General features: G+C 34.1%; 4 protein-coding genes and 2 pseudogenes across 7 annotated transcripts; 3 read left to right on the forward strand and 3 right to left on the reverse strand.

The window, feature by feature from the left end:
- The first annotated feature begins 8,323 nt into the window (after positions 1–8,323).
- Positions 8,324–11,582, forward strand: LOC121248638 (annotated as a pseudogene).
- A 10,444-nt stretch (positions 11,583–22,026) lies between these two features.
- Positions 22,027–28,359, forward strand: LOC121248639 (aspartic proteinase A1-like). Of its 4 annotated transcripts, none has more exons than XM_041147169.1 (14): positions 22,027–22,058; positions 22,680–23,029; positions 23,115–23,175; positions 24,428–24,522; positions 24,610–24,722; positions 24,923–25,091; positions 25,199–25,238; positions 25,353–25,417; positions 25,899–26,012; positions 26,161–26,225; positions 26,356–26,512; positions 26,590–26,709; positions 27,016–27,104; positions 27,999–28,359. In XM_041147169.1, exons 2-14 carry the CDS (start codon positions 22,688–22,690, stop codon positions 28,081–28,083), a joined length of 1,515 nt encoding a protein of 504 aa, XP_041003103.1. In that variant the 5' UTR covers positions 22,027–22,058; positions 22,680–22,687; the 3' UTR covers positions 28,084–28,359. The 4 variants fall into 4 exon arrangements, with proteins under 4 accessions (XP_041003103.1, XP_041003105.1, XP_041003102.1 ...); XM_041147171.1 differs by having other exon boundaries at positions 22,040–22,058; positions 22,687–23,029; XM_041147168.1 differs by lacking the exon at positions 22,027–22,058 and adding an exon at positions 22,085–22,239 and having other exon boundaries at positions 22,687–23,029.
- A 5,720-nt stretch (positions 28,360–34,079) lies between these two features.
- LOC121248640 (mitogen-activated protein kinase kinase kinase 18-like) lies at positions 34,080–35,617 on the forward strand. Its single transcript, XM_041147172.1, has one exon. The coding sequence runs from the start codon at positions 34,172–34,174 to the stop codon at positions 35,459–35,461; it is 1,290 nt and encodes a 429-aa protein (XP_041003106.1). The 5' UTR covers positions 34,080–34,171; the 3' UTR covers positions 35,462–35,617.
- Positions 35,618–39,383: 3,766 nt separating this feature from the next.
- Positions 39,384–40,680, reverse strand: LOC121249311 (annotated as a pseudogene).
- Positions 40,681–46,767: 6,087 nt separating this feature from the next.
- LOC121248641 (S-type anion channel SLAH1-like) lies at positions 46,768–48,406 on the reverse strand. Its single transcript, XM_041147173.1, has 2 exons — positions 47,457–48,406; positions 46,768–47,189 (listed from the first exon to the last, which is right to left on the reverse strand). The coding sequence occupies exons 1-2, from the start codon at positions 48,324–48,326 to the stop codon at positions 46,893–46,895; spliced, it is 1,167 nt and encodes a 388-aa protein (XP_041003107.1). The 5' UTR covers positions 48,327–48,406; the 3' UTR covers positions 46,768–46,892.
- Positions 48,407–66,271: 17,865 nt separating this feature from the next.
- On the reverse strand, positions 66,272–67,056 carry LOC121248643 (dirigent protein 22-like). Its single transcript, XM_041147174.1, has one exon. It carries the CDS (start codon positions 66,976–66,978, stop codon positions 66,430–66,432), a length of 549 nt encoding a protein of 182 aa, XP_041003108.1. The 5' UTR covers positions 66,979–67,056; the 3' UTR covers positions 66,272–66,429.
- Between the last annotated feature and the right edge of the window lie 5,033 nt (positions 67,057–72,089).

Raw genomic sequence — 72,089 nt, forward strand, 5'->3', positions numbered from 1 at the left:
TTAAAAAAGAAGCTAAAATAAGTACGTAGTAATTAACCAACTTTCATTGAACAATAAAACAAAAAAAACAAATGTTTAAATAACATAAGAATTTTTATGTTAATTTGAGTACTTTGGTATAAGAATTCTTTTAAATAATTATGTTTCAGACCAATATATAGGCGCATTGAAGGGATCGGCTGGCTACTCCATTGTAGTATGTACTGATCACTCAATATACAAGATCCAACTACTCATTTAAATGGATAAAAAAAAAAAAAAAATAGATCATATATTCATGACATGATTTTATAAATTGTCGAATCAGCTTAAAAAAAAAAAGACAATTAATTAATTTACAAGGTGGAAAATGGTAGTTGAGGGACAAAATGACAACCTCGATCGATCGATAGTTTAGTTTGATGAACATGCAGATGTTACAAATTAAAACACACTTATTTACCTAAAAACGATAATAATGTTAGAAATTAATTAAAGAAGTTGTATTATATTTTCAAAACCACCATATTATATAATTATGAAAAATAAGTAGTGAATGGGCGGGGGCATGGGTTTTTTATGATTAAGTTGATCCCATGACAAGAAATTATATAAGACCGGACTCAATTAATTGAATCACGTTTAATTTGCTCCTGTTAATTCCTTTAATTTCTTCATTACACATGATTACTGCATATATTGCATGCATGACTAGCTAGGCGCTACTACTTTCTCATGATCTCACTTTCTCATGTATCGTTAATTTCAAATTCATTTTCAATATTAATCATTTTCGATCTTGGGCCTCTTCGTTTGCCTCGTTTGTTTTCAGAAAACATTTCATCTCATATCACGTAATCATTACAACTTTCTCAACTTTCAATACAAAATAAAATAAACAATTCAACTTTTTCAAATCTCGAAATAAAAATAATATTAAAAAATATATTTTAACAATACTTTATTCAATATTTTAACTTTAATCTTAACTCATCTCATCTCATTTCATCTGTAAAAACAAACGAACATACTAGTACACTTTTTTCATTCTTTCACATATATAGAAATCTAGAGGCCGGCAAAATACTTTGGTTCACTAATTATTACAAACAATTAAATTAGTCGCGTGACTCATGTCATGTACACACACAGGGGCCAGGTTAATTCCTCGTGAAGAATATTAATTAATGAAGTGTACTGAAGAAGCTGGCCGCGGGTAATTAATCAAGAACACTACCCATTTGCTCGTTTTGACTTTCCCCTTCAAAGTTCAAATAATGCTGCCCACCTCACTGCCTTGCATGCCTTTTACATTCATTTCCATTTTGTCCATCCATCCATCCATCAATCCCTCTCAGTTTGAAACGAATCTGGTTCAGGTTCAACTGCGCATGCATGCGCTCAGGCCATATAAATTAACTAACACACACACACACACATATATATATATATTCACTAAATTCTTATGGTTAATGAAATTGTCAGTCCCTAATTATATATAGATCGGACTTGACTTGACTCATCATAAACTAAAGTAGCCCAAATACATATGCTAACTTACTTATAACTTGGTAATATATATATATATATATATATATATATATATATATACACACACTACAAGGGAAATCATTTTTATCGGCGATTCATTTTCGTTAGTAAAATCAATAAAATCGCTGCCATTGACCTTCCCAGCGATTTAAAACTCGCTGCATGTTCTCCGGTATTATCCCCCGCTTCTGATCAACCCCAACGGAAGCCAAAAATCGCTGCTAAAAAGGTTATCTTTTCCGGCGATTTTGTTTCGCCGCAAATCTGAAATAAAACGCTGCAAATACCTGTTTTGTTTGTCTATTAAATCGCCAGGAAATATTTTTGCGGCGAATTATGATCATCACTAAAAGTTCATTATTCGCCACTAATAATGAACTCTATTCCAACGACCAATTTAAATCACTGGTAAAACTATTTGCGGCGACTATTAATCGCCGCAAATAATATAAAAAGAGATGGTAAAAAGTATTTATGGCGAATTTTACTCGCCGGAAAATATATTTCATAAAATAAAAACAAATCCACAAAATTATCCCTGATGAACTATACCCAAGTTATACTTTATATTAGATACCCTTATATATAATATAATACACATCCAAATTATATTCACTATGAAATTTCTGGATGGCCACACAAAGCTCAAGCTAATTGCAATTTAACATTTATATCAAACAATAATGTGAACTACTAAATAAATAAATAAAAAAACCCAAACAAGCATTAACATCAAGCAACAACTTTGACTCAAAATCCAAGTGCTCAAGCCTTTCGACCAAATTGCCACCTGAACCTCTGCATTCCACCAATCTCTTTGGACAATGGTCCACCAGACTTACCAAGTACCTCTTTGGCCACTAGTCAATGGAATCAGTTCTACATCTTCTAATACTAACATATGGCAATATCAACCTAGGATGAGTGATTATGCTCTCTCTCCAGGAATCGCTTTAAAATCTTGACAACATGCACTATCAAACTTTAAACGATTTGGCTGACAACTGTTCATTTTTATAGGTTATAAAGGGTGATCCCTCTTGTTAAACCAGTTCATTGCCAACGATAAACAACGAGCAAATTAAGCTACCAATATAAATGTAACACATAGTTCCGCTTCTCATGCATTTAATGCATGGAGCACGTCCTCAGAGTCTTTAATATCATTATAAATCTCTTTCTCTCTTTTCTCTATTATCTTAACTTACATATTTGATCACTAATCTTTATCCAACTGTCCAAGCTGTCATTTTAATCTTTTTTGCATTATCACTGGTTAATTTATTTTTTGATTCATGTAATGTTGAGTTACAAGATAAAGAGAAAATAGAAAGCCAAAAGTGAAGAGGGAAGACTAACCTTTGATAATGCATTGCAGCCTAAGAGGACAAAGGCCATGGAGGCAAGAAAATCTGTTCAGAACCTTGCTGAAACAATTCATTCCCTATTAGGACTAGAAGCCCATTTTACCTCCAGCTGGGTCAAATCGGTTTGTGATATAATAAGACACTTGCCATCCGAAGGACCATCCAATGACTTGAAAGCAGAAAATTCTAAAACAAGTGGTTCTTTTGGCAACAAAGAAGATGATTTGGCCAGTGCAATCTCAAAAATCAAAGGTAAATCCTTTGTTTTCAAGTACGAAAATGTATTCGTGGATAAGGGAAAATTTCACTCTCTCAATTTCCTCCTTACGCTAATGCTAAGACTTTTCTTTTCCCATGAACAGATGAACTTGTTGCCTTAACTGTAAACATAAATCAATTAAATATTCAGAGAAGGCAGGTCCTCAATCATTTTCTGGACTTGAAAGGTTAGTCTTATTTGGCTGAAATTATTATTCTGTACATCTAAGTATGATATTTCGGCTAACTTTTTGTGAAAGATCAGTATTGCTTGCTTCAACTCATAAACTTTGAGTGGCCACCTTAGAAGGGTTCGATTGATTAGATAATAGGGGTCATCTTTAATCGGAAAAATCTGTGTAAATTCTTTACTGAGACACACTAATATATGTTGTAGTAATATGCTCATCATACTTGCACTGTAAGGAACATTCATGTATTTTGTTGCATAAGACCAATCGCATTGGGGGAGAATTTTGGCAATTTTAAAGCTATTGTAGCTATGGATTCAAGTTATGTTCTTCTAAGGCTTTCAGATAATAAGAGTAGATGTTACAGTTTCGACAAGGTTTTCCTACCAGGTTCATCACAGTTTCGATAAAGTGAGAAATGGATACTATTAAAGTTAGTACCTTCTTAAGAACATTTTAAAAACAACAAAAGTAAGGATGTTTCCATTTTCCGGCAAAAGCAAGAACTTTCAGCCTGTGAGCTGCCAAACACAAGCTACTAATTTAAGTTAAAGTCTAATGTATAGGCAACCAATTAACTAACTAACTACTATATATTAAAAACATGCAAGCATTAAAAGCAGTTCATAGGAGCTTGTCCCAGATGCAGGGTATGCCATTCAGTTCAGCAGCAAACAACTTGCTGGTATGCTAGCCTAATCTGCGACCAACTTCACATGCTTACATTTGGAATCAAGTCTGAGCTTTGGAACTACTTAGTTTAAGCCTTAAAATCAAATTGAGACCTGAACAGCTAACATTACCGGACATTAACCAACATAGAAATTCACAACTGTATGTGTTTACAAAGTGTCTTACAAAAAAAATAAAAGCATGTAAATCTCTTAAACAAAAAATCAAAGCATTTTAAAAGTGATATTGAATCTCATATAAACAAAAAATAATTTGAATTGGTTGCATAGAAAATATTCTCAAGGAAAAAGAATCCATTTCTATAGTAACTTATTCACGGGATCCCAAGATAGGTATCCCTCAAATGTTTCAATCTTCAAATTGAACAAAGACCTCAGTAAAAGCTGCAAAAAAAAAAAAAAATTAATAATAAAAAAAAAAACAACAACAACAATAACAACAACAAAAATGATGGGTACAAGGAGAAAACAACGCATCCCTAAACGAGAACCCACAACTTTTCCAGAGACATTACATACAAAAATCTATGGGAAGAAAAAATGAAAGAAAAGAAGAATCGAAACTCACGAGGGAGTGGCAGATCAGTAGCAAACCGCGTGGGGGCCGTGGTTTGCGAACAGAGCAAGGGAGAGAGGGAGGGCCTTGGGCTGTTGGGCTAGGCGTGGAGGAGAAGGGGGCTCCGACGGAGGATTGGCGATGGCGTCGAGATGTGAGTGGTGGCGAACGGTGCCCCTAGCGGCGACAATATAGAGAAATCTGAGAGAGAGAGAGAGAGGTCGAGGCTAGATTCGGGGGAAAGGATATTCCCACGGTGGGGGCTGGGGGAGAAGGAGAGGGTGGCTATCGAGGTGAGGTGGCAGTGGCGTGGTGGGGTCGCTGGTGACGGGCTGTGTATGGCGGCGTGGGTTGAGGGAGAAGAGGGATTGGGGAGGCAGAGTGGGAGAGGGAAAGAAATTAGGGGAAAATATAAAGCAGGTGGTTTAAATTTAATTTCACTTACCAGCGATTTGGATTTGCCACTAATAACATTTAATTTACTTAGATATGCTCTTGCGGCGAAAATACAGTGAATATTTTTGCCGCAAATAGTATCTGTTGCTTGATTTCTCTAATCCATGGAAATGTTTGTCGCTTACTCAATTTGTGACGAAATTAAAATCGATGCAAAAAGTAAAAGTAATTACTTCTCCACCAGCTCAAAAATTCGAGATGGAAAGCAAGCAGCGACTTAGAAATCGCTAGAAATAATGTTTATTAGTTGTATTTTTTGTTGCGACAATATTAAAATCATTGGGAAAGGCCTATTTTTATGAAAGGCTATTTCCAGCACTTTTTATTCGCCGCAAACTAACTATTATGGCGATTTTCCCATTCGCCGCAATTAAAATACTACTACAGTTTCTAATATTATTTTCGGCGATTTTATGTCGCCGCAAAAAGTCAAATAGTTGCCGCAAATGAGTGAATAGTAATTTTGCATCAGATTTCGTCTACATGGCTTTGGATTTCACGGCGATACGAAAATTGCCGCAAATAAGGGTTAATTGCAGCGATTTTTATTGCGGCGATAATAAAATTGCTGGAAAAGATGATTTTTCTTGTAGTGATATATATGTGTGTGTGTGATCTTAATTTTGTAGAAAAAAGTAGTGATGGAGGCCGTGTACGTAGATTAATGATATTTGTTTTAAACTTATAATAGTTTTTTTAATTTATTATTATCAATATATATCGATAGAATAAGTCATATATGCATCTAGTTTTGATCTTGAGTAATACAACCGGTCTAGAGTACTATATATATATATATATATATATATATATATATATATATGAGTTTTGTTATATATAAGCAAGTTTGCGTACCAATCTGAATATTAATATTGTTGTCTTTATATTCTAAATTTAAATTAGTATTATTTTTAATAAAATCTACTTTCTGACCAATCATATTGAATGAGTGCGTGTATTAATGTGCAGAATTGCTTACAATTAGATTTTTCCTATATATATATATATAAATAACTAGTTACGTTAAAAATATTTGGTATTATAGTCCCGATGTTTGTTGAGTATTTGTAGTCTGGTCCACGGCGCTCGAGTGGAGCGTCTAGCCGCTCGAGCGAATACAAGTCAGAGAGTTTCGCTCAAAGATAGCTCGACAGACCACTCAAGCAAAGGCAAGTCAAAAGCTTCGCTCGACATCGCTCGACACACAACTCGAGCGGAGGGAAGTCAGAGAGTTTCGCTTGAGGAGCCGCTCGACACATGGCTCGAGCAGTTACGAGAAACAGGTTCGCTCGATGCGGGCTCGACACGCCGCTCGAGCGAACATCACTAATTCTGCTGAATTTAGAGTTTCCACCACATAACATATATAGTGATATTTTATAGCTTGTACTGTATCAGAGTGAACAATAGCCGTTCTACATACATTATATTGTGATTCCTCAAGTAATACAAATCCTCTGCAGCTCCCGTGAACGTAGGCAATTTGCCGAACCACGTAAATATTGTGTCGTGTGTGATTGCTTGTTTTTTCCGTGTTAAAATTTACTTTATTATCATCGTTTTTCACAACAATGTTAACTCCCATGCATGCATATATGTGGTTGACTACTCTTACCTACACATCTCATTATTATTAAACTCTTTCTCATATATAGTTTCCCTCCTTTTCAACCCTATGCATACTATAATTTCTTTTTTGTTTAAATTATATCAATTATGTAAAATATCATATGTTTTGATCATTTAACAGCTTATCAATTGAATCTTTCTTATTAGAAATGAAATATCTCGTGTTTTGTATTGAATAGATATTACTTATTTCATATGAAACAGATCAGAAGATCTTATTATTCTCGTAAATATCTCTATTTTGTTATAAATGACAAGATTTGAAAAACTACCGTACATATTTGTTTAACAGATCCATGGATGTGTCAATGTAATTAGTCATTGATATGCATCATTTAGGTTGTTAATGAGGTCAATTAGACATACTTTGTCTGTTTTTTTTATCAAATTGAGTAATGGGTCCCTTCCCCAATTATAAATTAAATTAATGTCGACATTTTGATGGTTTCCTAAGTGTACAGTTTAAAAGAATATATAAATATATATATATGTATGTATTAATTAGGTTGAACAATCAATTAATATATAAATCACATCAATCATTAATATATATATATATATCTTATAATTGTTGACAAAGGTAGAATAATCTAAAAGTTCCAAGACTTTGAATTACTGAGTCCTTTACAAAGAAAAAGAGTTAACCTGGACATAATTGATTTTATTAATCAATTTAGCAAAAACAAGAGATTCGGTCTGAGCCGACGGAGTCTTCCCATCAGGTTCGGTCAGGATCAGCTACATACGTGTCCAAAGGTTAAAATAAAAAAATATTAATAAAATTTTTTTAATTTATATGGGATGGGACCCAGTTTCAGACGGCAGATGTATGGGTGTACCATGTATGTGTGGACCCGAAAGGCCAAAGGTCCCCATCAGGACCGTTGACCAAGACTACTTTTGCACGAAGCTTAGTGGCGCCGGGCCAGTCGGGGCGGTGAATTTTTTGGAACGCGTCGATCTCCTGCCTATAGCCCACACTTTGACCCGCGCTCAAATATCATCCAAAAAAATTAGACACAAAAAAAAAAAAAAAAAAAAAAAAAAAGGAAAAAACTTTTCTTTGAAAAAACAGTCCTCATGTGGACCCCAACTTCCGTTTGTGCCCCCTCCCCTGTAAGGCAATCCGATGGACGTGATTACCTCAGCGACTCTACCCCTGTAATTAGCTTGCATTTTCGAATTTCTGGCTATTTGGTAGTCATCCGATTGGAAATTCATCCCCATTTTCTTTCATTGAATTACTTAAGATTGGACGTAACCTACACTTCCAAATCTGTATATTTTTAGGAGGTACTAAAGACAACTATTAAGATCAATATATGCACGCTATTAAGAATGCAGAGATGATATTTACAATTTTAAGATGTATAAATTTTATACACTCAAAATAAATAAAATAAATCTGTGATTCATATAAAAAATTAACTTTTTTTAATGTAAATCTATTTTTTGTAAAAAGAGAACGCGAGAATTATATATCATTTTGCATTCCTTAGCTTCTCAAAACGGGAAAAGTAGATTTATTTATTTATTTATTTTAAATATAGTTGTTCAATGGCAAAAAGAAGAGCCAGAAAAGAAATTTGTGGAATTCTAGAGAGGAAACTCACGAAAGTACTGCCACTTTACCTCTTCAAAATCCCTTCATTTTCTCTTGATCCCATCCCAAATCTGATAAAATATTCAACACCTCACTACTACTACTCTTTTTGGTCTTCTCCAAGAGTCCCAACGCCCTCTTTTATTGCCGAGTCCATTGCACCGTTTCAAACACTTGTACACATCTCTCTCTCTCTCTCTCTCTCTCTTGCATTTATGGCCAAAGGAAGTGGACTCTCCATTGATTCAGATCCAATTGGGTTCTTTCTCAACCAGCCAATAGTGCTCAACTCATTCCCTGAAGACGACAACAACAACCATTACCACAACCGAAATATCAAGTGGAAGCTCGGTGCCATGGACGCCACTCTAAACAGGTCAGCTCCCCCCACTATTCAATTCCCACTCAACCTTAACTGTTCCCATCGCCAAGATTCTCCTCCGCCGTCTGATGGTAAGCGCACCGTCATGGATGAGATGGACTTCTTTGCCGAGAAGCACGGCCACGACAACGAGGCTGCCTCTACCGATGTCGATAGAAAAGTCTCAGACGGTCCGACCGCCTTAGAGTTTAACGTCAACGTAAGTGATCCATATAATTAAGCTTTTTCGATCAGTTCTAGGATGTATTATTGTGATTCTCGCCAATATTGAGATTGAATATTTTATCGTATTACATATAGACTGGTTTGAATCTTCTTACGACCAACACTAGTAGCGACCAATCCATGGTGGACGATGGCATATCACCGAACGTGGAAGATAAAAGAGCAAGGAGCAGTGAGGTAGGGGAACGGAAGATCTTTTTGGATTTCATCATGGATTGGTTTTAGATTTTAATGTTTTACTTTGATTCTTCTTTGAGTTTGGAGCTGATTTTTCTATCAATCTGTCGCGTTTCAGCTGGCTGTTCTTCAAGCTGAGCTTGAGCGAATGAATTCCGAAAACCAACGTCTAAAAGAGACGCTTAATCAGGTTACTACTACCTACAATGCGCTGCAGATGCATTTCGTTACTCGTATGCAGGCTCAGAAAGCCAAAAGCACTGAAGAAAATGGCATGGTGGATGGGAAGGTAGAGGTAAAAATAATGGAACACTAGTAGTGCCAAGGCAATTCATGGATCTTCGGCTGGCTACTAATGGTGATGCGGATGAGAACTCGTTGTCTTCGTCGGAAGGAAATGGCCGGGACCGGTCAGGATCGCCCGGAATTAAGGGAGAAGTCATGGGGTCGAAGCAGCAGTTTGGGCTGGGTAAGGATGGGATTAGTGATGAGGTGCTTACTTTCGATCAGGATAAGAAGGAACATGGTAGTAAAATTGTGAGAGAGGATAGTCCGGATCAAACATCACAAGGATGGGGTCCTAATAAGGTTCCCAGATTCAATTCACCTAAAGATGTTGATCAGACTGAGGCGACGATGAGGAAGGCACGCGTATCAGTTAGAGCTCGATCAGAGGCTCCTATGGTAGGTGATGATGATGATGAGGGTGATTTTGATTTTGTTTTAAAATCAAGAACTGATTTAATTAATGCGGCTAATTGATTCTTATAGTTGATTGATTGGAAATGTGTTGATGATAGATCACTGATGGCTGCCAATGGCGCAAGTACGGGCAGAAGATGGCTAAGGGAAACCCATGTCCTCGAGCTTACTATCGATGCACCATGGCTAATGGTTGCCCAGTTCGAAAACAAGTATGTTTTCTTCTACACCTTTTTTCACCTTATTTTTGGGAAAACTTGAGTGTGAAGTGCTGCTAGCTTGCTCGGAAAAAAACTCCTCCAAATTCTTGTTAGAACTTTAATAAATATTTCGGGTAGTTTTAAATTAGAAAAATTCTAGACATAAACCTCACGCCCTGCACACCTATTTAAAAACATGTCATTTTACTTTTTTTATCCACTTAATGAAAATGATTACAGACATGTTTGTAAGTAAAATTGGATAAAAAGATAAAATGACATGTTTTTAAGTGGATGTGTATGTGTGAGACTTATGAGTAGCACTGCGCTTTAAATTAACAATATATATGTAAAGTAAACTCTTATGTTATCTTTCTCACTATTCTTTCTAAGTTCAGCCAAGAAATTAAGACCTCGATTGAGACCTGCACCATCACTTATTTGGTAAATTTAGTGCCATTTTTGTGGATAAGATTTTTTAATTAAGGCTTTTTATTTTTTTTCATTTTAAGGAAGCAGGCACCTTTTTCCATGCATGTTGTTGATAAGAACAGTCTTTAATCTGTTTTTGACTTCTAAGAACTTAGAAAATCGGAGAGGGAGACCACCTAATTTCAATCCGTTAATCCGAGGCTGATCATGGATTGCCTAACGTTCAATCCTAACTTAAAAGTACAGTACTGTTCTCTCAAGACTGAGTTTTTTGAATTAATTGGTTTATCTTAAACAGGTACAAAGATGTGCAGAAGATCGAACGATCCTCATAACCACGTACGAAGGCAACCACAACCATCCCTTGCCACCGAACGCCATGGCAATGGCATCGACAACTTCATCAGCTGCACGAATGCTGCTCTCTGGTTCCATGTCCAGTGCTGACGGATTAATGAACTCAAATTTCCTCACCAGAACACTCCTGCCGTGCTCCTCTAGCATGGCCACCATCTCAGCCTCGGCCCATTTCCCACTGTTACATTGGACTTGACTCAATCCCCAACCCGTTCCAACTCCCAAGGCCACCAACCCAATTCCAAATCCCCTTCCCAAACCCCTCACAGACACAGAACCTCGCCACCGCCCAGGCCACATTGCTGCCTCAAATATTTGGTCAAGCACTCTACAACAATCAATCAAAGTTCTCTGGTCTTCAGATGTCTCAAGATATGGATTCTGCTCATCAACTTGGTCACCAGCCACAAGCATTGGCGATGAACCAGGAGCAGCATAACTCACTTTCTGATACAGTCAGTGCCGCCACTGCCGCCATCACCGCGGACCCGAACTTCACCGCAGCTCTCGCAGCAGCCATCACTTCTATTATTGGCGGTGCTGCTCAGACGAACAACATTAGCAACAATAATAATAGTAATAATAATGCCAACATCACAACCACCACCACCAGCAATGGCAACTTAACAAGTACTAGCAACAGCAATAGCAATAGCAATGGCAACAATAAAATCAGCAATTCAAGTTTGCAAGGCAATTAATTAGGCGAGGCTCATACATAGCTACTTTTCTTTCAGTTTTCATTTTAATTTTCTTCCTGCTGGTAAGATGTTTTTCCTCTCTTTTGGGCTCGAAGAAGTGAGAATATTATACGTGTTCGTTGTTGTTTTTTTTTTTTTTTTTGATAAACTTTTGTTTGTTTCTTTCCTTGTTATTTTTTCCCTGGAATTAAGCATAGACTTCATATTTCTTTGTTATTTGAATAATATTAAAAGAATAGTGCTACATCTACAAAAAAAACTACATAAAAATAATCTTATAAATTGACGTGGTTTCATGTAATCTGTCAGATCTGTTTTACAATAAAAATAATTTTATAATCTGTCAAATCACATTATGTCACATCAATTTATAGAATTACTTATTTTGTGGTTAGAGTATTTTTCATATTAAAAATATAAAAAGGGGAAAATAAAAACTAGATATATATTGAAAGAATGCATGCATATATATCATGATCAGTTTGTAACTTGTTTTGTACGGATCCGGAAATCAAAGGAAGGGTGTTTTGTCTTCCATCTTTTCTTTATTCTTGTCGACGTACGATAATTTGCTTTGTTCCTAAAAGATCAAGGAAAAGATAAAAAGAAGAGAACGTACAAGAGGGAACAGAACAACGGACTTTATACTTTCTTGGAGTTACGTGTATCACAGGGCACTTAACCAAAAGAGAAAGGAAAGAAAAGAAAAGAAAAGAAAATATTGGCAGTCAATAGAATTATGGAGTCAAGAAAACCGTCTAGAGTGGTTAGAAAGGATGGGAATGCATGGATCGATAGGGCTCGTTTGACACGCAAAGAAATTTTAGATAAAGAGTGTGTAGAGAGCGTGCGTGAGTGACTTTTTTGTTGGGGGGGGTTTGTCACGTTTTGAGCTTTGTCTTTTGGCATTTTATCCCGATTTGAGAGTGGATTAACTTTTAACTGGATGGACAGATTTCTTCACATTCTCATTGTTCTTTTGTTTTTCCTTCTTTCCCACGTACGTACGTCCAATCAAGAATAATGGAAGTGGTTGATATCTAGATCATCTCTTCCCCTTTCCCTTTCAACTAGCTAGAGTCTCCCAATATCCCTCCTTTCCCAACCGATCTCGATCGCTGGTTTCTATTTCTTTTCTATTTCTTTTCTTTCCATACATATCATGTGTGTGTATATAGGCATAGCCTTTTTCTTTTCCAATTTCTCTCCGTTGTCGTGGTTCTCTCTCTCTCTCTCTCTCTCTCTCTCTCTCTCTCTCCCCAATTTCTCTGTCCATGCATCATGCAATGCACATGTAGCTAGCAGCTTCCTTGTCATACGACTAGTAGTGAAGAAGTTGCGCAGAGAATCAAGTATCTAAAGCTTTTTGTTCTGCAAAATTCAGCTAAAAAAAAAAAAAAAAAAGTCTAATACCAAACCACCAAGTGATAACCGTGAAATTAATTGGAAGGAGGCAGCAATTAATCAGATGGGGCGCTCGCAGCTTCTTGAATGCTAGCTAGCTATAATAAAGGTATATATGAAGGGCTAGGCACGGGATCACAGTACGCAACTTGATTAAGTTATAAGTATTGATTAATTACTCGCGAAGACTTTGGAGACCAATTGGTAGATAACAAAAGCAGAACGGTACTCATATTAATTACTTGATCAGTTAGAGAAGTACATAAATATAGCATGAGCTGCCCGTATCGGTAGTGGTACCATTATTCCCAGTTCACGTTGCATCCAACTCACGCATGTAGCGTTTAAAACCGAGGGTTTGGCAGCTGCTCTAGTAGCATACGTACTGTTGGGTAAATCAATACAACGGAAAGAAAAAAAGTGGAAATAAAAGAATATACCCATGCACAGTGACACTAAGAATTTAATGTAGTTCGGCAACTGTCTACATCTACAGAAAAGAGTTTCACTAATAAATAGTGGAATACAAGAAAATATTACAAAGGAGGAGGATTATATTCCACTCAACTCAACTCTCTTCTTTTCTCTCAGAGCTCTCCGGGCTCTCTCTTTTTTCTTTTCTCCTTGGGTGTATCTGAGGCTCTAGCTGGGAGACTCAATTTATAGGCAAATATCGTCTCGCGTATGAATGCATTAAATTGTTGCATTCAATAGGTAATTGCAAATGCAGTTACTCGCTGAAGGTTGAGCAGCAAGCAGTTATTGTTGATTGACTGCTTGGGTAGGGATTTTAACAATTCTCTCCCTCTATGCCCATTTATTTAGATGATATCTATTCTAGCTATGTCTCTGCATAGCTCAAGTTTCTCACTTGTAATCACCTTCGTCAACATGTCTGTTGGATTCTCTTTTGTATGAATCTTGACAAGCTTCAATAGCTATTGTTCCATCGCTTCGTGTATTCAATAATAGCGGATGTCAATATGCTTGGTGTGGGAATGGTACATTGAATTCTTACTCAAGTCTAGAGCACTTTGACTATCACAATGTACCTTGTGACTAACCCTTAGTTCATGGAGAAAACACTTCATCCACAACATCTCTTTCCCAACTTCCACTGCGACAATGTATTTGCCTCTGTTGTAGATAAAGTAACACACTTCTGAAATTTGGACTGCCAATAGACAGCTCCTCCTGCAAAGGTGAAGAGAAATCCAGAATTCGATTTCCTGCTATCTAGATCTCCTGTCTTATCTGAATCAGTAAAGCCTTCCAAAATTGGTTTAGCTCCCCCAAAACACAAGCACATCTTCGATGTACCTTTTAGATACCTGAAAATCCACTTGATTGCTTCCCAATGACCATTTCCTGGATTTGAAAGGAATCTGCTCACTATGCCTACAATATGAGCAATATCTGGCCTGGTACAAATCATTGCATACATCAAGCTTCCTACTACTGAAGAGTAGGAGACTGTTTCTATTTCTTTAATCTCTTTCTTTGAAGAAGAACACGAGCTCTTACTCAACTTGAAGTGGTTAGCAAGTGGAGTATTGACTGGCTTAACATCGCCTATGTTGAAATGTCTGATAACCCGTTCAACATATTTTTGTTGTGATAGTCACACCCTTTGGGCTTTCCTATCATGAACAATCTTCATGCCCAAAATTTGTTGTGTTGGGCCTAAGTCCTTCATGTCAAAGGATTTGAATAGTTCTTTCTTTAGTTTGTTAATCATGGACCTATCCTTACCAATGATTAACATATTATCAATGTAAAGAATGAGTATGACAAACTTGTCATCTTGGAATCTTCGAACATAAACACACTGATTTGCAACAAGTCTCTTATAACCATGACTCATTATGAATGAGTCGGACTTCTTGTACCATTGCCTTAGCGCTTGCTTGAGGCTATAGAGATTCTTCTTTAGCTTGCATAAAAAGTGATTTTTCCCTAGAGCTTCAAACCCTTCTGGTTGCTCTATATATATTTCCTCCTCCAAATCTCCATGGAGGAAGGTTGTCTTCCCATCCATCTGTTCAAGTTTCAAGTTGATTCCATTCTTCTGCTAGAATCCTTTGACAACCAATATGGTCTTGTGCTTTATCAGTTTTCTTTGGCCATCTTTCTTCAGCTTGAATACCCATTTATTCTTTAGGGCTTTCTTTCCTTCAGGAAGTTTCACCAATTCATAGGTCTGATTTTTCTACAAAAAACTCATCTTTTCTTGCATTGCCTGCACCTATAGGCTTCTATCAGCATGAGTTTGAACTTCCTGGAAGCTCTCCGGCTCCCCTTCATCAGTAAGCAGAATATAGTCTGATTCTAGATATCTCCTCGATGGAATCAGTAGGTGGCCTCTTGTCGATCTTCTTGGTTAAGCTTCATCAACCAAAGAAAGTTCATCACCGTTTAACCTTTGTGGTGGTACACCAGTTACTGGTGGAGAGGGTTCTTGCTCCCCCTGCTCGACACCCTAAGCTTCTTCTTCTACTTATAGATCTAGATCCTGTATATCCTCATTATCTGTAGCGAACTATAATGGTGTAGGATCTGAAGTATAGGAACTAAGCTCTACTGATATTGAGGAAGCTTCAATTCCTATATGCTGGTTTTCATGGAACACAACGTCCGTACTTCTGACAATTCTCCTTATCACTGGATCTCATAACTTGTACCCGAATTCTTTATCTCCATATCCAACAAAGATACATGGAGTTGACTTGACATCGAACTTTTGTCTCACCTCCTTGGATACGTGTGCAAAAGCTTTGCACCTAAACACTTTCAGGTGAGAGTAAGAGACATATTTTCCAGATCAAATCTTCTCAAGAACTTTAAATTCCAGTGGTGCAGAAGGTGATCTGTTGATCAGGTAACAGGCAGCATGAACAGCTTCACCCTAGAATGGCTTTGGTAACTTAGCCATACTGAGCATGCATCTTGTTCTTTCCATGATGATCTGATTCATTCTTTTGGCTATACCATTGTGCTGAAGGCTATATGGGACCGTCTTCTCATGTTGAATACCATAACCAGCGCAGTATGTAGCGAATCTTTTGAAAAAATATTCTCCTCCATTGTCCGTTCACAAGCACTTCAACTTCTTTTCCATCTCTGAAAAATTTTGAAGTGATCAAAGACCTGATCCTTTGATTTAAAAATATATACATAGACCTTTAGTGAAGCATCATCAATGAATGTCACGAAATATCTGTCACCTCCCAATGACTCTTCTTCCATGGGACCACATACATCAGAGTGTACCAGACTTAACAACTCTGATCTTCTCTTCATAAAGGAATTAAACGAGACTCTGCGTTATTTGCCAAACAAACAGTACTCACAAGGGTTTAACGTTGTTCCTTTGGCAACTTTGATGAATGCCTTCTTCACAAGCGTATCCAACCCTTTCTCACCGATGTGTCCAAGTCTCTTGTGCCAAAGATTTGGTGATGCCTCGTCCTCCATTGTATTGAGGTTATCAAAACCAATCTTCACATGGGTCTTGTACAACATACCACAAATATGTCCTCGGGCGACAACCATGGCACCTTGTGACAGCTTCCAAGTGCCTTTGTTAAAGTAGCTGTTGTAGTCTTGTCGATCAAGAGTTGTTCCCGAAATCAGGTTGAGCTGAAGGTCAGGAATGTGTTGAACATCTTTCAACACTATGGTGCAACCAATATTAATTTTTATCTGCACTTCGCCAACTCCCACGATCTTCGAGGAACTAGATTTCTCCATCCTTACTGAATCAAAGTTTCTTACTTTGTACGTAGTGAAAAATTCACTAAAGGAAGTGGCATGGTATGATGCTGCTGTGTCTACCACCCACTCAATATCGTGGCTTGCAACGTGCAGACACGTCTCGTCACTGGTGAAGAGTATTTTCACATCTCTCGAAAGAGTGACAAGAGTTTCACCATCTTCTTTTTTCAGTTTACTGCTTTGACCTTGCTCCTTTAAAAACTTGCGGCAGTATTTCCTCATGTGGCCTTCTTTGCCAGAATGGTAACACTTCATGTTACCTGTCTGCTGGTTCCTGCTATTGCTGGACCTTTCACGTGGCTGCTCTGTTTCTACCTCCACTGCTCATTCTATCATTACCTTGAGACTTTTCTCTACTCTCGGTGACAAGGATATGAGATTGATTCATGCTCGTCTCCTTTCGTTTGACCTCCTCATTGAACAAGACATCTTTAACCATCGTCATGGTAAGTTGATCATCTAAAGTAGAGTTATTTAGGGAGACCATCAATGTCTCCCAACTGTCTGGTAATGAACTGAGAAGTAGCAGAGCTTGTTCTTCATCGCCAAGATTTAGCTTGACTAACTCGAGCTGGTTAACTAGGTTTTGAAACTCGCTAGTGTGCTCGACAATAGAGGTGTCGCTCTTCAACTTCAAGTTAACAAGCCATCTCATCAATAGGGCCTTGTTTTGAGCAGTCTTAGCTTGATACATATCCTCTAACTTTTCTAGAGGTTATATACATCTGTCTCTTGGGCCACGTGGTGAAAGACACTATGGTCAATCCATTACCTGATCTGATCGATAGTCTTCTTGTGCATCTTATTCCATACTTGATCCGTAAATTCATCTGGCTTATTCCCTTCAATTTTCAAGGGGTCAGATAGATCTTTAGAGTTCAAGAGATCCTCCATCCGAGGTCTCTAAAGACTGTAGTTTGAGGTAGTCAGCTTTATCATGGCGCCTGATGTTGAATCCTCCATGAATTTAGACTGATTTCTAAATACAAAATGAAAGTACAGGATCTTCAAGGTGGAATATCGCAAAACGGACAGCACCATTGTGTCCGGAACGTCTGATTTTGTGGGAAACGAGTCTTGTTTTGTCAAAATCGAACTCAAACAGCATAAGAATGAGCAAAAGAACCAAAAGCAGGAACCATGTCGCGCATACAGCGTGTGCGATGCGAAAAAATGCGTAGATGCGTTTACGTCACGGGCCAAAATTCTCTGAAGCGCATGGGATTCACGCGCTAGGCACCACTGGAGCACGTGCGACAAGTGAGTGAGCGTGGGATTCACTCACTCGGCACCTTTGGAGCGCGTGTGGCACTTGGTGGAGCGTGGGGTTCACGCGCTCGACTCTCCCTTTTGCATGTGTAACACGTGCCGAGAGTGGGCTCACTCTCCAATCTTCAGGTAGCGTGTGGAGACACGTGCAGCCTCCGTTCGACCTCTGGTTTTCACCTCTTTTTTTGTCTTGATGCGACGAACACAGTGTTATGCTCAAATTTGGAAACTGAGCAACTCACTAAAAACGAGTTTTTTGTAAAAACTCATTCCAACAATCTCTCTGATACCACTTGTTGGGGAAATCAACATAACGAAAAGAATAAAATCTTAAATAAAAGAGTACACCCACGCACTCAGTGACACCAAAAATTTAACTTGGTTTGCAACTGCCTACATTTACAAAAAAGAATTTCACTAATAAATAGTGGAACACAAGAAAATATTACAGAGGAGGAGGACACACTCCACTCAACTCAATTCTCTTCTTTTCTCTCAGAACTCTCCGGGCTCTTTCTCTTTTCTTTTCTCTTTGGGTATATCTGAGGTTTTAGCTGGGAGCCTCAATTTATAGGCAAATATTGTCTCACGTATAAATGCATTAAATTGTTGCATTTAATAGGTAAATGCAAATGCAACTATCCGCTGAAGGTTAAACAGCAAGCAGTCATTGTTCACTACTTGCTTGGACAGGAATTTCAACACGTACATGGGGTGAGGTTTGGAGCCACACTCGGGTCTCGCATTTTGATCAAGTGAGAAAGCCTATGTTCGGTTCTATTCATTACAGTACGCACGTAGTAGTACTGTTCGTTCCAGCACGGTTGACAATCATACGGTGAGAAACAACAAGATGAGATGAGTTGAGATAAAAATTGAAAATTAAATAAAATATTGTTAGAATATATTTTTTAATATTATTTTTGTTTTAAAATTTGAAAAAGTTAAATTGTTTATTTTATTTTGTATAAAAATTTGTAAAAATTGTAATTATTAGATAAGTTGAAAAATTTTGTAAAAGTGAATGTGATAATTCCATTTATATAAGACGTACGTTTATGAATCTACGACCTCTTTCTTAATTAATGAGTTAAAAAGTTTTCTCTAGTTGAAAATCTTCTATTTGGTATTCTTTCTTTGGATTCACGTAAAGACATACACATAAATATAAGGGAATCTGTACTGAGAAATTAAAAGGCCCGGTAGCCGCCCAATCAAAGCATCACAAACTAGAAAGACAGCTCCCAAGAGAAATTTCACAAGATGCAGTGCTACAGTTTCTTTTCTCTTTAAAAGAAAGTAGGAATATATCTAGCTCTGAAGATAACAGGAGCAATTAAAGAAGAATCCAAGCTTGAACCCATATATATCCACATTAGGAAAGTGCGAGCCCCATGAGATTCACTAGAAACCCATACAAATTGACGCCACATTCACACGTGACACCCTGCGGGCGCTTGAAGCCCCCTAGCAGCTCCATGTTAGCCATTTAGATCTGCAAATAAAGACACGGGAAAACGTACGTAGGAGCTCTGAAGGAGTTTTTGAATTGATAATCTGTTATTTTCTATGCAGTACTTGGTCACATTTATTTTCTTTATGTATATCAATTTGTTAGCTAGGTGTGCTTTCAACAAGTCGTAACCCATATGATATCTCGTATTGAATAACTAGTGTAGTTGGTATATGAGATTTTATACCACCTGAAGGGAGGAGTGGGCTCCGATTCCAATGGAGTTGAATGGCCAACTCTGACTGGAGTTGAGCTCTAACTCCGATCACTCTGGAATTGAAGTCGGAGTCAGATGTTGAAGCCCAACTCAGAGTTCGGATTTTTGTTTTCCAATTTTTTTACCCATTTCCCAATATCCAAACAATAGCCAACGACATTCAAATAAAGATTAAAGAAATTTCTGACTTATATAGTGAAGCTTATGCCTAACAACTTTGAGAAGACGATTCTCCTGTCTCTGATCGTATCTGCACAGCAAGGGCAAAAATGAGGATTACGATTGACGAAAACAAGAATGAGAGACTCAAAGAAAGAGAGGATGCGAGGCTAAGAGAGAGAAGTTGGAGCAAATTAGGATTCAAAGAACTAGGATTTTAGCTACTGTCAGCATTGAGGACAAGAGAGAAAATAGGGGAAGAGAGAAAACAAAATAAATGCTTAGGGTGTTAGCCAAAAGGAAAGAGATGAATATATAGGAGAAGAAAACTTCGTCATTTTAAGATTTTCTTAAAAATAAGAAGTTCGCAAAACATTGTCTAGTATGCGAGGGGGCTCGAACGATTATTCTTAGGTTTGCAAAACATTGTCTCAACTACCTATTACTTATATTACAACATTAAATATATTAAGTCTAAATATCGGAGTCCGAGCCTATATTGGCTCTGACTCCGACCATTTCTTTTGGAGCAACTTCATCTCTGATTTCGAATTCTAAATTTTTTGACTCTATCGGAGTCGGAGCGAGTGTGGGCTGGAGTCGGAGCCGCTGAAAGTTTTGCTAACCTCTACTTGAAAGAGAAAGTTCTTACTTTTATAATATTCTAATTAAACTCTAATTATATAATTGACTAGTCATTTTAAAGTATAAGCTCATATGTGACTTGGGTGCCATAGTTTTTTTTTTTTTCTTTTAACAAATACCATAGAGGAGCATACCAATTATAAGTTTTGTTTTATTTTTCTTGAGTGTTTCTGAAAGATCAATTTGTATTAATAGTTTTTTTGAGCTTAAAATGTGAAATCAGTATCTAGTTTAAGGAAGGTTTAGTTTATTTCCAAACTTGCCTATTATTATCTAGTTATTTTTGCTAGGTCAATCCTAGAAGAAAGATTTGGGGCGTGACACCTCATATCTCCATTTGCATCAAACAAACTGTATTCTTGATCTCTTTGACAAAGCAAATTAAAAATGGTAGAAGCCAAACCATACGACTTCACCTTGCTTATCGACCCAAAATGCCCAAACTAGACACTGAACTTCACTCAAAATATGACTCAGTATAGACAAGTTGTGGGGTTTTATTGTACTGAACGATCCAATATTACACATTTTGGCCTCATTTGGATACTAAGAATATCTCAAAATATTTATTAATAGTAGTGAAATAATTTGAATTAAGATATTTTATTAAATTTTAAAAAATAAGAGAAAAATTGAATTTGAGAATATAAAAAAAAAAAAAAAATTATGTTCCCACTTCTCCTATTGGAAAATACTTTAGCCACAAACGGATTACACAAAAGTAATGTCACAAATTGATATAGATTGATATAGTACATCATATTATAAAATTATTTTTATTATAAAGTAAATCTAACAGATTTCATGAAGCCTTGTGAATTTCTTTGCATAATCTTTTGATGTCTATAACAGTTTTCTTATCTATTACGTCAACGTATCCATGCGCCATGTCAATACATTAGATTGCATTTTGACAAGTCTCGCAGAAAATTTGACAAGTCTCGACTTCGTTTGGAACCTTAACTCATCTCAATTCATAATTATAATTTTTTCAAATCTCAATACAAAATATAATAAACAATTCAACTTTTTTAAATCTTAAAATAAAAATAATATTAAAAAATAATATTTTAATAATATTTTATTATCTTAACTCAATTCAATTTAATTCATTTTACCATCTAAATGCAACTTTAGAGAAAAGACGGGAATACAAACGAGACCGAAAGGCCAAATCACGGGCCGGAAGTTGTAACAAACAAAGAAGGGAAAAGGCCCAGTGCCCAGCTTTTCCAGTTAAACGACCGTTGTACTTGTAGAGCTACCAGTTTAGGTGGGAGATCGAACGAGCAGGATCCAAAGTCACCATCACTGTCTTTCAAAACTGAATTGGTAGTTAGAGAGAATAGCCGCAACATTTAGTCCCATTAGAACTGACCGCATTCAACCAATCAAAAGTATCCACTTCACCATATTGGAGCCACCGAAATAGAGCTAACTAATCTAAAAATCCGTAACACAAATCAACGGTGGATACACCAGAGAGTAACTACTACTGAAGCAGACAAGCCTCTCTCTTCCTCTCTAACGTTTCCTTCAGTACTTCACACTTCACAGTTGGTTTCCTCGACCGTACATTTTTGGCCCTTTACTTCGTTCTGGTTTCGTAGAAATTTCAGGTAAATGACAGATTTTCCACTGTTCTATCTTCCTCTCTTATAAACTATTTTTTGTGTTCAACTCTTTGCTCTATGATCGGTTAGTTGCTGTCAAATCCTTATGTCTAGTAGAATTTGATGCTGTTCTAGCGAGTTGATTGATTTAGGGCTCTCTGCTCTCCGTTTTGGTTGCTGAGAAAATGTAAGGAAGAAGAAAAAATAGGAAGTGAAATTTGTAGAGTTTTCGTTTGGTTTTATTATTTTACTATTGGTTTTATGTTCATGTGAGTATCAGCTGAAGATAATGGTTTCTGTTCCTAACTCTCACCTTGTCTTCCCTTTCCACATTACAGTCAGATTCTACAATTATTAAGACTGCATCTTAATTATTTAGAAGTTTTATGTTATCCGTAGTGAAAGTCATATTTCAAACACCAGTACACTGTTATTTGGTTTCCTAAAACTAAGAAACAAAAAAGAGGAAAAGAACATAGGTAGAAAAAAATTAATTTTTCGTTACTACTCCCTATATGTTCTTCGCAATTGACTGTAGCTAATATGATCAGTTTTTATAATTGTTGTATGTTTTGGGTTTCCCATGTGAATGATCTCTAAGACGGATGTGCATTCGTTCTTTTGCAGTTTCCAGGATGAATTCCAACTCTAGAATCTGTTTGGCTACTCTTCTTCTCTTGTTCCTTCTGTCCCCGACAGTGTTCTCCACGCCCAATAATGGGTTGATCCGAATTGGACTGAAAAAGAAGAAATTAGATCAAAGCAACCGTCTTGGCTTAGAGCGGGCAACACTAAGACTTCCTATCAGAAAATATTATCTCCATGACAACTCTGAGGACACTGTTGCACTAAAGAACTATATGAATGCTCAATATTATGGTGAGATTGGAATTGGAACACCTGCTCAAAACTTCACTGTGATATTTGACACAGGAAGTTCTAATCTTTGGGTACCCTCTGCGAAGTGTTATTTCTCAGTAAGCATCTTTTTAATACTTGCTCAATGGATTTATGTTGCAAATGGTTGGAAAGGAGAAAGTATACTCTTTCGTGTTGGTGCAGGTCGCATGCTTTTTCCACTCAAAGTATAAGTCCAGCCACTCAAGTACCTATCAAAAGAACGGTACTATCCATTTTCTTGGTTCATGGAGTTTAGTTTTGATCTAGATTAGCGCTAGCACCGCTCAATTTTTTATGCCTTCTTTCACACCTCATTTTCCTTGTCCATAGTTGGATTATTTACGGAAGTTGAGATTTGCTCTGAGATAACAAATTTTGTAGTGTAGATTAAATTGGTTTGGGAGGTCCATTATAGAGAGCTAATCAAGGCATTTACTTGTTCAACCAAAAAAAACTTTCGAAACGCAGATTTTCTTTTATTGGTAAACAAAATTTCATTGGAAATAAGAATAGGCAAGAACCCAAGTACACTTGACATATACAAGAATAGCATGATAGACTAGTGATACAATAAATGCATGAAAGCTCATGCCATTAAAATCCAATTTGAATAGACTAATGGAGTAAAGTATTCAAAAAGAAAGTTTTAAGCTCATCCATTGACCGTATCTTCAAAGCTTGATCTCTTGTTCCTCTCCCTCCGAACACACCACCACAGGCATAACTGGACCATCTTCCAGATTGCTGCAATCTGTGAATTATCCTCAAGGTCTCTCCAAGATACTAGGAGATAGATCACCCTTCTCGGTATCACCCAAGCTAGTACCACTCTAGCAAAGATGTCATTCCATAGGATCGTAGCACTCTCACAGTGAACTAGTAGATGGTCAATGGACTTCCCACTCTTTTTGCAAATGTAATACCAATCCATGATAATGATTCGGCACCTTCCTTAGGTTATCTAGTGTGAGGATCTTCCCGAATGAAGCAGTCCATACAAAAAAGGTTGCATTTATGGGTAGCCTTTGTTTTCCAACGAGCTTACTTCTGTTTATGCTTGATAAATGTTCTTCATATGTTAGAATGAACCACGATTGTGCATGTTGATGTCTACTACGACATTCACCATTGTAATATATTTTACTACTAACATCTGAAAATTTATGTTGTATGAAGGTTTCCATGCTTATAAAACTCTATACACAATTGATTTATATCAGTGGGTGAGGAAATGTGAGGTGAAAATGAGAAATATTGATGACTGAGAGAGCCCTCAATCATATATTGATGACTGAGTGATTTCTATACTTTTCTCACTTATGATTATACTTTCTTTGCACAAAATAAGCATTAGTGATACAAATATGTATTGGCACATAGCTTAAAGTCAATTCAAGAACCGTCATCTATATTTGCTAATTGCTAGTATGAATTAAAATCTGATAGGATGATTCTTGTTCTCGTTTTTGTTGCAGGGAAATCTGCTGAGATCCATTATGGAACTGGAGCAGTTACAGGTTTCTTCAGCCAAGACCATATCAAACTTGGGGATCTGGCTGTTAAGAATCAGGTAAATTTTGATAACATGCACATTTTGGTTGTCTTCAGTTCAGCATTGTGGTTAGGGTTTATCTATACTAATAATATTTCAACTTAGGATTTTATTGAGGCAACCAGAGAGCCTAGCATCGCATTCTTGGCAGCCAAGTTTGATGGAATACTTGGACTTGGATTTCAAGAGATCTCAGTTGGGGATGCTGTTCCTGTCTGGTAAGTCAGGGCAACTCAGCTGGTAATATACTATGAATCACTTGATTAGTACTTGAAATCTACATGGTAAAAATGTGCTTAGCTGATTGATTTGGTTGTCAATAATAATCTTTTCTCAGGTGTTGAATTGTTATCTTCTAGTTTTGGTACTACTTCAGAATGGTTAACATATTTTAACTGTGTATTTGCAATTCTGGTAGGTATAATATGGTCAATCAAAGTCTTGTAAAAGAGCCAGTTTTTTCATTTTGGTTAAACCGCAACATTCAAGGGGAACAAGGGGGTGAGATTGTTTTTGGTGGGGTTGATCCTAATCATTTTGATGGCAAGCACACCTATGTCCCTGTGACTCAGAAAGGGTATTGGCAGGTTAGCTCTCCCAAATTTCAACCATCAATTGCCACAGTTATCCATGCTCCATCAATCATATATTTTTTATGTTTTAACTGTTAATTATTGGTTTCTCTTATCTGCAGTTTGATTTGGGTGACGTACTAGTTAATGGTGATACAACTGGTAATTATATTGAGTTTTTCTTTCTGTTCTGGTTATATAGAGACATTATTTTGTTTATTAATATGTTTTCAAATCCACTTGCCATTGCATTGCTATTAAGCGTATATTTTTCAGGATATTGCGGTGGTGGTTGTTCAGCAATTGCGGATTCCGGAACCTCTCTGCTGGCTGGCCCAACGGTATGTATTTTCACAGCCATGTATGCTTCTTATTCTTCATTAGGGGTCCTGTGCTCTGTTGGGCAGCAGAACATGATATATGCTTGTAGGGCGCATTTTTTTCTGTAAGTTCTATTGTTTCTACTAATAGTTTCATGTACTTACATGAAGTTCCTTTTGTAGATGACTATTGTTCTTTTTACAAATTCAGTATTCGTAAGGCATATTATTTTATTTACTATCTTAAATAGGTTAATAAAGTTATTTTAAGGGCTTCACCCCTATCTTTGGTTCTGTTATGGAAAATAATATATATAAACACTTAATCTAAAATGTTGGTTCTCATTGCTAAAATAAAGTTTTTTTTCAAGTTTTAAGATGACACCATCAATCCCCTTGGCAAATCTAGGTCAGTCGATGCTTCACTGTGATTATGCCTTAATGAACCTATTGAAATATAACAATTTGTGGTGAATGCTATGGTATGATATTTCATTTTCAGGCTGTCGTTACTCAAATCAATCATGCAATTGGAGCTTCTGGGTATGTAAGCCAAGAATGCAAGGTTGTGGTCACGCAATATGGGAAGACCATACTAGATTTGCTGGTAGCTGAGGTATATATTTCTTTTTTGATTTCTTTAAGTATTTTGTTTCATGTCATCATTCTTCCATTCTAGAATGGAATTTCTGAATAAAATATGATGCTATTATTAGATTCCCTCCAAATGAACTGACTTCTGCTTATACTGGTGGCTTTTATAGGCACGACCAGAAAAAATCTGCTCCCAGATTGGTTTCTGCATGTTTGCTGGGACTCACAGTTTTAGGTCTGGTTTAATTTATATTTTTATTGTTTTAATACACCTTAACGTAATATTACCAGCATTATATGGGGGTTCAAGCAGCTACTAGTTAGTACTTGTATCTTTATCATCCAAAAATTCCTGCTATGTGCAGTATGGGCATTAAGAGTGTGGTTGAAGGGAACAAAAACAAGGCATCTGACAGGGTACATGATGCCACGTGTACTGCTTGTGAGATGGCAGTGATATGGATGGCAAATCAGCTAAGACGGAATCAGACAGAAGATCAGATATTGAATTATGTCAACGAGGTAAACTAGCCATTTTTGTTCACATTTCCTGAATAAATGGTATTGCAGCAAGCTAATTCCTTTAGTTGCACATGCAGCTTTGTGACCGACTTCCCAGTCCAAATGGAGAATCAGCAGTTGAATGTAGCAGTCTATCTTCCATGCCTACTGTTTCATTCACCATTGGCGGTAAAGAATTTCGTCTTGCACCAGAGCAGGTAATTTTGAAGGCTTTTCGGTTGCTGCATTTAGCCCATGACTCATGTCACCCAATCTTCTTTAAACTTCAGTTTAATGAAATGACTGTCAGTTAGGGTCAGATTACTTCTGTCACTTTTTAGTACATGTTAAGCTTCTCAAAATTCAGTTTGAAAAGATACAGTCTCGTATATTTGATGATATGTATGTGATTTCCATCCATACATGAGTTGCAATCCTTCAATGTGGACTACTCATAATTTTGGTCTTCACAGGTTGCCAATAGTTTATCTCTAATTTTTCTGGATGTTGGTGTCATGTATCAGTATATTCTTAAAGTGGGAGAGGGAGCTGCGGCTCAATGCATTAGTGGGTTTCTTGCTTTGGATGTGCCTCCCCCTCGAGGACCTCTCTGGTATATTTCTTACTTTTCTTTGTGATTGCATAGAACCCCCATTGGGTTGATGGCCCGATGGGCATTCTATTCGCTTTGCACCCTCTGCAAATAAGGACAGTGCCCTTATCTTTGACAAAGAATTTTTTAGGTTTTTCCTTTCCCCAAGATTCACCCATGATACTTCATTTAAATGCAATTAGCTTTGAAGCATATAAGATTACCTTCCAAGAATTATAAGGAATTCGGTACATGTTTAGTATCTAAAATAAGTACAGTACCTATTCATTGCATTATTTTGTCACATTGCAATACCACATGCCAAAACTTTCCTTCCTTCGAAAGTGTTTGTTTCCTCTACATAAAAAATTCGAGCAAGGAAAAAAAAGGAAACCTCCAATATTTTGACAATGACCAACAGAGTAGTGTTCATCAGGGTGAGCAAATAACATGAAATAGTCTTTTGTGGATTTTTTAGTATTTTTCTGATAAGAGTTTTAGTAATATTTCATTTCTCAGATTTTTTTTAGTATATAAATAATCTTTCTTTGCAATAAATAGTTTCTCAATGCGTTTTTGCAGTTGAAGATTGAACTATTAATTAATTCTATTAAAATCTGCAATTTATATAATCATGAACTACCATATTATTTTGATCAGTAGATTATGAATGCAGAAGTCATGTTGATTAGGTTTTGAACCATATATTGAGTTGAATAAGGTTGAGCATCTTTTCAAACTTTTACACACATGACACGTACTCATTACTGCTAGCTAGCTTCATATCAAGGAATTTGGTATTAATATGTTTATATTACTTAATTCTCAGCAAGCTTGGTTATTATCTGCCTGTGTATGCAATGAGGCTACTAATTCATTCACTAATGCAGCTTCTGAATTCCATTATATATGCAGGATTCTGGGTGATGTTTTCATGCGCCGCTATCACACAGTGTTCGACTATGGGAATCTGAGAGTTGGATTTGCTAAAGCAGCTTAAACCAGTCTGTCTCTAATATTCTCTATTCCCTCTGCAATAAACATAGCCATACAAAAAAAAACTTTTGCAGTAGTATTTGAGTGTTACGATACAACTTATCTAATCGATCGACATGGTGTCAAACATGTTACATGTAAATATATGAAGGCTATATTCTTGGTATTGTAGATAAAAATAAAGGGAGCTGGAACCTTGTGAAATTATTATTCTCTTGTAGCAGCATGATCTGAAACCCACTTTACTTGCACAATAAGAAATGATCAGAAACCCACTTTACCACTTGAATTTGTTCAATACTTCTACAGATTGTTCTTGATCTGTGCATTTACCAACAGAATTTAGAGCACAAATCATGGCTTATGTACAAGAGGTTTGAATTTTAAGTACCACGGTGCTCATTAAGTTTTTCATCATTTGGTTGGATAAAGTTCCATCATGATTACGTTTTCATCATACTAATTACATATTTCCCACCTTTTATATTATGAATTCTATTGCCTTTGAAAAAGGAATTTGAATTATTCAAAAAATAAATAAATAAATTATTCAAAAGAATTTTTACTGTGAAACATCTCTGAACAGACTAGAAGTGTCACCAATATATGAAGATGAAAGCTTGAAACTTTCTGAAGGTATAATGATGGGAGTTAACTACCTTAATTAACTAACTAAGTAAGGTCTCTTTCATGGCTCCAAGTTCTAGAAGCACTAAGTGGCAAGTGAACTGACACTATGTAAACGAGTCAGTAGCAGTCCAATCAACGAGTGACTTGTGACCAAAGAAAAAGGCTGTCTGAATCAATACAACTACGTAGCATGACTTTCTATAACGGAACGTCAAAGCAAACACAGAACGCACGTCTATATTCATTCATTAAAAAGCAAGCAAAGCAACATTTCAAAAAGGAAGAAATTAGAAGCACATCAATAATACATGGAATAGCTTCCAATCCATTCCATGCGGAAAAACTCAATGTTTCATTGGTCGCAAGGCTGGCTTACTATTTGTTATGTTATAAATCATCCGGCTTACATACCACACAACACGTTTATTTTAATTTATTTTAATTTTATTCTTTCTAAACTAATTAAACTCTTCTACTTATTCATCAATATACTACATATTTAATAAAAAAAAATTAAAAAATTAAATATGATGTGAACTTAGCGTGTGGAGATGAAGAGTAGAATTTTTCTACCCTCATTATATATGTTGGTAAAAGGTTCCAGTATTTAGCCATATGGCGATACATGATTGGACCGGGGGACTTGTGGCTTTTGCTGATTTGGTTTTATAAAATATACAACAACAATAATGATCATAATAATATTAATTAGTGCTATTTATAAATTGCACGATTTAATCAGGGCCCACATCAAAAATCAATTGTAATAATAAATGATGCTTAGCTAGAGCAACATTAATTATTGATTAATTTTATTTATTAAATATTGTGACAGTAATGATATTTCATCTGCCTCATTCTTATACGTACCTGCAATAATTTTAATTTTTTTAGCACTAAAAATAAAATTTAATTCTCAAATAAATAAATCACACTAATTAAATCCCGTAAATAACGATTAAAATTTGTTCTGAGAATTTAAAACCGAAACTTTTAGATTTGTATATAATATATATATATATATATATACAAATATATATGGGTATACGTATACGTATAAATTTTGCAACTGCATGCACATAAAATTAGCAGGTGTGGAATTTATTAGCATGAAAAGAAAAGCTGCGAGGAGAGCGCAAAGGCATAAATGATGTAAGTCACCCATCATTAATACTCCAAAAAAAAAGGACCATCCATTTTAGTTTTTAAATGAATTAATTTATTAATATATCACTTGCATGCACTAAAAGCATGTATTTATATCATGTGTATACGTAGCCACTCCCACATTCACAAAAACCCTGCATATATACGCATGCATATAAAACGTGCTGATCTCATGCATCAACCTTCAAAATTAACGCACGGTACGTGTTGGGTCAGGGGAGGTTCACGTAGCCAGCCAGCCATGCCAGCGCATGGACATGGCCTTCTCCTCTTCCATAATAAATTATAAAGGCCACGCTCCAGCTTAGATATATAACACATGAGACACACACGAAACTTGAGTGCGAGAAAAGCAGCCTGATGAATATCTTTACGATTAGCACTCTTACAAGCCACGCATTAATGCATTTTGCACTTGATTTAGAAGCTAGCTTAATTAATTTGTTGCATTAACATGATCTCAGCTGCACGTACAGTTTAGTACTAGTACTGTGAAAAAACAGTCGAGATCATAGATTACCCCAATATTATAGCCAGCCAATATATATATATATATAGAAAATGCATGCTAATCTACCACTCCCAGCTCCCGTTAAGAGCTACCGCTCGAATTTGTTTTTGTATTTTTGTTTTTTTTTTACTTTATGATTAAATATGTGTTTTTTAATAATGTTGTAAATTTTTTTAAAAAATATTTAAAAGTGTTAAAAAAATACATATAAAAAACATACTCTTACTATTAGTTTTTACCGTTCAGTGTTATTGTTGGAATTATTTTATTTTAATTTTTAAATTTTCTTTTTACTTAATGATCAAAGAAATATTTTTTAATAATATTTTGATTTTTTATTTTTTAAAAAATATTAAAAAATATATGTAAAAAAAATAACAAAACAAAAAAAATTAATTATGCCTAACGATACTTCAAACAGGAAGCTTCGTCCATACACTACAAAAAAAATACTTATTTGCGATCAGTTTATTTCAACGAAATAATTAATTATAATTAAAATTAATTACGAATAATCTTTTAATTGTAATAAATTAATTATAAAAATTTATTTTTTTTAAGTGATATATATATATATATAATATAATAGAAGCTAGCTAGCTAGCTAGCTAAAAAGCAGATGATCTGCATGCAGATTGCAGCTAGGGCGGTTGTTGTTGTTGGGGGTATTGCTTCGTAAGCAACTAAACGGACCCCACCAGCTGCATGCTTGATAACTAATACTACTGTTATCTGTTTACTTTTGGCATTAATTAGTTACAACGTCTATATACCACTTTTCCTTGATTCCCTCTTTTTGATTAACTTCTCCACCAAACCATATATATATATATATATATATATATATATATATATATATATATGTGTGAATAGACCTCTCTACTTCTTTTTATTAATTTGGCTAAAAAATAATGTTAAATATAGTTTTAGATGTATAAAAATTTCATACATTCACTTTAAAAATAATTAAGGTCCACGATTAAAAAGTAATTTTTTTATAAGTCTCAAATTTATTTATTTTTTTTAAAAAAAGAATATACGGAATTTATACATGACCTTGAAATTATATATATAACACTTATATATATCCATACTTTCTACCATATTGTATAATATTATTAATGATGATGATAGTGGTGATGAGGCAGAGGCTATGGCTCGTTTAAGTAGCTCATGCATGCTAATGTTCTTTCCGTGCAAGTCCAAGTTGAAGAATACATAACGTTTTCTTTACTCTTTTCATGATCCAAAGCATGAGTCTTGAAGCAACAAAACGTAGCACGTAATACAAGGAAAGCTGGGCGGGCTAGCTAGCTAGCTAGCTACTTATATTATTTCTGACTTCTACGTCTACGATCGATTTTTATATTATATGTATAACTATCTACCATCAAATGTGATCAATTGATAAAACCATTCACATTGTTTAATTTTCAATTCATTTTGCATTTATACTTTTTACTAATTCATTTTTCATAAATTGGTACTTTTGAGATAATATTTGATAATGTAATATGATCATATTAAAATAGTAGATGTTTTGAAATCCAATCCAGATTCCATTGCATTTATACCAGATCACCTCCGATTTCATTTCAATATTATATAAGAGTTTATAAGTTCCGCGCACTTCTTTTGAAAATAAGTAGGATCTATGGTTAAAAATTTATTTTTCATGTAGATCTCAAATTTATTATTTTTTTTAAAATGAGTATGCTAGACTTACACCTATTAGTTCTGTAAATTATATCATTTTTTATTATATAATTACATGTAATATTTAACCGCACTATACCAGCCAGCTTTTACATTATATATATAGAAAAAGCAGAATAAAGAAATTAACTAAATTATTAAAATTCATTACAAAACTTAATTGACAATGATCATCATCACATGAGGTTTTGCTCTCAATTCTTTGCATATATATATATGTATATATATATATATAATACACACACACACACAACCTGGGCAATCATCAATTGGGGATCGCAATAAAATTCATCTTTTAAGTCTTGTAGAAGATGATCAAGTACTGGCCATGCATGCATGTTATATATATATATATATATATATATATATATATATATATATTGGCGATTTTCCTAAGTCTGGTTCTAGATTTGACAAATATGATGAGAGGTCGTTGGTTAAGATGAAAGAAATTAGCAAATTTTAACTGTATTTTGACGAACCATGCATGCATATAGCTAGGTTTTAATTTGCTTTACATTTAAGCCTATGTTTTGTTCAACCAAAGATATATATATTTAAAATTTCACCTAATTAAGAATTTTAAAAAGCAAATTATATTAACCCTATATATCATATTTATAAATAAATAAAAAATTAGAAAAAAAAAAGTGTGGCCGCCAGGCGCCCACGACAAGAGTGTGGGTATGGTCAGTCGTGAGACGTCATGATGACCAGCTGTCATGGTTTTGTCTCTTTTTAATTTTATTTTTAATTTTATTTTTTGTCGGTTTTGAATTTTAATGAAGAGTACACTTTTACGTGTCAACATTTTTAGGTATCGGAGGGGATAAATTACAAATTCTTGATCACTTAAGATTTAAATTGATTATTTATATAAAACTATAAATGTTGTGGCATGCAGTTTGAGGGGTTAAACATATTTTTCCCAAGAAAATAATATCCTAATTAATCCATGATCGGAGTGCTATACATATATATGGTCTTCACATTCTTTATAAAGTGCATGGCGTGTGGATTAATTGGTAGAGCCTGCCATCAAATTGACTATAATATATGTACTTCAAAGCCAAAATTGAAACGTGTCTTCTGTCTATATATATACATTTTAAGACATTTTGAAAAAATAATAATAATAATTAACAAGCTAGATTTTTTTTTTTTTTTTTTTTTTTGACAAATATATATATATACATTGTAAGACATTTTGAAAAATAAATAAAGTAATTAATTTTATGACAAAGTTCATGGACTAAAATCCTCTCAATTTCATTTGAAAATTAATTGAAAGGAATAGTACTAAGCATTTCTAGAAACACAATAATCAAAACATGCATCCTATTTTATTTATTTGATTAAATTCTGATATTCCCTCCATGTATTGACTTTAACTTTTTCTTAATAGTTAATCCAAAAGGCTGAAAACATGCATGCAAGCACAAAAAGGCCAGAGGTATATATATATATATATATATATATATATATATATATATACTCATGATCGATCATGTGCAACTGTTTACCAAAACAATTTTAAAAGAAAGATACTAAATTTCAACCATTTTTTGGTTGTTCAACCCACCCTTTGAACCTCTAAAAATATCCCAAAAATTAACAGACTCATCAGTCAAAACTCTCATACAAAATACAGAATCCAATTTGGATTACATATCCAACCAATTAGCTAACCTCTCCAACCTCTACCAATCACATTACCACACATGCCACCAAACCATACTCCATAATTTATTTCCCCATTTCCTCACTCTCTTAGTTTTAGCTCTCTTCTATTCTTAACAGATGCCTAGCTACATGCCCTTTTGCCAAGCCATCGCCTAGTCGGCAGCCCCCAAGCCGTCTGCCCCCACTCAAATTTTGACACGTACCACTTAGACTCACGTTAAAGGAATTGTCAACTCCCTAACTCTCATAAGAGAGATATAGACCCAACCAACCAATAACACACAACCCTGTAAAATTTGCCACCTTGCTTTATAAGACTCCCTATATAAAGCCAATAGCCAAAATTAATGTAACCATCATAGCTTTCTCATTTCAGCTTACCAAAATGCGCTGGACTAGAGGCCAGACCCTAGGCCATGGCTCCTCAGCCACTGTCTCCCTGGCCACGGCCTCTCACATGTCCGGCGCTGTTTTTGCCGTCAAGTCTGCCGAGCTTTCCAAATCTGAGTTCTTGCAAAGAGAGCAAAAAATTATATCCTCTCTGAGCAGTCCTCGTGTGGTTGGCTACAAGGGTTGTGATATTACCATGGAGAACAACATGACCATCTACAACCTTTTCATGGAGTACGTCTCCGGAGGCACACTTGCCGATGCAACTCGCGGCTGTGGAGGCTGTCTTGATGAATCTTTGATCGGATACTACGCGCGGCAAATTGTACAGGGGCTAGAGTACTTGCATTCACATGGCTTGGTACATTGTGACATTAAAGGTAGGAACATTTTGATTAGTGAAGATGATGGTGCCAAAATTGCTGACTTTGGATGTGCTAAGTGGGTTGAAAAAAGGGTTGAGGAGGACGACAAGGTAGTGGCAATTGGCGGCACCCCGATGTATATGGCGCCGGAGGTAGCTCGTGGAGAGGAGCAGGGGTTCCCTTGTGATATTTGGGCAATTGGGTGTACAATTATTGAAATGGCTACTGGTGGTGCACCATGGCCTAAAGTAGCTGACCCAGTTACGGTCTTGTACCAAATTGCATATTCCGGTGAATTGCCTGAGTTTCCAAGTTTTCTATCCGAGCAAGCAAAGGATTTCTTGGATAAGTGCCTAAGGAGGTGTCCAAAGGAGAGATGGACAGCTAGTCAACTTCTTAAGCATCCGTTTCTGGAGGTGTCCAATTCCGGTGAGAAGTCAATTCAAGACTCTACTTCAAATTTTTCTCCTACGAGTATTCTTGATCAAGGCTTTTGGAACTCAGTGGAAGAGTCAGAAAGTCTGAGCAGTCCGGTTGATACACAGAGTAAAAATCCGGCCGCCGATAGGATCAGGCGGTTGTCCTCGCTTTCAGAGGTACCCAGTTGGACATGGGATGAGAATTGGATCACAATTAGGGAGAACAATTCTGAGGACAACAAAGTTATCATGAATGGTGTTGAATTTGAAGCTTACATGTTTTGTGGGTCAGCAACAATCTCCATTAGTAACGGTGTGGAAGAGCTGGAAAGCACATTTGGTAGTGAGGAGTTGTTGAATTTTTCAGATAGCAATGTAAATAGCCGTAGTGGGAATTTAATTGGTTTCTTTAATGATAGGAAAAGGTGTGTAGCTTTGAGCAATCTCAATTTTGAGAGAGACAGAGAAAAGTCGTTTCTTCCTTCAATCTCAAGTTTTTGAAGTTCATAAAACTATTCTCTTTCTGCTCTCCCTGTCTCTCTGTGTCTCTCAAATACACTGACACATGATTTTACATCTTTGGACTGTTGTACAGCAAGCTCAAGCAAATTGTAAACATTAACAGAAAGCAAATGCAAGAAGAGTTTGGTTTTCTTTCGGGGAAGTCCATCTGCCCACTTTTTGGTTTTCTCAATTCCCATACCTATCCATCTCACTTTTTTTTTTTAATGGGAATACTACTACCCTTTGTCCTCTAATTTATCATTTCAGATCACATTTCAAGTGGTTTCGTATATCTTCCATTTAAACGGACAAGTACTTTAAACATGACAGATAAGAATGACTAAAAATGACAAAATCTTAGACAAAGAACAACTCTTCTCCTTTTGTTTTCGCAAATGAAATGAGATGAGTTAAGATTAAAATTAAAAGATTGAATAAAATATTGTTAAAATATATTTTTTAATATTATTTTTGTTTTGAGATTTGAAAAAATTGAATTGTTTATTTTATTTTGTGTGAGAATTTGAGAAAGTTGTAATAATTAGATGAGATGAGATAAGATGAATCGAGAGGAATTGTGAAAACAAATGAGTCCTTAATGGCCTCTCTATACTCTGTTAATTCAGTTTGCCCCACACAGTGGCACTTTTTGGTACTTTCAAGGACACATATTGCAAATTAAACCCTGTAGCAGAGGAGTTTGAGCAATAAGCAGTGCCATGCCAAGCTATCCAGTTGCAATATTAAATCACACACCCACTCTTTACTTTGTTAGGTATAATAATTTTGCTGAATTTCCCTGACTCAGAGGGGTCCTATCTGGCCATTTCAATCATAGAATTGCCTACCATCTGTTCTGGCCCGGTCCCTTTTCTGTTAGGTAAAACAAGATTAAATTCCCGGAGGCAAGTAGGATTACCCACCTGCAATATCTAATTTCCCATACTTAAACAACTCCATTGCTTTGGGTTCTTATGTTATACAAAGGCAACCTTGAGGCAAACAGCTTTTTATATAGGATAATTGCAAGCTCTGTTAATAGCAGAATGAATATACCCAAGGTTACAGAAATGGAGGATCAATCTCCAACTATAAATACGTAAAATGATAGCTAATGAAGAAATTCATAAGTCTAACTCATCTCATAAAACCGGTTCTATAAAAGAGGCTTGTTCATTCTTTATAAACATGTTCAAGACATTGTCTACAGGTAATGTAGTATTATTCCTCGACAGCTAATTTGAAAAAGAGTTTCTATTTGCAAGCTAGTGTGAATAACACATTACGCACATCGGGTTTCATTTGCAAGATCTAAGTTTTTAAATTGATTTTATAAATCAAATCATGTCATATTAATTGAGTGAAAAGTTTCATTCTCATCGTCTTACAAATAGAGTTTTTCTTTAAAAAAATTTGACTGCCTTTCCGAGTTTAAGCTGACAAAATCTGTCCCTGGCAAAATGATGTAAAAGAAAACTTATTTAGCACCTCAAAACACACTAGGTAGTTAATTAGTTAAGGTTCTACCAAAGTCGAATTAGTTGGAGGGTTCTTTTTTTTTTAGCAGAAATGGAGGGAGGTTTGAAGTAGGAGAATCTTCCAACTCATTCTTTTGTTTTCTCTGAAACCTTATCATCTTTTCTCAAAACTACTTTGCTACGACCATATTTTCAAAAGCTTCTGTACAGTTCATAGAAGTGTCATCGTGGTTCTTGATCATTAGTCAATCACAAAGACAAATATAGCCATGGATCATATCTAATTGTAAATGTACTTCCAAATCTTTCTACTAGAGAGTAGTAGGTAAAGCATGTGAAATTATCACTTGTCTAAAAAGTTTAAACTGAATGTACAGTCAGGATTCGAACTCTGGAGCAGAAATGAGATATCAATTTAATTATTTACATTTTTCTTAATAGGGCAAGACTAACTGCCATTCACTACAATAAGGGATTGTGTTTTGGGTTTTTTTTTTTCTTAATATATATATATATATATATATCTAAGAATTATTATTATTATATATCTAAGAAAATAGCAAAGATATTATAAAGATTTTTTCAGAAAGCCCTTGAACGTTTGAAGATCTATGAAGTAGTTTTTTATCACTTTCGAGGCAAAAACAATATTTCTTGGAAATTTGTCCGCGCTTGAACTGAAGTTTCCATGCATGGGGCATTTCCAGGGGGCGTTGGTACTTTGCCCATGGCTATGCTCTGGGGCATTGAGCCTGAAAAGATGAGCAATCTGGCCCAGTATAGCCCATGCAGACAGTTTACTTTACCCAAATTTATTTTGGTCCGTTCGTAGTTCATGCGCTATGGGTTACAGTCAACACAAAGGAAAAGATTAGGCCCATTTGATAATAAAAATATTTCATCTCGTCTTATTATTATAATTTTTTAAAATTTTTATACAAAATATAATAAACAATTCAACTTTTTTAAATTTTAAAATAATAATAATATTAAAAAATAATATTCTAATAATATTTTATTTAACTTTCAACTTTTATCTAAAATTATCTCATCTCATCCCCTCTTCTCTTATTATCCAAACTGCACCTAAACCCCAAAGTGAGCCCAGTTGATATCCATTGGAGACTCTTTTTTAGTTATATACCTTTCTTTTAAAAAAGTAAGGGCGCTATAAGAATTCTTATATGCATTTCGCCTACGCGTATTCACCCATCCGCTCGTTCGTCCAGAAAGAGATCAAAGGACCAATGTTCATCACGAGATAGCCCCTTGCATTTGCATGTAGTTTTGACTTTCTCGGTGCCACCATTTCCGAAGTATTTATTGGACCGTATTATGTATACCAGTCTAAGACATTCTGACTACTTCGTTGTATGATCTTTATGTGAAAGGCAACAAACAGACAAATTCATAATTATATATAAGAATAATACATTTATTTATTTTTATTTTATTTTATTTTTACAGCTAGCTAGCTGCCATTGTTGGATCACACAACTAGAGAAAGTGATCACCTTCATGAATTCAACATTTTCTTATTTTATCCTCTTACCACTACTACTTAATTTGCTTAGCTACAGAAAAATATGGACGTAGTATTACTAGTTTTGCCTAAGAGCAATGTAATTGGCAGAGCAAGCAAGAATGATGGAAACCAAGTTGGGCCCACTCTTAAAGATTATTTCCAAATTTCAGATGGGCCAATTACAAGATTAAGAAAACAATGCACGGATTGGTGCAATCCACTTGGAATGAAACTAGCAAGAGCCCAACACTCAAGATGGGTTTGAAAGAAGGAGAACCAGCTTTGATCCACTTGATTCAAGCTGTAGAAGACATGACTTAGAGATATGGCCTATTGTTATTGGAGACTTTCAATTTGGTTAAATGATTTATTTGATTAGTTTAGAATAAGTAGGCTTGAAGATGTCTGGCCCACACGTCTTATTTTTAATGAACTAGGATTTTCAAGAAGGCCTTGTATTTTGGCCAAGGGCTTATTTAGAAAGTTACTCTTTAAGAATTAGGGTTTCAAGAGGTACTGTAGCGTTACTGTAGCCACGAATACTATAGTGTGACACTGTTCATCAGGACATTTTGGGTAAAAATGGACTTTATTTTGACTAGGGTTTTAATTAGGTTTAGTTTAAATACTCCTTATAGCCTCATTTGAAGGTTAGACAATATTGAATTTTATTTGTGAGTTGAGTTTTCTCCTCTTGTTCTTGATTGAACTCTCGAACTTATCAAAGGTAAATCACAACCTTTGTAGCGTTCCTCCTTTGTAATCTAGGTTCTTGAAACGGATTTTTCAACGGGTCTAGATTTTGATATAATCTAGGTTCTTGAAACGAGTTCTCATCGGGTCTAGGTTTTCCATCCATTGACTTGAATTTGACTTTCTTGGAGAGTTTTCAAATTGATTGTGGGTTCAAGGGATTTCATTCTCGCGGGTTCATATCAAAGGGTTTGGCCTTCTCCGGATCAAACCCAGATAGCCAACTCTGACTTCCTTGTTCAGTTTTTCGGCAAGCTCCCTCGACTTCTCGATCCCCATTAGCTTCGAATACGTAGCCTTTCCAGCTACCAAGTCCTTTCCGGCCGTCTTCCCCAGTTCCTCCGACGACTTTGTCACATCAAGAATGTCATCGACCACCTGGAATAGCAACCCAATAAACCTTGCGAACTTCCTCAACTTCTCTACCTCCTCATTCGAGCCGCCTCCCAGAATCACTCCCACAACGACTAAACCTTCTAGCAATGCTGCTGTCTTGTGCAGATGAATGAATTCGAGCTGTTCTAACCCCACTTCAGAGACAGGGAGCCCTTCGCAACTCATATCTGCTACATGCCCAGTAACAAGCCCTTCCGGCCCTACCGACCTGGCAAACTCGCCGGACAAGAACCGCAACAGCTTCGCTGAAAGCCTTGTGGTTCGTTGGCCTTCCTCGGCGGAGCTCATCATTGTCCATGCAAGGACGATCGTCGTGGATCAGAGACATGGTGTGTAATGTGTATCATCTCGACAGCACATGCAGCGGACATGGACATGGACTCAGACCCGCCAACGAGCTCACAGGCAGCAGTGCATAGGACCGGGTGAACTCGATTGCCACTAGCAAGAAGGGAGTAGCGCATGGCCTTTTGGATCTTCTGGCCCTCTTTCAGTGGAACAGCGGCGTCTAGAGCTTGGTTGATGGATTTGGCTTTCTGGATCATGTAGGCTTCGAAGTTGAAAGTGGGTTTTGATTCTTGTCCTTCCTCTTTGAGAGTGGTGAGGGCACGTATATGCACACTCGCACAACTCATCTTTATATCAGAAACTTAATTTTACACAAAGAGAGAGAGAGAGAGAGAGAGAAACAGGCTTTGGTTTCTTTGTAGCAAGAGATTAGAGAGAGAGAGAGATCTAGAGAGAGAGAGAAACAGGCTTTGGTTTCTTTGTACCAAGAGATTAGAGAGAGAGAGATGATATTGGGGGCTATGCCAAATGCGCCTAATCTGTATGCCATTGCCATCTTTGTAGTGACACTTATATATAGAGTGAACAGATAACAGATTAATCAGTGGTCTACTAAAAAGGTTAAAAAATGTAAGACTTACAGACAGGATGGATGTTTTATTCATGATGAGTTGATCTCTCAAGTCTTCCCCCACCCAATCACATGAATCAATCCCATATAAGGAAACGTAGAGAGAAGATTTGACTTCAAAAGTAGGGGGAAGATCAAGGAGGGAGCTGATCTTCAGCTTCCATCCTCTTGGACCGTTAATATTGTTGAAATATATATGCAATAGAGAAAAAAGAAAACAAACAGGTAAAGAGAAGTGGGCCGGAGAAAAATAATGAAAACCGGCCAAGTTGAACAAGCTCGACGTAGCTAGCTAGGAACATGCATATATCATGAAGAATTAATTAGAAGCCCCACCCGTGCCATGCGCGTTACACGTACACCCGAAACAAAAGTTCTTAATTTTGAATATTAGAGCAAATAAAAACAAAAAAAAAAAAATAGAAGTCACAGCTTCATGTGCAATATTCTTCCGTCAAAAGTCAGACTTTTTTGTTTTCCTTTTAAAAAAATCATGTTAGTGTCGGTACGCAATTTGAAGCTCCAAACTGCTTGTACTTAACAAGACTTTTTTTGAAGCCATCACTCACAATCTTGTAATGTGGGAAGTGCGCTCTTCTGGAGCAAGTTTCTTGCAAAAGAGCAGGCAGAGGGAGTATATACACAAATTCAACCTTGTAATTAAAGGGATGCACTACAAGAGATTTGGATTTTGGAGACGAAAAAAGAATTTCATTTCCAAAAATGATTTTTAGAGATGAACTTGGGCAGAACCGTTCGAAGCTATTCGAACGGGTGTTTTTTTAAGACGATAATTTTTCCTCTAAAAAATACGTTCGAATGGATAAATATAGGTTCGAACTGACATGGACCATTCGAATTTAAAATATATTCATTCCAACAGATGACCATATTTGATTTTTTTTTCTAACGGTTGTAGTGTTCGAATGAATTTTATGCGTTCGAACCAATAAATTTATAAAATGAATTTCGCTCGAACATACATAATTTACATTCGAACCAACTATTTATTTTTGCAACTCGTTCATTCAAACAAGGTTTAGGAAATTAATGTTGTTCAAACAATTATTTTATTGTTCGAACGGACGTATGGATTGTATATCACGGTAGTCATTCGAACTCTTTATTTTGTATTTGAATGGATGTGTTTTGATTCAAATGGATTTAATAAAGGTAATTGACGTTCGAATGGTATTAATCATACAGTACAAAATTTAATTTAAAACAAAATACTAATATTACAAAAATTGTAAAAAAAAATCACAATTATTCAAATATTTTGGAACATCATAATAGAAAGACAATTAAAGAAAAAAATAAATTTTAAGAATGTGGTGATAGTATAGAGTTTTGGACATAATTGATTGCAACTGTTCAAGCACAGCTTTTTGTACCTTCGTCCCTAGTCTCATTTGCATATTCTCTTCTAATCTCACCTCAAGATCCGTTGTTTGATCTAATCAGATCAGCAACTCTTTTTTCTTGGACCTTAATCGTTCTATTTCAAGTGTTGCTTCCTCAAATTCTTTAGTCTTGTTGTCATTCGATCTGGCTCGAGAAAAGGATGATAATGTTGAGGATGGTTTCACTCAACGTCCTAAACCTCTCAAATATCCAGAACGTGATCCAAGAACTTGAGAAAGGATCTGAGCATCGTTGACAGATGATGCATCAGATGGATCCGCAGCAGTTTCCTTAAGAGATATAATTTTGTCCTACAAAAACAAAAACATTAAAGTTAGTATAAGTAACAAAAATATTATGTCACAATAGAATTAAAGAAACTTAAATTTACATAATTTGCCTCTACTTAGAGACTAGTCCAAATACCATCACGATTTTTATGTGATTTAGCATACAATTAGATCATATCATAGTCAGTAGGACTTTTTTCTTTTTGCAAAAGAAAAATCTATATTAAAACTAAAATTAGAAAAGTGTATTATATGTTAATATTTAACGAAAACTAGAATAACTTACCATTTTGTTAGACAAACAATGAAAAGATCGAGAACCCGCATGATGGTGTATCGTTAAATTTGATCTATTTAATCATTATCTTTTAAGTATTAATTGTAATTTATGTATTAAAACCATCTTATGTTTCTTATTTTTAAAGTATTAATTATAATTTAAATTTACTTATTTTTTAATTATACCTTGTAGCTTTTAACCTCATTATCTTTTAAGTATTAATTGTAATTTATGTATTAAATAAATCTTACGTTAGTTATTTTTAAATTATTAATTATAATTTAAATTTACTTATAATCTTATTTTTTAAATCTTATATCTTATTTTACTTATTTTTTAATTATATCTTATAGTTTTTAATAATTTAACATTTAAGTATTAAATTTGAGTTTAAGTATTACAACATATATATGAGTACTCCCGTTCGAATAAGTCAATATCTGTTTGAACATGATAACTAGTTCGAACATGAAATCACTGTGTTCGAACGGTTGCAACCCAAATTCCAGAAACGAAACAAACACAAACACAATTCTCAGAGAACACATTCATGGGATAAATACAAACTCATAAAATGCATATTTCACAAACATTGTACAAAGACAAATTTTATTATATATATATATATATAAGTAGTAGTATAAATATTAGTATATAATAATTAAGTAGTTCATATTATAAGTTGTATAAGTATTATATATAAGTAGTATAAGTATACATACTATATTATATAAAAAAAATATAATAATAATCAATGCAATCTTTTTACCGTTGGAACGGTATTAGTAAGTGTTCGAACTAATAAGATATTTTTGGAATTCATTCAAACAAAATTAATAACCATTCAAACGGAAAAAATAAATATAAGCCATCATGTCCAGACCCAGCGTCGTTAGAATGCTTCAAACCCACAATCATTCTCTCCGCTGCTCCAATGCCACCTACTACTCAATATCGCCGTTGAAGTCATTGTCCACCATCACTCTCTAACTAGCAACAGGTATGTCCTCCCCCAACCTTTTTTACTGATTTTTTTTGGGTAAGACATGTAAATGGATTGAAAATGGAGTTTTGAAAAAAACCCCATTTCAATCCCGTAGTTCGCTAGAAATGGAGGACGGGATGACCATAGGGAGGGTCATCCCGGACTCTCATTGTTGTTATAGGAGGAAAAAACCATGGTTTAAATGGTAGATTTACGGTTTTGCAATGGCTGAGTCGACTCAACCACGGGCAATTTCGAACTAGAAATCGACGTTCGAACGTCCACTATGACATTTGAATGGATCACAAAACGACAACTAGACAGTTCGAACGGCTATCTGTGGGCGTTTGAGCTCATTTTTATTAACGTTCGAATGCCTATAGATGGACGTTGGAATGTGTTGTTAAGCATTCGAACGGACAATTTTTATTTTAATTTTTTGATAGATATAATTACCACTCGCTAATTATAATTATGATATTTTGTAAACATTGTCCTTAATTTTATATCATAAATTTAGCATCATTCAATGTCTTCTTAAGGAAAGAAGTGGGTTGCATCAGGGCAATCATCCAGTGAAGAAATTCAAGAGAGGACTATTTTTTGGAGAGGCAGGTGAAGATAGACGATTTTAGTTATATTATGTGGGAGGGACATTCTCTTGCATCTGTCTTTCTGGATTATGGTTGGACACCGATCATCCATAAAAAAGATGAAGGGATGAACAAGATAGTTTCCAACATCAATATTGTATCTCAGTTCTATAAAGAACTTGGTCGTACCAGCCAAGAGAATGACATATACACTTTCTCCGTTAGAGGCATCACAATATGCTTTTCAGTTGATGCAGTTGCTGATTTTCTAGGTATCCCTCGACTGCCCACTGCATATCCTAACATGGTGCCTAGAGAGTCTACACTTGTAGGCGATGGGGAGATTGTAGAGGAAGAGAATACTGTGATGCATGATGAGATCGATGGCCACGTTGATCATAAGGTTCGTCAGTTGATTGTGGGTCAGATGCTCCTTCCTATGATGAGAGCAAGAGTATCAAATAGGTGGACTTATCTAGTTTTTTCAAGATCATGAACATTATAATAGCCAACAACATCGATCATCGACTGCCCAAGACTGAGGTGAGTATGGACCGGGCATGATTTATGTCACGAGTCACTCACGGGGTGCCTATCGACCAAGCGAGATATATATTCACTAGGATTTGATTAAAGGCCACTTATATTACGACAGGTAGAGTTTTATTTTATTTAGTGTACTTGGTTACTCCTTTTGATATATATAATACTTGTACTTATAAAAAAAATTTATGACAGATATATTGTCATTTAGAGTAATGTCACACGATTGCTTTTAGCAAAAGGAGTCAGGCCAGTTGAGTTTAAGCATCTTCGAGAGCCGATTGGACTGATCAACTCAATGACCTTGTCTCGTAGCACCGAACACTCCAGATTTTGTATTTGTGCACCCACTACAAAGGCGGTCGACACTCAGGGAGTTGCATAGGGCGTATTTGGTGAGGCATCTACATAGGGTGCATCACACAGTGCTACTCGTGAGGAGATTGCTGATATCGTGTGTGCATAAATGCGCGCACAGACATCAGAGATCATTGATGCAGTCCAGGTTGCTCTTGCAGAGACTGAATCGAAGCTCATGTCTCGAGTGACTAATATTGAGGCACGCATTGCTGGAGTCGAGGCGTTACTATTCGGTATGACCCAGTAGTGTATATATTTTATTAGCATTAAATATGTTTTTTTGTATTGACAATTATGACTATTTGTATTTTGTATAATTAATTTAAATATTCAAATAGTCATATATTATATTCCTGCCATACATTATATTTTTAGGATGCAATTAATGTAAAAAACAATACTATAAGCAATATTTATTTAACATAAAAAAAATGCTAAAATATTTTTTCATTAATTACATAAAATTAATTTATGAATTCATAAATATTTTATGTACCGTTCGAACAATGTTTAAACAAAACCTCGGCAATTTTAATTTAATTTCACACCAAATGTTCCGTTCAAATGCATAAATGTTATGTTCGAACGAGCTTGCAACGTTCTTGCCACGGTTTCCCACTAAATCTTTATCGTTCAAACTTTCTCCACTAAAATAAATTACTTCCCCACCAATATTACCATTCGAACCAATTATATAGCATTCGAACATTCATTAATTTCATGTTCGAACGTATTTTTTTTACCATTTGAACTGTCTTGACGTTTTGAGAAGACCTAATTCGTCACAAAAAATGTGGTTCGAATGGATTTTAAGCCGTTCGAACGTTTTTACAAAGTCATCATATTTTTCAGACATTTTGTCTCTAATAATTACTTTTAGAGATGAAATTTATTTCGGCCCTAAATTATTTCATCTCTAAATTATTTTGTCCTTAAAACTTAAATTTCTTACAGTGGGCGCATTTTAATATATATCCAAGCACGTTTAAATTCGAAGTCTTTTTTAATAGAAATCGGTGCATTAGTGCCGGTACTATCACATTGATTTTCCTAATTGTGTTGGGTTTGCATCTAATAAAATTTTATTAGAAAGTTTAATTGATTTTATCAATTCATTTACATAATAAGATATATCCAGTGGTTTTTTTTTTTCCACCGAAAATTGGCCAAACTTGTTAATATTGATTAATCAATATTGGATCCTAGCCTCTTTGGATCCTAATTTGCCACAAGAAAAGAGATATCTCATATCCACTTCTACTTATCTCATGCTGGTGTGTATAACACACTATCAACAATATCACTTAAACGGTAAGATTTATTTTTTAGAATTCAAATTTTAAAATTTATCTTCCAAATCAAATTATGTCATGTAAATACTTTATTATATATGTTCTACATACCGACTTGAGAATATAATTTCTCTATCTCTTAAATAACAAATATATAAGAGAGAGAATTTCTCTATCTCTTATATATTTATATCATTTTAAAATTCTTCAAATTAATCACTCATGAATGTCTTTATAAAATGGATATTTTCTTTGAAGAAAGGCCGATCGAAGTTACATCTTTCAAAAAAAATCATGCACCAATTTTCGGTAAAACTCCAGTGGAATATCAAAATTTAACATGTATTCACATGAGCTAACAGGAATTCAACCAGAGTACGTACGTACTTCCTGATCATTAGTAACTAGCCGGGGAATATAAAACTAACATGATTAACATATATATAAGATATATATATATATATATATATATATATATATATAAGGACTATTGATGAAGATTATAGATATGCTTGTTCTGGTTTCAGCTTCTATATATTTTGTGCAGATCAGAACCACCCGATCAATGACACAGATGATCTGTGACCCTAGTCATGATCGATGCCGTTGATCAAGTAGTAGTAGTAGTAGTAGTACTGGTGATTATGGCGGGACTTTGAACCGGATTTGTTAATTTGCGGGAGAACATTATATTAGAAGAACTGAGTGCAGTGATAACCATCAAGGCAACAGTGACCAACACTGAGACTACTGTTAGTAGAAGCATTAAGGTATGCGCTATGCTGCCTGTCACCTCCTTCGCATACTCCGTCGAGGCCAGTGCTAGCACCGTCAATGGGAACGAGTATGCCCACCATGCTATGCTGAACTTCCTCATCGATCTCTCGAATAGGGTTGGCCGACAAACCTGTTAATTTTAACCATTTTGAAGTAATTAAAAGTCAGTTCTAACTTTATACAGATGCAGTTGTAAAAATGATGCTGAAAATGACTTGATGTTGATCCAATAATATCGCGATATCTCTAGCTGTCTTAATGAAAATGACTTGAATATTCTATGAAGATGTTGAATTATATTCCTTGATTTTTTTTTTAGTCTTTTTATTAATTCTTCCTTCATAAATTAAACATATATATGATCCGTAAAGGATATTCCAATAAATGAGTTACGTACCAAGGAGAAGAAGAGGAACAGTGAGAGAAAGAATAGCATCTTGGATGCAACGTCAAGGCTTCCAGAAATGGAGTCCCAGGCTAGGCTTGCCATGCTCGGAGCCGCTATGAACAGAAAGAAGGTGGGCGTCAGCATTTCCGGAAGACTACTACTTCCCGATAGCCTCTGATATAGTGTGACAAATAGCACCAGATAATGTATTATGCCCAATGAAAACATAAACACTGCACTCTCTGTCCAGCCCATACTGGCTGCTGTCATGGCCCCCACCAAGTTTCCTATCACCGATATTTGACTTGTTGGATTAGCCATCGTCCACAACAGCCATGGCCCTTTCGTAAACCACTGGCCATAGAGCTTTACGTCTAGCACCAACACCGGGACAACAAATGCGGAACAGAGTGTTTGATAAAGAATACTGCTTGGAGCAATGAAGGGTGATGATTGGAGCAAGAGGAGCCATGAAATCCATGGAGCAAACAGGTAGTTCACTCCAACAGGGTGGAAGAACTCTTTCTTAACCAACTCAAACCGAAACAAGCATCTTAGAATGTAGAGAAGGGATTGGGAAAGTAGTGTGAATAGAGCCAGTGACCATAAAAGAGCGAAAGCCGTAGGGGGTAGCATTGAAAAAACTTGCCGAAAAGCGTGCGGATCGTCTGCTGGATCTCCCAGGGTCTTCCACAGTAAGGCCTGGCTGCAGAGAGAGAGGCTAATCCTAAAGTAGCCAGCATGAAATTTAGACAACAGACTTGATGGGGGTTTTTCAATAATCGAAGCTTCAAGATGGGGTAGAATTATACTGTGACAACTGATCTGGGGTACGTCAATGGCGATCTCTATTTGGGGTTGGGATTGTTTCGCAGCCATTTTCGAGTTTGGTAGATTTTAGAGTGCATGCTCTAGAGTCCTCCTCATAGTGGTGCTTATATATATATATAGACGAGACCTTGAAGCTTGATGTTGAAAAGAACGTCTTACGAAAGTGTACTAGGGGGAGTAAAGGTGGCTGGCTCTGCTAGCTACTCTTTTCGGACTTGGTTAATTTGTAATGAAATCATGAGTTGTTTTCAGCTCTTTACAGCTAGATCAGTACTAGGATTGCATGCATATATAGTGGGATCCACGCGATCGATTTATTATGAAGAAATGAACTTCATGATTTTAATTCCCAAGAAAACGTGGTGATTTAGCAACATAAAGTACTTGCATACATGGTCAATGTGGCATTATCGGATTATTCTTCAAATTAATTGTCTCCTTAATTACAAATTAATTTATTTTTAGTTATTTTTCCTTCTGGTCACGAGAGGATATATAGTACGTAGTAACCCTACTCACGCTTAATGGCTACAAGCAATTAAGTTGATCTATTAATAATTCTTTTTATTTGATCGCAAGATAGTTAGAATATCCTTTATTTTAATTTCATCCCGTCTTATCTCATTTCATCTTATCGTTATAACTTTTTTATTTTTTCACACAAAATATAATAAATAAATTCAACTTTTTTAAATTCTAAAATAATAATATTATTAAAAGTAATATATATTTTAATAATTTTTTTTTCAACTTTTTACTTTTATCTAAAACGATCTCATCTCATCTCTAAATCCAAACTAGCACTAATAATGTTCCACATACAATAGTCAAGAAAACGTACTTAATCCTAGATCAGTTCAAACTGCAAGTGATAAAGTACCAGTCGTGAGCACAGTTGTAGATCATAGTCAGAATAATGTTCCACAATATAGTCTATAATTAATGTTTTCGCGCGCGCGTATCCATGCATGCATATCCTCCATGCAATTTGTTACCATGCAGGATCATCGTCACCTGATCAAGAGTCCGATCGTAAAGATAATATATATTTCCAGAAATCAAAGGAAGGTGATGATCTAGTTCAGGAAAGCATATATATATATATATATATATAGACTTTTGTTCAGCTAGCTTTATATATAGATTATCGATCCCCGTTGTCTTCTCTGCAGTTAATCGCCTTGAGGACATGATGCTCGATTGTGCAGGAAAATTCAAGGTCAGTACTTCCGTCTACGACTCAATTGATTGCAGGCTGTTTACATGATCAGAAAGTGATCTCTTACGGAACCCCCCTTCTTTTTTATTTGTTTTTTTTTTTATTATTATTATACTTAAGTATTACACAACTCTACTAATTGATAAAATAAATGAATTTCTTACTGGACGTATCTAGTAATTAAATACATACGTACGCGCGGTAACCATTTTAGCATAAAGATAACCTCGTGGTCACTTTTTTAAGTGGGCTTTGCGTAATATCTACCTTCTTTTGTTTCTTAATTTCTTTTTCATATAATAACATTTACTATTATTAAAAAAAATATTTATAATAAGTTATTTATGTTAAAAATAATTATTTAGAATGAAAATAATTTTTTTATTAATAAATAGTCATTTTCATACAAAATAATTTACAATAAATAATCAGTTTTATTGTAGTATTTAATATAGAGTTGGGCTACTCTACTTGACTAATAGTTATTTTTTGTAATTTTATTTTTATTTTTCTATTTATATTTACTTAATATATTTAAATATTTTTTAAAAAATAAAAAATACATCAAAATTACTTTTTTAATCATTAAATAAAAATAAAAATAATTAATGGACAAACTAACTTTTTTCTTTAATATAACTATGCATGAACGTTTTATTTATTTTAATTGAGATGATAGCTAGGCCTAGCTAAAGTATGCATGACTCATGAGGTACGGAGAAGCGGATCAGTACTATAGGGCGAGCGCGCGTGCGGGTCACACATACATGGTTGGCATTGACGTGTTTTTGTTTTTTGTTAGATCATTTGAGAACGCAACGCATGAATGCACTTTTAATTCGTGCCCTTTTCCCCAACCAAGACCATCCAGGTCCAAGTTGTGGAATCCACTGCCTATCATCCGTACTCCTGTTGTAGATTTTTTTTTTTTTTTTTTTTTTGCAACGATATCCACATGTATAATATATTTTACAACATATTTTATAATATATATTTTAAAATAAAGATATTTTTATAAAATAATATTACTTTTATAAAATATCTTACTGAACTACTATTTATTTTAAAATATAATTGTGTAATATACTGTAGAAAATGATGTTTGTTGATCATTTTCCTCTTTTGTTTTTTTTTCCCTCTAAATGTATACGAGTTAACAGAAAAAAAAAAAAAAAAGCTTTTCTCCAAAACGTATAATTCTTTTTACAACCATATTTTATAATGAGAATTTTTTGATAAAATATTTTATTAAAATATTTCTCATTTAAAATAAAATTGTGGAAAGGATTGTTAAAAAAAAAAAAAAATTATATCTATATTTTTATTTTTTTAATTTCCTATTTGTAAAAAATATATGATTAGTGTATTATATAAATCAGTTCCTACAGCTAGAGCTGATAGGGAGTCAGCCTCCTCTTCCAGTGTAAACTCTTAAAGTGATTGTTTTGATAGGAAAATCAAACAATTTCAAAGCGATGGTAGAAGAGAGTTAACGGAGTGAGAGGAGAAATTTTTTAATAGTAATGAAATAGTTTTATGAGTTTAAATATTTTATTGAATTTTGAAAAATAAAAGAAAAAAATTAAATTAAAATATTATTAGAATATAATTTTTTAATATTATTTATATTTTGAGATTTAAAAAAATTGATTTTTTTATTTTTATTTTGTTTGAAAGTTTGAAAAAGATGTAATATATGATTAGATAAAAAAATTGAATATTTAAAATTATAAAATATTTGTATTTGAATGATGTTTAAAAAGTAAATTATGATAAATTTTGAGATGATGTACGATGAGAAATGTTTTTCAAACAACTCGTAAAGAGATTTAGATAGTGAGTTGAGATGTAATAAGATGAGATGAAAGTTAAATAAAATATTATTAAAATATTATTTTTATTTCAAAATTTAAAAAAATTGAATTATTTATTATATTTTATGTGAAAATTTAAAAAAAATTATAATAATTAAATTAGATAAGATGATAAGAGTATAGATGCCCTCTTAATCCAAACAAGGTTGATATCTCTAATAAGTTTAAAAATTCTATTTTCAAATGGTATCATTCATAAAATGTCTTGTCCATATACCTCTTAGAAACTAGCCGTGGTCCCCTTGCGCACTAGTGTTTACTAGCCTCTAGATTAATATCGGGTAGAGTCCTGCTTTAAGACTGTTGCTCATCTTATAAACCAATTACCATGCAACAATTGTCCCACATGATCACAAAATCACCTTATCATCAACAGTTAAACATGATCTAGACTTTTCCTTGCTTAGAACTTTCGGTTGTGCGTGCTACCTGGCCTCTTTTTAGGCCATTTAATGATCAAAAACTCATGTTAAGGTCAAAACAATGCAATATTCTTTGGTTACAACTACAATCATATATAAGGGATATTGATATCTATATCATCTGTCATTAAAACAATGTTTATTTTAGTCGCAGCGTTATAATTAATAGGCATTCACATTTTCTTGGCTCTTCTGCAAATGTGCAATGGTAAGACCATTTAGATCATTATTTTTAAAAATAAAAGTGAGGTATTTTATTTATTTATTAAATAAAATTTTAAATAATTTTTATATTTTTCAATATTTGCAAGGTCCCATAATACTAAATTTAATATTTAATACAATGAATTATTTATATTTTTAAATAAACTTTTTAAGATATTTCTAAATTGAGATACAAAATTTACATTGAAGCCTCATTTTAAATTGTTGTATTAAATATAAATTAAAAAAAAAATATAAAGATTTTAAATAAAATTTCATTTTATTGAAAATTCTTGAAAATATTCAGTATAATAATTTATATTTTATTTTATTATAATTATGAATTTCACCTTAATTCTCAATTTGTATTGATTACTCCCTTTTTGTCTTCCATCCTCATTCCATAAATGTATTTCTATTATATGTTGATTACATTATTGTTTCAGGTAGCGATTTTTACTTTCTCACTTCCTCTTCTGCCTCATCTCCCACTCCCAATCTTGAGCACGACTACCGGTATGATCAAGGTCAACTTATGCTCAGCACACTCCTATTTACATTATCTTGTTACGTACGCACCCAAGTCGTTGGTATTCAAACATCTCGGGACCTGTGGCTGATGCTAGAGCGCATAATCTCTACTCAGTATAATGCACGAATCATGAACATTCACCCACACTAAAGAAAGGTAGCCTCTCCATTCAAGACTGTTTCCAAAAAGACAAAGGCAGTGCCAACTTCCAAGTTCACTACGCTAGGAGACATGACTCTCAATGTCTGAAACCTCCCATTGAAGGCGCGGGCCGGGGCGTATTGAGACAACGTCTACCATGGTAGGGCCAGCACTACTCAACAGCCTGATCTGAATCAACATGACAAACAAACCTCAGCAATTCCAACTAAAGATGAGCCGACAGATGAATATATAGAAGTGATAAGATTGAAGAGTCGGTCTTAGGTTAATCACGTTGTAAACCAGTATACAGTCTAATCTACTATCATGATCATGTAATCCTTTACGTTTACAGCTTTTCATATAAAATAATTCGTTAATATAAACTAATCATGAATTTATAAATTCATTATAATTATAACCAAAAGCTCTAGATACAATTCGTGGGAAGCTACTTCAATATCAAATATCTTATATAACTTCCAAAGTTTCGGATATTTTCACCACAATGAAAGAAAATGACTGGCTGTTCACCCGAGCCAATCAGGCCGGAACATTCACTTTCAACCCGACTCGATTTCAAATGGATCGGAACAGTACTCTGACCTGATCTAGTTTTTTGGGCAAAAATTATGAACCCGGTCGATCTGTTCCGAAAACATAGAGTTAATTTTCGGACCCGATTTTATTTTATTTTATTATTTTGTTATTTTTGTGGGATAAGGAATTGGTCTGGCATGACTATTAGCAGTTTAAACTAAGTCATGATCAACAAAATAGGCATGCCTCCATTTCAATGTTGGGTGAATTAAATAAGATAATGTAGATGTCAATAGAAGATAAAAGCACTAAGGTATTGGAGATAATTGTGGAGAGCATCGTGGCCAGAGATAATCACGAAGGAGCAAAAAATGGAAGCACAAATCATCACAGAATGACATACAACTAAAATTATGGTGTAGGATTTGTCCTATATATGGACTGATCTACAGCAATAGCCATATATGGCATTCAATTTGTATATTGACCAATTGTAAAGCATTGACTATAAATAAAGACTCCTGCACCACAAGGAATTTGCTTGTGGTTTTCACCAAAATCATTATTTTATAATGAAAATTGCAACAGATATAAAAAAATTTACTTTACGATATGATATTTCACATCAAGCCACATTAATTTATAAGTTTATTTTTTTATAATCACTTTGTAGTTAAAATATTTTCCTTTTATAATCTTATCACAAGGTATACGAAGACAGGGATTGTAGAAAAAGACCATGGATAATGGATTGGGGTACTTACTTTGTCTTTCCCCACCAAAGCTCATCCACAGTAGTGTCATACTTTCCCCACCTGTCTCATCTCTGGGAGAAAGACAAGTAATGACTCTAGAAAGGCGCCAATCTATGTGATGAACGACTCTTTCTCGTAATTAACCCAACTGAATGAGGCTTTTTGCCTGAATACTGCTAAATGGGTGGCATTCTTGTAACACGACGCAATGAAACATGCCATAGGCACGACTTAAGTCTCTTGCAACACCTAAATTAAAAAAAATATAAAAGGAAATCGTATAAATACCTGACAATTTCTTTTCCATGAGTCAGTACAGCTCTTCTGGGGGTGTTCATTTAGCAAGCAATGCATCACTTCACCCTCGTGTTGCATGGCGTGTTTAATCTTAGAAAGCAGAACATGCCAAAAACAAGAGAAGGAAATATGAAAGCTCAAGATTTCATAAATATGCCTCTCTGTTTCTTGTACCGAAGTCGAGGCCACAGCAAAATAATTCAAACCTCAACGCCAGTTTAGGATAAAGGTTCTCCTATATTATCCCAATAATAATAATAATAATATACGGAAATAAAGAAGCCATGACTCAATTTCACGCAACCCTCCCCTTTCCAAAGACAAACATATTCTGTAAATTTAAACACAAACACATTGTTTTTCCCATTTCAAAATTGGAGAAATTATTTATACGTAACACAGCCTAACACAACTGTAAAGACTCAAACTTGAGACTTACCATTATACAAGATAATACTCCAGCTTCATCTCAACCTGGCTAGCCCTGCCCAAATGCACTTGGTTATGTTAAACAAGAAAAAAAATAACATATTATAACCCCCAATGCCTTTTTTGGTCCCCTACCGAAACTATTCCTAGTTTTGTACCAGATCTATATAATATCAATGTATATTATAACAAAGTATAAGGGCATGTTTAGGTAATAAGATGAGATGAAAATTATGTGAAAATTAGTGAAATAGTTTGAGTCAAGACATTTTATTGGGTTTTGGGAAATGAGTAAGAAAATGTTGAATAAAAATATTATAAAGTTAAAAAATACAATTTGAATATAATTTTTTAATATTATTTTCGTTTTAAAATTTAAAAAAATTGTATTATTTTTAGTGTTTCGTTTCGAAGTTTGGAAAATGTTGTAAGGATTAAATGAAAATTTTCAAAATTTTAAATTGAAAAGTGTTTTGTGTTTGAATGATATTTGAAAAAAAAAACTGAGAAATTTTGAGATGAAATGAGACTCAACTCATCTCACTTCCCAAACATGGCCTAATTTAGAACTACAAGATGGTTTTACTCCTGGATTAGCTAGTTTTGTACCAAAAGGAAGGACAAGATCATACAAAGCAGAAATCCATATTTACTTCGAAAAAATTACCAAGTTAGATAACTTAGCCAACCAAATAAAGTTCTAAATAAACTTGTGAAACATCACAAGGAACTTCGTAATTACCATAAATTCAAGTAGGGAAAAACCCAGTAATCTTCAGCCGTCCTCATTCAAAATACTTTTTAAAGTTATCTCTACATAAAAAAAAAATTAATATAAGAATATAATTAATTGAAAGGACTATACGAAAATATTCTTCAAATATGAATATTACTGGTTCCTAACTTGTAGCTTTCAGCATCTTTCATTATCTTTTGGGAGTCATAATTAATGGAGGGATCCTTCAATTAGTTTTGTGTGCAGGTAAAAGATTCAACTATTGTCGGGGCCAATAAACTATGAAATGAATCTAACACACGACTCTCAATGCTAAATATTGACTCAAAAGCAATAGTAGATATGAGAATAGCTAACATATCTCGAGCTATATTGGTAAGGATTGGAAACTTGGTTGAATTCACCTTTCACCACATTAAAATATTAAAGTTGGGCGTCAATCCTTCAAGGCTCCCATAAAATATCGATCCAACTCTTATTTGGACTCTACAATACCCATTGATACTGGTGATACCTACTATAAAGATCATCCTCATTATCATAGGATGTTGTGTTTCTTTGGGCCTCACCAACACTTGACTAGCCCCTACTTGGACCTACATTGGATTTTAAATTCTACTTATAATCCTTTCAATCATCTTCCTTAACCTCGTAACAAGTTCGCTCGCTCATGATCAAACAAATTTGTAAACCAAAACTCCCAAACTTCTAACTTGGAGCGCGGATCACACATAGTTGAAATAAATAAGATTTTGTTCACTTTCTTAAAATTCTTCCAATATTTGTCATATTTTAAAAGCATAATCTTGACATGGTTTTCAGCATACCATCATCACTCATAGAAAATTTGTTCAGGTGATTATAGATTGTAGCTATTTCTCTAATGAACACATTTGAAGCTTAAATTCGCAAGGTGACATCATAAGAAAATCTTGACGGTATCCCAATCATCTAAAGTTTGTGGTCCTTGTCCAACCTCATGTAAATATGGGCCAAACTGATCATTTTCATCTTGCATCACCTTAAATGCCGCATGATACTTCAGAGCTGTACTCAACATCAGATGTGTTGAGTTCCACCAAATTAGAACATCAAGAGAAAGAAGTCCACCATCCGAGATATTTTATCTCTCCGGGCATGACTGAGCTTATCAAGTCTTGCAAGGGAAGACTTTAGATACTTCACTGCATTTCGAATCTTCACAATCGATCTATCAATTTCTTTCAATCCATCATGAACAATGAGATTCAAAATATGTGCATAAGCTCGTTGTCTAATACCATACAATCCCTTACTTTAACAATTTTCCTCAAATAATTGATAGTCATAATATTAAATGATGCATTGTCAACTGTAATTGTAAATATCTTCTTTATACCGCATCCAAGTATGGATGACTTGATCTCTCTTCCTATTATCATCCATTTATGCTAAAAGACTTTCATATAACCTATGATTATTTTATACAAGATCCAATTATCATCAATTAAATGAGTTGTTATGCATATGTAGTTAAAATTTTGCACTGAGGTTCACATGTCAATGGTGATACAAATCTTAGAACTAGATGCCATGAATATCTCCCTTAACTTGTCCATTTCTAAGAAGTACATTTCATACAATCTAGCATAACAGTAATGTGAGAGGGGATTGAAATCTAGGCTTAACTACAACCATAAAATTTTTAAAACCTATCCTTCTATAGATTTAAACGGTATCTCATACATAATTATCATCATAGCTACCACCAACCTTATTTTGTTCTCATTATACTTGACAAGTCCAACATTAGGACTACTAGTTGTACAATCCACCCTAGGGGTGACAAATAGTGTTTTTGGATCGTATTCGTGTTGTGTTAAGCCATGAACAGTCAACTATATAAGTCAAGCAGAACCCAAGCCGTTAAGCTAAACGTGTCGAACTTCCAAACCCAAACCCAACTCATTTAGATAACGATTTGTGTCGTGTCACCCGTTTTGACTCGTTTAATAATTATTATAAATATGTTAACACGACACGACTCATTTAAACCCATTCATTTCATGTAAATGAGTTAAATTAATACGCATAACTTAATTGATCTAATTAACATAATTTCACATAAAAGTTAAAATCTATTTTTATTAACAACCACAATATCTTAACAAATATATATCAATCTTTTTCAAATTTTAACATATAATAAAACCAATATTACAAACTATACAATAACAAATATGAGCATAGGTCTAAAATTACAATCTCAACAATAAAAACATAAGTATACTAAGAAATACTACTATTACAACTTAACAATAATAGAATTTGAATTTAGAAATAAATTCTAAACAGGTCAAAACGATTGATTTTGTGTTAAGCAAGTTGACTCGTTATTGACCCGTTTATAAATCGTCTTAACGGGTCAACTCGTTTTGACCAAAACCCGTTAATATCAAATAAAACCAGTTAATTTTGTGTTGTGTTCATGTTGGGTTCATGAGTCGTGTCACATATTACCACCCCTAATCCACCCCATCCTACTTCCTAAGAGATTGATTCCGATCCCAACAAAGGTTTGGTAGCACTAGGTTCCATAAGGCTCAACTGCAATTTGAGATAAAGTAGGCATCATTAATCACGCATATGTACGTTTGTTGACAGGTATAAAATTAAATATCTTGATGTTTGTGTTTTAAATAAATGCAATCAGGTTTAATCTTGTGAGTGAACTCCTCTTCACATCTTTCCCCTACAAATGATTGGTTTCGGCTTGCTTTACTCAACAATACTTGGGCCTCTCTTTATTGGAAGCCCAAAAATGAATGATACCAAAATCCCCCAAAACACAAACACGAGCAAGATTTAAAACATAATAAATTAGGATGACAACTCCTACACTAAATAGCATGTTGGTGGGGCGCAATACTACAATGTGCCATTGTATTGTGGTTTTAAGGAAAAAAAAATACATCTTTTAATATTGGTAAGGTCTAGAAAAACATAGAGGGTCTTGAATACACGACTACACCCTCTAACCAATACAATGGCTGGAAGAGGTGGCATTTGAGAAACAACTCTATTTTTTTTTTTTTTTTGGGAAAAACAACTTTCATTTTGTAAGACATTAGTCAATACATAATTTGTCTACCAAAACAATAGATAAACACTCAAGAAGACCCTCCTCTAACCACACCCTTTCACTGTCAGACCTTAAAGCCAGCTTAGCAACTTCATGAGAAGCCTTGTTACTCGTTCTATGAGCAAAAGAAAGTTGTCATGAAGAGAACTTGTTCATCATTTGTTTAATGTCCTCAGTTACTTGCCCCAGCCAAGAATTTTCATCTACATTTGATTTAACAGCATCAACAATAGCCTTTGCATCACCTCTAAACTCTACCAGAATGAAGCCCAAATCCTAACACAGTTCCATAGCTCTTAGAAGAGCATTGCTTTCTGCTAAGAAGACTGAATTTACACTTTCCTTTGAAGCCAACAAAGTAGCCTGCAAGTCTCTTTCACAATCTTTGATGACGATTCCCATACCCATCCTTTCCTTCTCTTTGTCAAAAGCAGCATCAAAATTGACTTTAAAATAAGGCCAAGTTGGTGGTTTCCACTTCTGACCTCCAGCCCTTGACTGGTCCCTCTCTTATATGCAGGGTACCTTGTGGTGCACCTGTTTAAAGGTACTCAGCTCAGTCATAGCCAGGTCTAAGATTGATGTAGGACTTTTAAACTTGTTTTAAAAAACAGTGGCATTCCTTCTGGACCAAATTTGATGAAAGGTAACTGAGATAAGCTCCAAGTTCTCCTTATCCAACCTCGAGTACAAATCAGCCACAACACTTGGAAGTCATTATAATTTCTCTGTCATTTCTTTACAGGACTTGCCTCTCCACCCCACGCATCAACCGATGCAGAACATGTCCACAAAACATGTACCACAGACTCTTCCTCCCTTTTGCATATTGGGCATAAGTGGTTGTTAATGACTTGCTTCTTGAACATGTTATCTTTTGTTGGTAGGATGTTATTTAGAGCTTTCCATATCAGTTGTTTTGGTTTCCCTGGAACCCTCACCTGCCATAACTTCTTCCACTGATCCTTATCCTTTGCACAGTTTGAAGACTCGCCCAACTTCTGTCTTTTTTGCATAAAATCCTCATAATAGGCACTCTTTACAGTGAAGAGACCCCTAGATGACCCCATCCAAGTTAACCTGTCACTTGCTTCCCTGTGCTAATTGGGATAACACATATCATTTTTGCTTTTTCCTTAGTGAAAATGGATTCAACTATGTCACGTCTCCAGCATCTCTTGATTGCATCAATCAGAACATCAACTCTTGCTTCAGGTTCTATGGTGTTTACTAGAGACTGAACCTGATATGTTGTTGGCTTAGGCAGCCACTTGTCCTTCCAAATACTTATGCTTTTTTCCATTTCCAACCCTCCACACAGCAGCCACAAGATCCTAGCTTTGCCTCCAATAGCTCACATTTCTGAAAATATTTTTCCTTAAAAATGCAAGCAACCAGAGAAGAAGACTCCTTAAGAAGTCTCTATCCTTGTTTTGCAAGTAAAGCTCTATTGAAACTATTAAGATCTATGAAGCCCAAGCCTCCCTTGCCTTTGACCATTCCAACTTCTCTAATGGATTCCTCCCTCAAGTCTCTTGTAACTCCACCAGAATTTAAAGAGCATAGCTTCAATCTCTTGAATTAAGGTTCCAAGGAGTTTAAAGACATTCATAGTAAAAGTAGGTATAGCCTGCAGAATACTTTTTATAAGAATTTCTTTTCCAACAGTAGATAAGAAGGCAATTTTCCAGTTGTTAATCCTTTTCCAAATTCTGTCCTTCAAACTTAAAGAGTTATATTTCAACCTTCTTACAATAGTTGGCAGCCCCAAGTACTTGTTATAGTTGTTACAGACCACCCCTTCAGCTTGTTGAATAATGAAATTTCTAGTTTCAACCTTAGTATTTGAACTGAACAAAATGCTGGTTTTCTGCTTATTTAAATTCTAGCATGAGGACTTCTCATATTGAGCCAAAAAATTGTTAACAAAGCACCATTCAACTTGTTTTGATCTACAGAAAATGACACAATCATCAGCAAAGAATAAATGGCTGATTCTCATCCCTCCCTTGACACTACTACACCATTTATATCCCCACTTAATTAAGCTTTTTGTAACAAAGAGCTAAGACCTTCTGCACAAATCAGGAACATGTATGGTGTCAAGGGATCCCCTTGTCTCAAGCTTCTTAAGGGGGATATGGTCTCACCTGGAACTCCATTAGTCAAAACTGAGTAAGTTATTGATGTAACACACTCCATCACCAACCTTGTCCAATTCTGACCAAACCCAAACTTAATCAACATAGCCTCTAAATAGTCTCATTCAACCCTGTCGTAAGCATAAGCCTTAGACATGTCCAGCTTGATTGCCATACTGTCCTCCCTTCCCTTCTGTCTAGATTGCATAGTATGGAGCAGCTCATAGGTAACCATTATATTGTCAGTAATCAATCTACCATAAATAAAAGCGCTTTAATTCCATGAAATGACCTTAGATAAAACACATTTCATTCTATTTGTCATAACTTTAGAATTCAGTTCGTGGAAGACATTGCATAAATTGTTGGGTCGATACTCATGCACAGGAACTAGTGAATTTACCTTTGGAATCAAAGCTATGTGTGTGATTCAGGTCCCTTGGCATATGTCCATTCTTCAAAAAATCTAGCACTGCCTGTGAAACTTCATTGCCGACTATCTTCCAGTGATCTTGATAAAACCCTACACCAAAACCATCATGCCCTAGTCACTTGAAGGGGGACATTTTGTGGCCTAAGGCAACCATTAAGAGCATTCTCATCCCATTTTCTATCAAACTTTCTATAATTTAGCTAAAAACCATATTATCTAAAAATTTTTACTAAATTTTACTAATATTTCAAAAACCTCATACATCTCATTCCCTATCATTTCTCTATTCTATTAAAATAATATTTCCTTATTCTTTCTTTATTACTTTTTTCTATCACTTCCATTTACGAATTTAACTACTCAATATTTTTTCTTATGTTTTGAACTAGTACTCTAGTGAATATTTCAAATAAAAATTTAAATTATTTTTTTTGCAGGTATGATAATATTTTTAAAATTAATATTTTTATATTTTAGTAATTTTTTAAAATTATTATTTAAAATTATAATAAATATGAGTATGAGAGAAAATGTAGATAATTGGAAGAATAATTTATTTTATTTATTAGAATAAAATATTGATAAAAGATTATTCAGGGGATGAATAGTGATTTCCTATATTTGAGGAACCACTGTTCATATCCTAAACATTTTTTCTAAAATAGGGATTCCGATGTAGGAGAGATTTTAACCAAAACGGGAAAATAAGCCTCAAATTATAGTGAAAACAGTGTTATGGAGCACCAGCTGCGAATTCTCTTAGTACATGGCGTTTTAATTTTAAAATGATAATAATATTTAAATATTAAATAAGAAAATTTTATTAAAATTTTCTAAAGTACAAAACAAATATTAATATTGTTTTGATTAATAATATCTATAAGTACTTCTTTTAATACTTTATTATGAAAATAAATAAGGTCATCGATATCAAAATAAACATCATATTTTATAAAATATTCAAGAGTAATATATCATCATTTTGCTACTTCTATTCCAATTTTACTATTGCCTAAAAACTTTATACATTTTGAGTAAGATTTTTTTTAATGAAACTTCTACATTTACTGGTTTTTTTTTTTTTTAACCAAATGTTACCATTTAAGATTGATTTTAATTTAGGCAAAAAAAAAATTCCATCTTTTATGCTAAGCAATATTTTTTCTATGGTTTATTTTCTAGGGTCATAATTTTTTTTTTTCTTTTTCTTTTGGGGCCTACTCAAGGTGGGGGAGCCTTAGGCAGTTGCCTAGTTGCCTACCTCTTGAGCCGATCGTGCGTCCGTACTTCAATCAATTTCATTTCATTTATATATATATATATATATATATATATATATATATATATATATATATATATACGAGAAATGTTACTCATTATCTCACACTACACATTTATATATTTTAAAATTATTTTTTATTTTTATTTTATTCTCATTAAACTAATTGAATTGTTCTACTTATGATCATCTATACATTACATACTTATTATAAAAAAAGTAAAATAAATTAAAATAAATATAGTGTGTAGTGTATGAGAATAAAATTAAATAAAAATATTCTACACACACAATATATATATATATATATATGAAAAAAATATATATATGTATGTGTATATATGTACCTTTCCTTTACTTTATATATAACTACCCAAATGATCAGATGAAAGATGTTAAGAATAGGATGAGGAATTCTCTATCCCATGACACACTGATATTGATTGACAAGCATTTATATAATGACATGCACAACTCTTTATAAAATTATGTTTTAAAATAAGAATATTTATGTAAAATGATATTTTTTTTATAAGTAATTTTATAAAAATGCTCTTCATTTAAAATATAGTTATATAACAAGTTGTAATTTAAACTGTCAATTTCAATTAGTGACTATTTATCATGAGAACTTTGCTTTAACATTGTTTTCAACATTAATTTTATTTTTCTTTTTCATATAATTTGTTAGATCTACACAAAAGTCTTATATAAGTAGACTTAAACAATGATTTTATAACAGCACTTATATAATGTGTCATGACACATCAAGACATGTCAATTTATAAAATTTAATTTTTTTTAAATTTCTACTTAGACCAAAAATTTTATTCTCTCTTTTCATATTCGTATAATATGTAGAGGACTGGAACAAAATAAATGAATTTTGGAGTTGCCATATATAATATGTGTTTAAAAAAGAGTAATGTTATGTACAAGTTTCAAATAGACAACTCACATACAAGTCATTTGTAAAAAAGTGTGTCCCAATAATAAAGAATAATTTTTTTACATTTTTTTAGGTAGTCACTTTTTTATAATAATTTGTATGAGATTTGTCTATTTGAGATTTATACAGATAATTTCTCTTTCTATACTGATTACCATGTACCAAGCGTTTGCACTTTGCGAGGACCCTCCGAATGGTATTTCTTTCTTGAAACTTCATCGAAGCCATGCAACATTCTCTTTAATATTTTTTTAATTACATTTTTTTTTTTAAATAACGTATATTCATTTAGGTCACATCGGTAAATAACTCAAGGAGAGGTTCATCTTGGTTAAGTTCCCATGTCTTATCATCAGATTATTAATGATCTTATACTTAAGAGTAGGGGTGTAAAAATTAACCAAAAAATCGGCCTAGACTAGCCTAAACTGGTGGAATCGGTCCGGTCCGAGACCCGGGACCCGTTTCCTTAGTTCCAAACCGGCCGGTACCGGTCGAGTTTCGGTTCTATAATTTTTAGGAACGGACTGGACCCGTTTACTACATTATATATTTTAAATTAATTTTGTTAATATTATATATAATATTTTTTATATTATATATAATATTTATATATAATATATATAATAATATAAATTATTATATATATTATATATAAATAATTTATAACGTAAAATTTTAATTTTAAACATGAAAATTTATTTGATCATATGTTTAAAGCATATGTTTAATATATTAATAACATTTTATAGCCTAATAATTTCTCAACAGATTCATTTTGATAAATATATAATACATTAGTAATACTAATATATATTAGCATACTAATTACATTTCACTTTAATTAATTAGTATACATTAGTATACTAATGTATATTAGTATATTAATTACATTTTATGCCCTAATACTAATACTATCAAAACCGAATCGAATCGGACCGGAATCGGTAAAATCGATGGTACTGGTAATTTAGGAGGGTAATCGAGTTTCGAAAATGTAAAACTGGTATATACCGGTTCGATCCTAAATTTTATCTAAAATCTGATCGGACTGAACCGATTACACCACTACTTAAGAGGGCGAAAATGGGCAAGTGAAAAACTAAAACCTAGCCTAGGAGTCCTAAAATCTTTATAATATATATTTGCAAAGACATATATAGAATGGTTTGATTGTAAAGCATTGAGAGCATTCTAGTTAGATTAGCAATTTGAAAATTTAAAGTTTGACTAATATGTCACTTTTTGACTTTTGATTAATCATTCAAAACTTAAATTCATCTCGGATTAGCCATCTCACTATCTATAATAATAAAATATTTTAATTATTTTTTATCTATTTTTAATGTATTTTTTTAAATATATTTTTTTTTCATTCTCATAGTCCCCAACCATCTTTAACAATATTTTTATTTTCATTTTTACAATATAACAATTTATAATATTTTAGCAAGTAGGGATTGTGGGGAAATTGATATAAAATTATATGACCTTGATACAGTAAAACTCATATTTGTTTTTTACTTTGGATTTACTGTAGCCCGGTCCTTGACTAATTCACTATAACCCAATTTATATAAATATTAGGTTAAGTTTGAATAGTGAGTTGAGTTGAGATGAGATGAGTTGAGATAAAAATTGAATAAAATATTATTTTTTAATATTATTATTTTATTATTTTTTAAAAATTAAATTATTTGTTATATTTTATATAAAAATTTGTAATAATTATAATAATAAGATTAGATAGAATAAAATAAATTGTGAATATTTCCCGACCCAAACTAAACCCAGCAAAGAGTTCTGTACCCACTGGGTGATGTCGGCTATCTACCATTGGGCAGGAAGGTCCTACTCTTTTTTCTTTTTTCTTTTATTATTTTTTTAATAGATTGCTTGATTTTAGCAATAAATGTTTGGATAAAAACTCTAAAAAATATTTCGATTAAATGATGAAGAACTAAGAAACTTGTCGATACTTTTTTTTTCTTTTTAAAAAAGTCTACTTTACTTTCTCAGCTTGATACTTTCATAGACCGCTAGTCAAAAAAAATTTTTTGTACTTAATGATTAAAGAAATAATTTTAAGTGTATTGGTATATATATTTTTTATTTTTTAAATATATTTAAATATATTAAAAAATATAAAAAAAATTTACCCTAAACAGTATACCCAGCGGTCAAAATAGGCCAGCATAATAACCGCACCCCTATAAAATTATTTTTATCATTCCTTTGTACTTCTCAAATTTATAATATACCGTGCATCGTCTTAACTAAACTTTTTTATAATATTTAAATACTATTTATTCATTTTAAATGTTATCTCTAAGTACCGTTAAATCTATCACTTCTCGTTAAGCGGATAACCTGCTATTTGGTAGGGTAGGAATTATGTCCAAGAAGGACGTCTCAAAGGAAGCATAGGATTATAATATTTTTTTAGCTTAGAGAAGGTCAGAGCCAGCCTTCACAGTAATTTGAGGGCTCCCAAGATCTGCGATCACTGACCCAAAAACAATATGACAAGTTGCGAGGTAAAGCAGATTTTTTTATTTTATAAATTGACTTAATTTTATACAATTTATCAGATTTATTTTATAATAAAAATAATTTTATAATTTAATAAATTATATCAAATCACATCAATTTATTAAATTATTTTTATATAATTATTTTGTGACTAAAGTAATTTTATATAAATTTTTTTAGTTAAAATAAAAATAGTAAGTTTTGATTAGTTATTTTAGATGAAAATTTAGATAAGCCATTAAGAAAGCTCCAAGTCGTTGAGGAAAAAAAAAGAAAGCTCTAAGCCAACTACGTACGCGGTATTTTATCAAAAAAAAAACTACGAACGCGGTACGCGACATGCATATGCTAAGTATACCCTCCACTTTCAACAACTACGAAAAATGAACTAATCTCCCATTGATAACGACTAGTTTATTATTCAAATCAACGTCAACACATGAATATTATAGAAGTGATGGCTGGAGGACGAAGAACCGATCTGGTTCGTGTCTTTATTTTGGGTTTTTTCTGAACCCAATCATCAACAATATTTCCATGCGCGCAACTAGTTATGTAGCACTGTAACATTGCAGCGGACAACGGAGTATTGGGTAGGAATGTCCAAGAAGTAGGTCTCAAAGGTAGCATAGCCTCTAGCTAGCCGGAATTTCCCAGTTCCACCCACCACCGACACCTCTCTAACAGCCTCAAACTGCTTGCTAATGCCTTGTAATTGCAAGGTGCTTCCATTGTACGCCTTACTTGTGAACACTACTGACACCGAAATATGTGAATTCAAACCGTCCAAACCCGATGTGATGTACATGCCTTGGAGTTGCCCAACTTTGAGTGACTTTGGATCTGCGGTTTCGGTGAGGGTGTCGTCGGAAACATAGAGGGTCCCGAATTGGGTGAATGTCCATGCCTTGCCGGCGATCCCTGCCACCGGGATGACCGTCGCGTTGGGAGAGCCGAAGGCTGAGAAGTCTTGTGCATACAAGGATAGCTTGGTTTCTGTAAGCTGGTGGTCGTTGGCTTTGGCTAAATATATGGTCGCGGCTAGAACCAATAAGAATGAAGTGGAAATTTGTTTGGGTACAAAGCTTTGAGCCATGGTGATGGTTGGGGACAGCTAATCAGGCGACCAAGAAGGATTGCTGGGAATAGAATGACTATGAGAGCTTGTATTTATGGTTTGTATTGTGGTCTCTATTTATAAGTTCTAGTATTTAATATGGTTCAAAAGGCCTACATAAACAGCTGTATTAATTAGGTACTAATATAGTTTAAAAAAAAATAGGTACTAATATAATTGATGTGCATCTCTTTCTGAAATATATAATACATTTCTATAAAAGAATCTTACATATTCTGGATTTTCAAATAAAACTATTCAAAGTACAGATAAGTTAATCAGAACAAGTCTAGGATTGGATTCACATCAATTGATTGTTTTTGTTTTTGTTTGTTTTTTTTTTTTTTAATTTATTGTTTATTGTTTATTGTTTTTGTTTTTTTTTGTTTTTTTGATTTTTTGTTTTTTGGTTTTTTGGTTTTTTTCAGCTTTGGCTGTAAAGTATGGTCTCCAATTACGACTAAAATAGGAGAGACTTTTTTAGGCCTATTCAACAATTAACATTACAACAAAAATGAGAATTTGCGACGATTTGTTTGGGACGAAATAAAAATCATCCCAAAAAATAAGTTGCAGGAATGAAATTCGAATTAATTCCCTAAAAAATGATGGCAGTCGTTAACCGTTTAAACACTATATGATATTACTACATCATATTATATATAGTAATATGATATGACTATATGATATCATCACTATATCACTATATCACTATATAGATATATCATACTATCATCATATATGATATATAATATACACTATATAGTTGATATCACTATATCATATATATAGTATATATTTTTATATATATCTCAATATATATATAGATAGTATATATATATAGTGACCGTCGTCGGGGGTAAACTAGTATAGCTTATATATATCATTACGCTCGGATGGTTAAATGATAAGTTCGAACGTAACATTCATGTTTGAACAATTTTTTCAATGAAACGTTACGTTCGAACGATTCCTTTTATTGAAAGGCACCTTCTGAAATTGTGGCTAGAATTTTTCCCGCCAATCCTCTACGATGAGTAACGTTCGAATGGTACTTGCTAGCGTTTGAACGTGGGAACAAAAATTTTGTCAACAAGAAAAATTGTCAACTTAAAAAATTTTCACGTTCCAACGTGAATGAGGAACATTTGAACGGTAAAAGATTTATGAGGATGCGCTCGTGTTGAACGCCATGTTGAATATGTTTGTGGGCATTCATTGTATTTTGAATGGTATATGAGTTCATGTTGTTCTGTGTTCGAATATGCAAATTGGGCTTAAACCGTTTGAACTATATATGTTATCATTCAAATAGTTATGATGCGTTTGAACATACAGTGTATACATTCGAACGGAAATTTGCATTACAGATTACAAAAAGTACTCTAATTAAATTCTAACACAATAGATACTCATAATTAGATTTAAGGAAATTATATAACACAATTAAACATCCTAGTTAATTAGCTAGAATCTATGGTTTAATACTTAGAAACACCCAATTAAATTAAAAAATATATATGTAAAATAAATAACACCTGATTTAATTACTAAAAAAAATTTACTTAAAAAAATGATTTAAAATTTAAAATATTTACAAGAATAATTAAATTTAGAAGCTACCCAATTAGATTTAAGAAAATCATATACACAATTGAACATCATAATTAACTAGCTAGAATCTGTGATTTAATACTAGAAACACCCAATTAAATTAAAAATATATATGTAAAATAATTAACACCTTATTTAATTACTGAAAAAGTACTTTAGAAAATTATTTAAAATTTTAAAATATTTACAAGAATAATAAAATTTAGAAACAGCCCAATTAGATTTAAGAAAATCATATAAACAATTGAACATCAAAATTAATTAGCTAAAATCTATGATTTAATACTTAGAAACACCCAATTAATAAAAAGAAAAACTAAAATAATTAACACCTTGTTTAATTACCAAAAAAATGTGCTTAAAAAAATGATGTAAAATTTAAAATATTTACAGGAATAATAAAATTTAGAAACAACACAATTAGATTTACAAAAATCTTCTACACAATTGGATTTAAAAAATAATACACATATTTATATCAGTTGTTTGATATATTCTCGTGTCTTGTATATTGCATCAATATAAACCTTAGACCTATTCGAGAATTATCAATCCACATCGATTGATTGATAACTCTTGAATTATTCAAATTGGACAATTTGTGAATATAAAATATAATTGTCGCAAACTTACCAACTATATCCGTTCCCGTTCGATATTGTGATTTTGGTAGAGTTATCTTGTGTTGTTCTTCGGATATGCAGTTGAGATAATGGTGCATCGACGTGTTACTAGTGAGTACACCCGACCAAACGAGCATATTTGGATAACTATAGAAAGATGTTGTTGAAATTTCGTTAGACGTGACATATAATAAATGATAGGTTAGCGACTATGAGCTTACAATCCCGAATGAGGTAGGACCAACTCTCCAGTTAAGAGAAGAAGAACACATTGTTTTTTTTTTTTTTTAATATGGTTGCATGTTGATGGTTGAGCCATTGTTTATAATAGGGATTTAGTAATGAATAAGAGTTGAATGTGAGTGAGTGATCGATTGGGTAAGGATTACAGCATATATGCTGAAGGTCTGAAGAGATTCGTGGAGTTTGCATGCAGTACAATTGATATTGACTGCAAATCAGATGCCAAGATGAATTTGGTGGGTGAACATCTCTTTGTCAATGATATTGACTAAGGTTATACAAATTGAGTCTTACATGGAGAACCATATCCAACAATTGAGCCTCTACATGATGAAATGGAAGACATCGATAAAGATGCACATACAAAGGATGGTGGTCATGACTATGAAGAGGATATGAAGCAAATGTTAGGTGACATTGGAGGGTGAATGTTTATGGATGAAGGTGCCACGAACACAACAATTGTAAAAGATGTGCGTCATAACACGTTCAAGTGCTTGTGGAAAAATGCACAATCTGAGCTATATCTAGGATGCATAAGACATAGTAAGTTATCATTTACAATGAGACTACTTCACATAAAATCTATGTGTAGAATATCTATTAAGGCGATTGATAGGTTACTTGAACTATTTAAATAAGCACTTCCATCATATAATATTTTGTCTCGAAACTTCTATGAAACTATACAATTGAAGCGAGGTTAGGGTTTGACTATATATAATACATGCATACAACAATAATTGTGTCCTATTCTGGCAAGAGAATGAACATTTGAACAAATTTTCTGTGTGCTATGAATCAAGATGGACGTTTGAGAAGTAGAATGTGCCACAAAAAGTGGTGCATCACTCTCCATTGATACTGAGATTGCAACAGTTATTTATATCACCTGCAACGGCTATAGACATGTCATTGCATTAGTTATCCAGAGTTAGGAATGATAGTATTTTGTCATATCCTACTGATTCTGAAATATGGAAGGAGTTTGACTTCAAACAGTCAAAGTTTGCAAAAGAACCTCGTAATGTGCACCTTAGGCTAGCAACATATGAATTTAATCTGTTTGAAAATATGAGTACGAGTTATAGTACTTGGTCTGTTGTACTTATGTTGTATAATTTATCACTATGGAAATGTATGAAGGATCCACATTTCATGATGAATTTGCTTATTTCTGGTCCGAAATCATCTAAAAATGATATAGAAGTACATTTACAACCATTGATAGCTGAGTTGAAAGATTTATGGGAGAATGGGGTCAACACATTTGATGCATCAATGGGCCAGTCGTTCAAGATGCATGTTGCAATCTTATGGACAATAAATAATTTTTTTGTATATGGGGACTTGTCATGTTGGAGTACTAAGAAAAAAATGACATGTCCGACATGTAACAAACACACATAATCTAAGTAACTTACAAATGAGAGGAAACTATACTTCAGAGGTAATCATCGCTATTTATTTGTTGACCATAGATGGCGTGGAAACTCTAAAATATTTTATGGGACTGTTGAATGGAGGCACCTTCTAACATATTTGTTTAGGCAAGATGTACTTGCACAATTGGTGCATGTTGCTAGTAATGAATATGGTAAAAAACAACGAAAGCGAAAGCGAACTGAGAATGAGTTAAATTGGACAAAGAAAAGTATATTTTTTGAACTTTCATACTGGTCGACGTATTATTGCATAGTTTTGATGTTATGCATATTGAAGAAAATATATATGAATCTGTGTTAGGAACATTGAAGGCAAGACAAAGGATATATTAAACTTAAGGAATGATCTAAAACGGTTAGAAATCAGACAAGAAATGCACTTGCAACAAAATGGTTTATCTGTCTACATGCCAAGGAACGAAAGGGTTAGCTTTTGTGAGTAGTTAATGAAAATCAAATTACCAAACGGGTATGCTTTGATTCTAACAAGTGTGTGCGAACAAATGATTGCAAAATTATTAAATTAAAAAGACATGATTGTCATATATTTTTATAACGTATCTTGCGAATTGGTATCTGTGGGTATTTGACAAGAGATGTACGTGTGGCCTTGACTAAGTTATGTGCATGTTTGAAAGATTTATGTGCTAGAACGTTGAATGTAGAAGTTTTAGAACGTATGAAATTGAAAATTGCTATAATATTGTGTAAGTTAGATAGTATTTAGCCGTTCATTTGTCACATGATGCTCAACTTGTAGGAGTAGTCTGATATAGATGGATGTATCCTATTAAAAGGTTCATTGAAAAGTTGAAACGCACAATGGGTAATAAGGCTCGCCCAGAAAGGTCAATTGCAAAAGCATATATTGACGATGAGTGGCATACATTTTGTTCAAAGTACTTCCATGGAGTTGACACAAGATTTGATCGGCCAGAAAGAACTTTGATGTAAACCAAGCAAGCCAAAAAGAATGTTATTTATGTGTTTTCCCAACAAGTAAGGCCACTTGGTGCAAAGCATGGTTATGACTTGTTTGAAAGAGAGTTGGAAAAAGTTTAGTGGTACGTGCTAAACAATTGTCCTGAAATAGATAGCCACTTGAAGTAAGTTGTCCTTATTTGGTACCTGATATTGGAATCTCTTTAAAAATCTGTGAATTATA

This window comes from Juglans microcarpa x Juglans regia, chromosome 2D (genome assembly GCF_004785595.1).
Source record: "Juglans microcarpa x Juglans regia isolate MS1-56 chromosome 2D, Jm3101_v1.0, whole genome shotgun sequence".
In the NCBI taxonomy this organism is placed as follows: Eukaryota; Viridiplantae; Streptophyta; class Magnoliopsida; order Fagales; family Juglandaceae; genus Juglans; species Juglans microcarpa x Juglans regia.

Bases quoted from the DNA above. Each gene is read 5' to 3' on its own strand.
- LOC121248639 (XM_041147168.1), top strand. The intron at 26,710-27,015 runs GTAATTTTGAAG...GTCATGTATCAG, and splicing joins TTCGTCTTGCACCAGAGCAG to TATATTCTTAAAGTGGGAGA. The intron at 27,105-27,998 runs GTATATTTCTTA...TTATATATGCAG, and splicing joins CCCCCTCGAGGACCTCTCTG to GATTCTGGGTGATGTTTTCA.
- LOC121248643 (XM_041147174.1), bottom strand. From the start codon at position 66,978: ATGGCTCAAAGCTTTGTACCCAAACAAATTTCCACTTCATTCTTATTG.
- LOC121248641 (XM_041147173.1), bottom strand. From the start codon at position 48,326: ATGGCTGCGAAACAATCCCAACCCCAAATAGAGATCGCCATTGACGTA. The intron at 47,190-47,456 runs GTACGTAACTCA...TAAAATTAACAG, and splicing joins TGTTCCTCTTCTTCTCCTTG to GTTTGTCGGCCAACCCTATT.
- LOC121248640 (XM_041147172.1), top strand. From the start codon at position 34,172: ATGCGCTGGACTAGAGGCCAGACCCTAGGCCATGGCTCCTCAGCCACT.